The 72,089-nt window shown below is 43.8% G+C and overlaps 1 protein-coding gene across 1 annotated transcript; it reads right to left on the bottom strand.

Annotated features, from left to right (window-relative positions):
• Positions 1-33,596: 33,596 nt before the first annotated feature.
• On the bottom strand, positions 33,597-54,854 carry LOC131591497 (sorting nexin-18-like). The gene is made up of 2 exons (XM_058862276.1): positions 53,336-54,854; positions 33,597-33,850 (listed from the first exon to the last, which is right to left on the bottom strand). The coding sequence occupies exons 1-2, from the start codon at positions 54,852-54,854 to the stop codon at positions 33,597-33,599; spliced, it is 1,773 nt and encodes a 590-aa protein (XP_058718259.1).
• Positions 54,855-72,089: the final 17,235 nt, after the last annotated feature.

The following is a 72,089-nucleotide window of genomic DNA, read 5'->3' as shown; positions in this document are numbered from 1 at the left end:
AGGGAGGTTGTGAGATGAAATCATGACTGTGAGGCACATTGTTCTGAGCATTTACTGCCAGTGATTCCTCCTCCCAGGGCTGTATTTCACACCAAGCAATGATGTATTTTAAAGGGTGTCTTGGGGATGTTTCTTTTTTATCCCATATCCATTTTTGGTTTTGTTTATGTTTTGTGTCTGGGGTGGTCTTCCCCCCTGCTGTAGCAGGACATCTACCCGCCCTCCCCTGATGGTGCAAAAAGAGATAACCCACATTGAAAGGTCCAGCAAGGGGTCATCTCTGGCACCAAAAGGGCTCAGGCCTCAGCTAAGAATCAACATCTTAGTCTAGAGAGGAGATGTGGGAAGAGATAAAATAAATATTCTTGACTCAGAGACACTGTTTTACAAACTAAAAGAAACACGAGTTATCACAGAGGCAGAAGCCTTCTGCACACATTCCCTGAGAGTGTGGGAGACCTGTCCCTGGAGTTTGGATGCAGATTCCGTGGTTACTTCCCTGGTGATTAAGGGAAAGGATCTCAATGTGTGTGTTATAGATACATATTATATTATTGGCTTTTCATAAATATTAAAATGAATGTTATATGTATGTCCTGGTTTAGGGCAAATTTGGGAGAAAACTTCCAGTGGGGCTTCTTCTTTTTTTCCGGGAAGGAAACTCACGTGGTTCTTTTCCCCCACCCCCCAACCGGTTCGGGAAGAGATTTTTTTGAGAGAAGTGGAAAAAACCTGTTTATTTCACAGGCACAGCACTACCCAGCACAAAAATGAATGATATCAAATTACAAAACCTCTCGTCGTTCAGAAGAGATGACAAAATTTTAGAGGGTTTTTTTTTTGTGGGTGTTTGCTCTGTTATCAGTCTCTTCGGCGCTGGAAAATGCCGCTGCTCAGGTTGGGCTCCCGGTAGTCTACGGGTGCAAGCTCCCGGTGCTCTTCCGAGTCTTCAGTCTAAAGCAGGTTCGATTTGTTTCAGAAAAGGGAAAGAAAACAGTCCAGGAAGACTTCTCTGCTCCGGCTAGTTGGAAAGCCAAGGCGATCTGTGTCTTGTTGTTTGTCTGTGCTGTAGTCAAAACTCTTGATGTGGGGGGGGAGCAAGTACAGTCTCTGATAACAGACTCGGTGTTTCTTTTTCACTCACTTTTAGTTTTAGATGGAATTTTAAGAATATAAAACTTGTTTCTGGGTTAGGTGGACGAATGGGGATACAATTTAACATCATAATTAACTCAGGACATTTTACCTTTTATTCCTATATCGTCGACTTACTGCTAAAACTAACATTCTAACTTTGCACACTTTTACATACATAAAAACTTTTCCTCCGTTCTACTCAAAAAAATACAAACAATATATCTATTATGCTCTTGTCACGCCCCGCACCAAGCTACTGAATCCAGACTTCCACGCTAGAGAGCTGCAGGATTCTTCACTTTCTCATTTTACTCACTCAAAACACTATCTTTCACTTGCTCATACCTTTAACACTTGCACATTTTCTTTTATTTCACATCTGCATGGTTTAATGTACAGACAATGGCAGTAATCTTTTACTCAATGATCAGGTCTTCCTGAGGTACACAGCGTGTTGTTCCATCTTTCTGCATTATTTACCATGTACAACTTGGTCTTTGAGCAAAGACAACCTCACAAATGGGTTTGTCTGTGCTCGAGGTAGAATTGACCTAAACTGTTTTCTCTAGTAGACCTTTGACATGTACTACTGGGACTTTGTTTCTGTCTACTACATGTAAAGACTCAGACTGGGCAGGACCTGCTCGGTTGGTGGAACTTTTGGTGTTGACTAACCAGGTGGCTTTTGCTAGATGTTGTTTTCAGTTTTTAAAAGATCCTCTACCTAGTGCCTTTAAGGTGATTTTTAATAGTCTATTGTACTTCTCTACTTTCTCAGCAGCCGGTGCATGGTAGGGGATATGGTACACTCACTTAATGCTATGTTTTTTAGCTCAGTTGTTTATGAGGCTGTTCTTGAAATGAGTCTTATTGTCTGACTTAATTTTCTCAGGGGTGTCATGCTTCTAAAGGACCTGCTTTTTAAGTCCTAGGATGGTGTTCCGGGCAGTGGCATGAGGCATAGGGTAGGTTTCCAACTATCCAGTGGTGGCTTTTATTATCGTGAGCACATAGCGCTTTTCTTGGCGGGTTTGGGGCAGTGTGATGTAGTCAATCTGCTAGGCTTTCTCATACTTGTATCTGGACCACCGCCCACCGTACCAGAGGGGCTTCAACTGCTTGGCCTGTTTGATTACAGCACATGTCTCACAGTCATGGATAACTTGAGAAATACTGTCTATGGTTAGATCTACTTTTCGATCTCATGCTCACTTATAGGTGGCATCTCTACTTTGATGACTTGAGGCATCATGAGCCCATCGGGCTAGGAACAACTTTCTTTTATGTTCTTAATCTAAATTTATTTTTGACACTTGTATTTTCGCAGCCTGATTTATCTGCTTATTATTTTGGTGTTCTTTATTAGTTCTACTCTTGGGGACATGGGCATCTACGTGGCGGACTTTTACTGGTAGTCTCTCTACTCTGGTAGCAATATCTTTTTACTCTTTAGCAGCTCAAATTGGTTTTCTTTTATGCTGCCAATTAGCCTCTTTCTACTTCTCTAGCCATCTTCACAGAGCATTGGCCACTATCTATGAATCAGTGTAGAGGTACAGCTTTGGCTACTTTTCTCTTTCAGCAATGTCTAGGGCCAGTTGGACAGTTTTGAGTTCAGCAAGTTGGCTTGATCCACCTTCTCCTTCAGTGGCCTCTGCGACCTGTTGTGTGGGGCTCTATACGGCTGCTTTCTACTTCTGGTTCATCTTTACGATGCGACAGGAACCATCAGTGAACAGAGCGTAGCGTGTTTTTTCTGCTGGAAGCTGGTTATATGGTGGAGCTTCTTTAGCTCTTGTCACTTTTTTTTGTTTTTCATCTGTGAGACCAAAATTTTCATTCAGGCTAGTTTGTAATTATTTCTAAAATCTCAGGGCGGTTCAGTTTACTAATATGGGCGCGCTGTGTGATAAGAGCAATCCACTTGCTCTATGTGGCACTGGTTGCATGATGGGTGGAAGGAACTTTTCTTTTGAACATCTATCTTAGTACCGGTAGTCGGGGTGCCAGGAGGAGTTGTGCTTCAGTGCTAATCACTTCTGAGGCAGCTTGGACTCTTTCATAGGCTGCCAAAATTTCTTTTTTTGTTGGGGTGTAATGGGCTTCGGACTCCCTATAGCTTCTACTCTAAAATTTTAATGGTCGACCTTGAGTCTCACCAGACACTTTCTGTCAGAGGCTCCAGGACAGATCATGGTTCTTGGCTGCAGAGTAGAGCACGTTTTTCACATCTGGTCTTGTTCTGACTGGGCTAAGGGCTACTGCATGGGCGATTTCCTGCTTGATCTGAGCAAAGGCTTGTTGCTGCTCAGGGCTCTAATGGAAATTATTCTTCTTCCGAGTGACTAGGTAAAGAGGGCTCACAATCTGACTGTATTCAGGAATATGCATTTTCCAGAACCTTATGGCACTTAAGAAAGCTTGTGTTTCTTTCTTATTAGTTGGTGGAGACACTGCTATGATTTTGTTGATGACATCAGCAGGAATCTGACGCTGTCTATCTTGCCACTTTACCCCTAGGAACTGAATCTCACGAGCTGGTCCCTTAACTTTGCTCTTTTTGATGGCAAAACCAGCTTTCAGGAGGATTTGGATGATCTTCTCTCTTTTTTCAAATACTTTCACTGCTGTGTTCCCCCAGACAATGATGTCATCAATGTACTGCAGATGTTCTGGAGCTTCACTCTTTTCCAGGGCAGCCTGGATTAGTCTATGGCAGATGGTGGGGCTGTGCTTCCACCCTTGGGGCAGTCGGTTCCAGGTGTACTGCACTCCCCTCCACGTGAAAGCAAACTGAGGCCTGCATTTTGCTGCCAGGGGAATGGAGAAAAATGCATTGGCAATGTCAATAGTGGCGTACTACTTCGCTGCCTTGGACTCCAGCTCGTACTGGAGCTCCAGCATGTCCGGCACGGCAGCGCTCAGCGGTGGAGTCACTTCATTTAATGCACGATAGTCTACAGTCAGTCTCCATTCTCTTTCAGATTTACGCACAGGCCAGATAGGGCTGTTGAAGGGTGAGTGGGTTTTGCTGACCACCTCTTGGCTCTCCAGCTCTCTGATCATCTTGTAGATGGGGATCACAGCATCTCGAGTTGTTCTATATTGTCGGCGGTGTACCGTCGAGGTGGCAATTGGTACTTGCTGTTCTTTCACTTTTAGAAGTCTTACTGTAGATGGCTTTTCGGACAGTCCAGGCAAGGTGTTCAGTTGCTGGACACCCTCTGTCTCTACAGCTGCTATTCTAAATGCTCACTTGAATCTTTTTGGGTCTTTGAAATACTCACTTCGGAGGTAGTTTATGCTCAAAATGCATGGGGCTTCTGGGCTTGTCACAATGGGGTGTTTTTTCTATTCTTTTCTAGTCAGGCTCACATCTGCTTCCACTAAGGTAAAATCTTGTGATCTTCCTGTCACGCTAGCAATAGAAACAGATTCTGCCCTTACATGTCTTGATGGGATTATTGTGTACTGTGCACCTGTGTTAACTAAGGCTTCATATCGTTGTGGTTCTGATGTGCCAGGCCAACGAATCTACACAGTCTAAAAAACACGATTTTCTCTAGCCTCTACCTGGCTAGAGGCAGGGCCTCTCTAAGCCTGGTTATCTTTCTTTCTTTTGGTATATGTTTTGGATGTTCCTTCAAGGGGATCGGACATGTCATCATCATCATACTTGGCAGTTTGGTTACGGGCAACTGGAGCTGCTTCCTTTTTGGTGGAACTTCTTTTGTAACTCTTCTCCTCCTTTAATTCACGCACCCGTTGTGCCAGAGCTGCAGTAGATTTCTCATCCCATCTCTTCATGTTTTCTCCGCAATCACGCAGGTAGAACTACAGCTCAGCTCGTGGGGTATACCTTTTCTCCCGATCTGGGGAATGCCTGCGTTGAGTGCCAGGACTTCTGATCTGTACTGTTGAGATTTGGAGAAGGTCTTCTTTAATCTTATTTCTAAGTTTTTTGTGATTTTCTTCTATTTTATCTTCTAATTTCAGCAGACGTGTTTCTACAGCTGCGATTCTTGCATGGGTGGGCTTATGCACGGCATTTGCGTATGCTCGAAGCTTCTTCGCCATATCCAGCACGGTCTCTTCCCTTTTATCTCGTTTCATCATTGCTAAAGCAGATGCATATTCTTGAGGCCCAAGTCGTACTAATTTTCGCCACATCACGGATGTACATGGCACTAAGTCAGGATTCTTAGTTGGTATGTTATCTGAAAAAACTATTTCTGCCACCGCCATTTCTCTTAGGCGTTGGATTCTTTGTTTGATGGTTTTCCATTGTGTTTGTTGCATGTAGAGGTCATTTACACACAGATATCTTTGGGCTACACTTTCAAGGACCTGTGCCCAGAGACTGCGAGGGTTAGCCCTCCTCATTATCTCTTGGTCAATAACTGGATTATGTGACAGGGATCCCAGATGCCTCGCTTCAGTGCTATCCAGAACTGTAGCTTCACTTGCAGCATCTCACAGACGGACTAACTAACTAATTATAGATTCATCTGGTCGTCGAGTGTAGTCTTTTTTCAGGCCACGAAGATCTTTCAGGGAAAAGGACTTAATATTAGCTTCTGATCTTGTTCCAGTTGCTTTGACTCTTGGTTTTGTGTCAGCAGGTGTTGAAGGTTCTTCTCTTGCATCCTTATCATCATCATTCACTGGTCGATTGGTTTTGTTTGTGCATTTTTCACTTCTTGTGCTAGTAGCAACAGCCATTGGTTGAGGCTTGCTGTCTGGTTTAGTTACCAGCTTTGTAACTGGGAGGTTGGCTGCAGCTTGAGTAATTGGGGTAGCTGTTTATTTATCTCCCTGTCTTCTTCCTCCTGTTTGCTGCTCTACAGTATTCAGCAATGCACGGTACGCATATGCCAGGGCCCAGCTTACTGTAATGATCTTTTTTTTTTTGGAATTAACTTGACACTTTTCTTTCAGGTATTTCCTCATTTCAGTTGGATTCAGAATTTGTTCATGTGGGAAGTCCCAAATTACAGGGTCAGAGAATTCTTTCAGGATTTGGCCCATATCTTCTCATTCTCCACCCTACTCAGGATTTTCCATGCTCGGTTCAGGGGTCTCATCAGTCCTTCTAGAAATCTCAGCCCTCATTCTAGAGAGGCTGAAGACTGTATAGAGGAAACTTACTAGATTAAATGCCAGGAAGATGGTCTCTTTAACATTCAGGGGGAACTGAACACTTGCCAATAGTGATGTAACTGATTCAGAGGAGAAGAAGGAAAGGAAAGGTTGAAAAGCCTCGTTCCCTGCTCCTCCTTTAACAAACTGGGTGCATAACCATACCCATGAATCTTTTATATTTGGGACAGACTCTAGCACTTGAATAACCTTCTTAGAAATTATAATTACTAGGCTCAGCTTAATAGCTATTCTAGTCCGTGCCCCTCTACTGTAAAAGCTATGTGTTAGGGACAACACCGGGGCTAGTTGTGGATAAGAAAATAAACCAAGGGACCATAAAGGTATTAAAACCTCAAAAAAGCTTAGCGATCAGAAACACATGAAGGCCTGCACCTCAAAAGACATTATTAATTCAAGCAGCATGGCTGGATGGCTAGGGACTGCTTTATCTTATCCTAATACAAAGTAATTGCCACTTCAATACAATCAGTACAGGGTTTTTCTACTCTCTCGTGCCCCACGTTGGGCGCCAATGAATGTATTTGTCCTGGTTTAGGGCAAATTTGGGAGAAAACTTCCAGTGGGGCTTCCTCCTTTTTTCCGGGAAGGAAACTCACGTGGTTCTTTTCCCCCACCCCCCAACCGGTTCGGGAAGAGATTTTTTTGAGAGAAGTGGAAAAAACCTGTTTATTTCATAGGCACAGCACCACCCAGCACAAAAATGAATGATATCAAATTACAAAACCTCTCGTCGTTCAGAAGAGATGACAAAATTTTAGAGGGTTTTTTTCTTGTGGGTGTTTGCTCTGTTATCAGTCTCTTCGGCGCTGGAAAATGCCACTGCTCAGGCTGGGCTCCCGGTAGTCTACGGGTGCAAGATCCCAGTGCTCTTCCGAGTCTTCAGTCTAAAGCAGGTTCGATTTGTTTCAGAAAAGGGAAAGAAAACAGTCCAGGAAGACTTCTCTGCTCCGGCTAGTTGGAAAGCCAAGGCGATCTGTGTCTTGTTGTTTGTCTGTGCTGTAGTCAAAACTCTTGATGTGGGGGGGGAGCAAGTACAGTCTCTGATAACAGACTCGGTGTTTCTTTTTCACTCACTTTTAGTTTTAGATGGAATTTTAAGAATATAAAACTTGTTTCTGGGTTAGGTGGACGAATGGGGATACAATTTAACATCATAATCAACTCAGGACAATGTATAATGTTGGAAAACTTTGCTGTATTCTTATATTTTCTTTTATTTCTGTTACTGAAAAAACTTAGAAATAGTGCTGTAATACATATATATGTGGTAGTGCATAATTCTGGGAGTTACCTAGTTTCTGTGTGGACCTTCTAAGCAGCTGTGACGTGTTTTTCCCCTCCCCTCCCTGTCCCTGAAACGTTATCCCATTGGTTGGTGTTATATGTCCCCCCGCCCCTCTCCCAAGGTTTGAAAAAGCCCGGGAAGGAGAAACCCGGTCTCTTTTTCCCCTGGAAACCAGCCCGAATAAACATCCTCCGTTACTCTGGGGGGAGAAGCAGCATCCTTTTTGGTCTTTTTCTTGGTCTTGAAGGACCTCCTGAACCCCTCTATCGACAGAGCTAGCTGGATTACGTTGAGGGGCTAAGGAAGAGTCTCTTCAGGTGGCGACCAACGTTGGGGCTTTAGATCCCCTCAGGACGGCTGGAAAACACCCCACGGGTGTTTTAACAAGCCTAGGTACCATCACCTACTCTGCAGTTTTTACTGACGGGGGTCGAGTTGGTAGCTCGGTGGGTACACGAGTCAACTCGGACCGAGAACCTTTTTTTTTCTTTCTTTTTTTTGAACACCACGCGTCCTTCAGGAAACAGGTACTGGGGGGGGCGCGGGGGGTGCGGGAGATCCGGTGGTTGTTGTGGGGTTTTGCGAGGCACGGTGGTGTGGTGGTAGTGCCGGTGCCAGAGCCTCTCCCCGGTATCGGGACCAGGGGAGTCTACGTGGCACTACACGTGGTGTGGGGGGGTGCACCGGCAGCGCGTCCCGAGCTCCACGGTGGTTTTTAAACCCTGACCGCAGTTTGGATATTTTCTGCTTTTTCGGAGGTAAAAAAAGGTTAGACCAGCCTGTGTAGTAAAGCCTTAAGATTGGCCATGGGTACTCTTTTGTCTACACAGGAAAGGAATAAATATTCCCTTATTAAGAATATTTTAAAGGCTGGAAATATCAATTTCTCAAAAAATAAGCTGAGGAAATTAGTAAAATGGGTTTTTTTGCATTTTCCAGATTTTAATGGTGATTCTCTACCTGACTGGGAAAAAGTTGGGCATACACTCACAGTGCAAGTTGAACTGGGGGAGAAAACAGCTGGCAAATACCTCCCACTGTTCCTTTTAATTCGGAAAGCCATTCTACAGAGGCAAAAGCCTCCGGCTCCCTCTTCCCCCTCCCTTCCCTCGGCTCCCCCGTCAGAGGGTTTGTCTGAAGCATTGCGGGCAGGCAAATCCTCCCCGTGCCCTTCCCTCCCCACAGAAAACCCCAAAAAACATAGCTTAAAATCCTCCTTGCAAGGAGGGGAGGGGTCAGCTGAACTTACTCAAGAACACATGGCTGAGAGCCAAGATGGTGCTGGCCACGTGTTACCTGGCCACATGGTGAATCCCCCTGTGTATCCCCTTTCTCCTACCCATGATCCCTCCCACCCACCGGTTCCCACCCATAACCCTTATCACAACTCCTTTGTTCCCCCTGACATTCCACCCTGCTCCACCCCCCAGCCCTGCCTGGCCCCACCCTATGACCCTGCCCCCCGAGGCTCTAACCCTATCCCCTATCCCTCGGCCCCCTGTCCCGTGGGGAGGAGGGGCGGGGAGGGAGAGTTACACCCCTTGCTCCTGCAGAGGGACAGGGGGAGGGGTGTCCCGGCCCTGCCTCCGGATGGGGGGGGGCTGCCTACCAGACCTGGAGTGGTGGGACGCGGGCCCTCTCCCGGCTCCTGCGGGGGTGGGGCTGGGTCTCTCCACAAGCCCCATGAGGGAATGGGACCCGGCGTGGGGGAAGGTAGACCCCCGGGACCCGGCATGAGGGGAGGCCACCCCCTGCCCAGCTCCTGCGGGGGAACAGGCACCCCGGAACCCGGCGTGGGGGGTGGCGGAAACCCGGAACCCGAGTGGGGGGTGAGGGGCGGAGCCCCTCCCAGTTCCCACGGTCCGGGGGGCGTTCTGGGGGGCGGAGATGGGGCGGGAGTTGGGGCGGGGGCTGGAAATGGGGCAGGAGCCGGGGGCGGGGCTGGGGGCTGGGCCGAGTGGGGGGTGAGGGGCGGAGCCCCTCCCAGTTCCCATGGTCAGGGGGGCGGGCCCGGGAGTGAGCAGGGAGGTGAGGTTGCCTCACCACATTCCAAAGGCAGGTGTGGTTGTGCTAATGCAATCTGCCCTGATGGCCCTGGGGGACGCCCTGGGGGATGGAAGGGTGGATCCTCTCAGCCTGCTACCCCTGTAGAGCCACGTGGTGCCCCTGGGGGATGGGGGAATGCGAGCCTTCCCAATACCCGGGCAGGGCAAACCTCATCCCCCTGCCGGTTCAATACAACTCCCGGGAATGGGGAACAAAATGATTGGGACTCAGCTTTTTTCCCCACTGCTGCTCCGGTGACTTTTACTGGAACAAGACCACAAAATCATACTTACAAGCCGTTTTCATACTAAGACAAAAAGGAAATTTGCAAAGTACAAAGAGAATTTGGTCGTAATAGTGAAATATTTAAAAGCATTGTTAAAACAACATTAACCTCAAATGATTTAGTTCCTAGAGATATTAAAGATCTTTTTAGGTGTTTGCTTACACCATCTGAATTTGATTTATGGGAAAACACATGGAAACGGTTTCTAAAAAACATACTGGTGGAATTATTAAAAACTAATAACCAAAATGCAGATTTATTAAATAATCCTATTACTTTAGAGCATTTATGTGGTGAAGGCGTATGGGAAAAACCTGAGGACCAAACTAGGGCATTGCCAAAAGTTGTGATAGATAAAATCACTACAGCTGCAGAAAAGGCTTTCACCCAGCTCCCTACAGCTGACAGTAAGGGCAGTTATATTAATGTAAAACAAATGCCTTCAGAAGGATTCCTGCAATTCTTAGACCGATTAAGAGAACAAGTCTCCCGGCAGGCAGAAAACCCTGTGGTACAGGCAGAGTTAGTCAAGGAACTTGCTCAGAGAAATGCTAATGAATCTTGCCGTAGAATTATTCTAGGCTTGCCTATGGATCCCCCTCCAACCCTTGCACAGATGTCAGCAGCCTGTGCAAGGAAAGCAGAGATGTTTTTGCAGGAAAAGAGACCTCCCTGGACCACCCCAAGACCTGTTGCTGCGGTTTCATCTGAGACAAGGAGTGAACAGATGACATCTGACCAGCAGCAGCGAATTTGTTTTCACTGCAGAAAACCAGGACATTTTGCTAAAAACTGTCCTTTAAAACAACAGAAACACACGAATACCAGCTTGCCAAAAAACTTACATCACAGCGCTTATCCATTCAGCGCGCAGACATAAATGAAGTGGAAACGAATCTCTGTCCTTTAATAAAAAGTGGGGAGGGGGATGAAAAACTGCAAAAATATAATTTTGAAAAACGTTTGCCTAATAAGGTCTGGCAACCGCAAAAGCGATTCAGACTTGTAACTTCTAAAGCTTTTTGTTTCAGATCTGACCGCTGGGCTGTCGTTGGAGTAGATTTGCAGGATAATTCACAAGACCTGGCTGGGCTGGATAGTAGGTATTTTGTTATTGGAGACACAGCACACACACCAATAGAGATTGAGGTGGCTCCCATGACAATTATGGGAGACCTAACACATCTCATTCTCTTAGCTAGGTGCCCTCAACCACCTTTCTATATAGACAAAGGGCAGGTAATAGCCCAGGTGATCCCTGTTCCAACAGAAGTCCCAGTAGATGACAAAGCACCGGGAGTCTACTGGGCAGAAGTAGTGGGTGAAGACAAGTCCATTATGGGGTGTAATTTAACACATAAAACAGAACATCTCCATGTAGAAGGGTTAATCAATACTGGGGCAGATGTGACCATCATACCGGAAAAGGTGTGACCCTCACATTGGGAATTACAACCGGTGGCAGGAAAAATACAGGGTGTTGGAGGGATGAAACTGGCAAAAGTTGCTAAAGATATCGTCCAGATCGAAGGTCCGGACAGTAGAATAGCTAGTGTCCGACCTTTTGTTATTGACTACAAGTGCCCCTTGTGGGGGAGAGATACCATGTCGCAGTGGGGGGTGAAATTAACAATTCCTGAGACACCTCAGGATTTTTGATAGAGGCCACTGCAGAGCGTCCAGTCCAAAAGTTATCTTGGCTAGATAATGATCCAATTTGGGTGAACCAGTGGCCTCTCAGCAAACAAAAACTTGGGGCGCTAGAAAAATTAGTGGAAGAAGAATTGGCTAAAGGACACATAGTAGAAACAACCAGCCCTTGGAACTCCCCGGTGTTTGTAATAAAAAAGCCAGGGAGAGATAAATGGCGTCTCCTTCAAGATTTAAGAGAAATAAACAAAAAAATACAGGACATGAGACCTCTCCAACCAGGAAAGCCATCTCCCACCATGCTACCACAAGATTGGCAACTAGCAGTAATAGATATTAAAGATTGCTTTTTTCAAATTCCCCTGCATCCAGCTGATGCACCAAGGTTTGCCTTTTCCATTCCTACAATTAACAGGGAAACTCCAATGAAATGGTACCACTGGACAGTATTACCTCAGGGGATGAAAGCCAGCCCCTTCATCTGCCAGTGGTATGTGGGGTCATTGCTGTCCTCAGTGCGTGCTGAAAAGAGAGAGGCTATCATTTTGCATTACATGGACGATATTTTAATATGCTGTCCCAATAACAACATACTGAAAGATACCCTTGACCTAGTGGTTAAAGTTTTAACCTCTGCTGGATTCCAGTTGCAGGAAGACAAAGTTCAAAGGATGCCACCTTGGAAATACCTGGGCCTGGACATTACTGCACGGACTGTTGTTCCACAAAAATTGGTAATTATTGGTAATCCTAAAACTCTAGCAGATCTTCATTCTCTATGTGGGTCACTAAACTGGGTCAGACCCTGGCTAGGTCTCACGAATGAGGACCTGAGTCCCCTACTCAATTTATTAAAAGGGGAGAGGGAGTTACTGTCTCCCAGGGAGCTGACTCCAGAAGCAAAAACTGTAATTGAAAAGGCACAAAAGGCCTTGACAGAAAGACAGGCACACCGCTTCAAACCTGAGCTGCCTTTCAAATTTATTGTCCTGGGGAAGTTGCCACACTACATGGGTTAATATTCCAATGGGCCGAGGGGCAGAGAGATGCACTCTTAATCATAGAGTGGGTCTTCCTCTCCCATCAACGACCCAAAACTATCACCAAGCCACAAGAGCTGATGGCTCAGCTGATTCAAAAGGCCAGGGTAAGGCTGCGGGAACTGGCAGGTTGTGACTTTATGTGTATTCACCTCCCAGTCAGGCTCTCTGGAGAAGGCAAAAACTCCCCTGAGAGACTGACCAAAGAGATGTTTGAGCACCTGCTGCAGAGCAATGCTAACCTCCAGTTAGCTCTGGACAGCTATAGTGGGCAAATTTCAGTTCATGCACCATCACACAAATTGTTTCATGAGGAATTCCACCTCATTCCTCGTGAGAAAAGGAGCCGAAGGCCATTCAAAGCGCTCACAGTGTTCACTGATGCATCTGGGACATCCCACAAGTCGGTGATGACTTGGAGAAATCCACAGACTCAGCTTTGGGAAGCTGATGTTGAGTTTGTAGAGGGGTCACCCCAGATTGCTGAACTAGCTGCAGTCGTGAGAGCCTTTGAGAAATTTTCAGAACCAATTAATTTACTTACTGACCCAGCCTACGTAGCAGGAGTGGTGTCCAGAGTGGAACAGGCACTTCTCAAGGACATTGAGAACGAACATCTCTTTAGATTGCTTTCAAAACTGATTTACTTGGTCTCGAATAGAGAACAACCTTTCTATGTGATGCATATAAGGGCGCACACCCCGTTGCCAGGTGAAATCGCTGAGGGAAACTGGGAGGCTGATTCCCTTGCTGCCCCAGCTGAAAATGTATGTCTCCCAGTTGTGTTTCAGCAGGCAAAAATAAGTCACCAGCAATACCATCAAAATGTGCCAGGACTGATTCGTCAGTTCCGGCTGACATGGGATCAGGCCAAAGCCATCGTGGCTACCTGTCCCAATTGTCAGCTCCAGGCAGTGCCATCATTGGGCATCGGGGTTAATCCCCGAGGCAAAACAGATAATGGCCCAGCGTATAAATCCAAGGAGTTCCTGGAATTTGTCCAGCTGGGGGGAGTGGAACATAAAACTGGCATCCCCCACTCCCCCACAGGTCAGGCTGTAATCGAGCGTACCCACCAGACGCTCAAACAAGTCCTAGCCAGGCAAGGTAGTGAGGCAGTGTGGCTGTCTCCCCAACAGAAACTCTGTAAAGCTCTGTTTACCATTAACTTCCTAAACTGCTCATTTGAAAACATGAATCCTCCTGTAACTCGGCATTTTAACAGTGGTGATCAGTTTAAATTGTCACAACATCCACCGGTGTTAATCAGAGACCCTGAAACTTGGCAAACCAAGGGTCCCTATGAACTTGTCACCTGGGGGCGTGGTTACGTGTGTGTGTCCACCCCCACAGGCCCCCGATGGATTCCTCAGAAATGGGTAAAACCTTTTGTTCCAAAGAATCCAGCACCAGCAAGAAAAAGAGAAGCAAGTGGCTGTTGCTTCCAAGAGAAGACGCCGCTGAAGAGAGCAAGAAGAAACCTCTCTAGCCTCTGACCTGCATACTGTAACTGAATATGTTTTAAAAATGTCTGTTTCCTTTTTTTTAGAAATAACCTACCTCTTACTCAAATCCATGATGAGCCTTAACCCTGCTGTCATCCTGCTCGCACTGAGCAGTCTGACAGCAGCCTGGATCGTCCCACAGCCACGCCAGAACATCTGGGTGACCCTGGCACAAACACTCCAACAGGAAAACATATGCCTATCGACTGCAGCAGCAAAAAATCCTATGTCTACCTGCCTGGTAGGAATTCCTTTGCAAGATGATGAATTCACACACAGCTTTAGTACGCTGACTCCTGAAGCAGATAATAAACTACACAGCACTCATGTAGAAGCAGAATTAAGAAACTCAGTAGAAGAGTGGCTACCCCATTTTCCTAAGGCAACCCAGGAACCCCAGGAGTTAGAGCTACTGGGTTCCTCCCCAGCATCCTACTGTGTGCACTTTAGGGTCAGTCCTCCAACTCATAAAGAAACATTCCACCATATAGTACAACATCGGGAAGAGTTCACAGCAAAAAGGTGGTGCCGTGTACTAAGCTACATCAAAGTGCACTCCTTAGCTCATACACAACCCAAAAGCCTCCCCAAAGGACTGTTCCTCATTTGTGGGGACCGTGCATGGGCAGGAATTCCATCCCGTCTCCTCGGAGGGCCGTGTACCATAGGGCGTCTGTCACTGTTAGCGCCCAATCAAACATTAATTGGCGAGTGGACCCATAAAAACAATTTGACCAAAAAAATTCAAAAGAGAAGTGCTACAAAATTAGATGAAAATTGTGACTCAGAGATTTTCCATTGGTCCAAATCAAAAAGAATTGCTGCATCCATTTTCCTTCCTTGGGTGGCTGCAGCCAAAGCCCTAGGTGAATTGGGACACCTAGAATGCTGGGTGGTAAAACAAGCAAATTTAAAATCTAATGCCATAAGTGCCCTCCTAGAAGATGAGGAAATTACCAGGCAGGCGACACTTCAAAACCGTGCTGCAATAGACTTTCTCCTATTGCTCCATGGGCACGAGTGCCAGGAGTTCGAGGGTCTCTGCTGCATGGATCTGACATCGAAAGCTCCTAACATCCATGCCACGCTCCGAGAGATGAAAAGCATGATCGGACAAGTCAAGCAGGAAGCAGATGACTGGTTTAATGGACTGTTTAAAAACTGGGGACTCTCGGGGTGGTGGGCTTCAGTCGTGAAAACCATTCTGTCACTGCTAGTCATTGTTTTGCTAACGGTGTTAGTGTTTGGAGTGCTAAGCAAAATACTGTACAGAAGCATAGTTAAACTAGTCTCAGCTACCTCAGATGTCAACCATATAGAGTTGGCAGACCGGAGTAACCCTCACCAGCCTGCAAATGGGGATTGGTGGGCCACTTCAGGTCAGTAAGTCGTATAAGCTCGTTACCTTTCATTTAATTACATATATCAAAGTAGGGGCAGATGTGGTAGTGCATAATTCTGGGAGTTACCTAGTTTCTGTGTGGACCTTCTAAGCAGTGGCGACGTGTTTTTCCCCTCCCCTCCCTGTCCCTGAAACGTTATCCCATTGGTTGGTGTTATATGTCCCCCCGCCCCTCTCCCAAGGTTTGAAAAAGCCCGGGAAGGAGAAACCCGGTCTCTTTTTCCCCTGGAATCCAGCCCGAATAAACATCCTCCGTTACTCTGGGGGGAGAAGCAGCATCCTTTTTGGTCTTTTTCTTGGTCTCGAAGGACCTCCTGAACCCCTCCATCGACAGAGCTAGCTGGATTACGTCGAGGGGGTAAGGAAGAGTCTCTTCATATATATATATATTAGCCCTAGCATGGTATTAAAATAAAGACTGCTTTTGTTCATATAACCCAGAGAATGAAAAGATAGTCAGAAATCCCCCCCTTGAATTCTTAGATTATCTTATCCAGATGAAGACAGCAGTGACCAGAGCTCCAAGGGAGGAATTTATTTAACCTCTGTTATTGGGGAGTGTGAGACTCAATGGAGCCAAGAAGATTGATCTATTGGGGAGGGAGGAGTTGAAACTAAACAAAGGAACATCTAAAACTTAAGAGGAATGTTTGAAATATGCATAAGCATTTATGAATATGCAAGAGATTTCTCTTTTTAAGGGACAATCCTTTGTTAGTAAAGCGTGCTCTTGGCTGAATGCTGAGGCACCCGGCTGTATTTGTTTATTTTGCTTTATTTCTATCTCCTAATTGTTTTTTTTATTAAACTTTTTAAATTTTATATTAAAAAAATGTGAACCTCGTTTTCCACATATGCTCCATCAAAAACTGGATGGTAAGATATATTGAATCATAAGTTATATTATTTCTTCGCTAGCTGTAACATTAATAGGTATCTTTAACCTCATGCTGCATATATCTACTAGTAGTCTTTTTTTTGGTCTTTATTCCTGTGTAGTATTAGTTTGTTTTAAGTGTTACGTTTGTTAGTTTTATGCCTATTAAATAAATAATTAATTCTATAATAGACCAAATCAGCCATTATTAAAGAACTTGTGAATAAGAATAGGTTTTGAGGTGCTAGCCATCTCAATAAAGCTACTGCCTGCTGCCAGAGGCCTGGGCAAAAGTCAGAGGCTTATCTAAACCCCCACATCCACTTGTAACACCCCCCCCAGCTCTAGGAGCATCACAATGGGTGAGAGCCATCCCAGGATTCTTGAGAGAGTTGGGGACAAGGGGCAGTTGCTTCCTTCTGGCAGGGCAATTTGTCTCTGGGGCCATGTGGTGTGGTGCCTCTGGTTAGAGATCCTGTTGCCTTGTGGTTTTTGCCTGTTTCTTTTTTTCTTCTCCTTGGGTACTGTGACTGCGCTTGCTGGCTTGCATCTTTGTTTTTCTGCTGCTTGGGAGCTCAGAGCCAGTGTGTGCTGTGCTGGGAGCCTGCTGTTCCCTGCTGGGGCCACCACATATGCGCAGCCCGACCCTGGGACCAGCCATTGCCAGTGAGCTATCCAGGGGAGTGACTCCCTGTCCAGCCTCGCTGTTCTCCGCTGCTGCTTCAAGGCTTCTTGCTACATTTTAACCTGACACCCAGACATCCCATGGCTTCTGGCACGGCCCTGGAATCTTTGCTACACTTTGTCAACCTGGTTGTGCCCACATCTGCTGTTCTAGTTTGTTCCTTTGAGGTTCCTGCTACAGCCCATTTTGCCATCCGGAGGGGCACTGAGACCAGCTGCCCCTGTGGGTTTGTAAAGGAAGCCCCTTTTCTATCTCTTCCACTGGCTCACCCACCATTATGGCATGGAGAAGGGTGGCTGAGCTCACACCTGCATTTGCAGGGGAATCATCATACCTGCCCTGCCCAGCCGGGAGCCAACACCACCCCTTCTGACTATGACTAACTACACCAAAGGGAAAAGTGCTTGACAGTCAAGAGAAGACTGTTATGGGGTTTCTGGTTTTGTTTGTTGTTGCTGCCATTGTTGTTTGCTTGCCTTGTTACACACACACATATATATATACTAGTAAAGAACTGTTATTTCCTTTCCCATATCTTTGCCTGAAAACCCCATAATTTCGAAGTTATAATAATTCAGAGGGAAGGGGGTCACATTTTCTATTCCAGGGGAGGTTCCTGCCTTCCTTGGCAGACACCCATCTTTCAAGCCAAGAAAAAGGGAAAATGGGCACAACTGCCTTTTGTAGGATACTTTGGATGGGCACTCATGATCTAAGACTGGTCCAGAGGGAAACCTGCAGCATCTTCCAGCTCCCTTCTCTGGCTGTCACCACACAGCTCCCCAGTCTATGCTCTACTCAAACTTCAAAGAAAGAGAAAATTGCTTCCTATTTGTCCCATGTCCCTGCCCTATCAAGTTCCAGTCAGGCTTTTCTTGTCACACTGGTGCACTGAGCAGTGCTCCAAGGTGCAGGGTTTTCCCTTTATCTGTTTACTACTGTGAGCAGTTGTGTCTTTTGCCCCCACTCCCAGGCATGTTCAACTCTTTTGGCCAAACACATTCTTTAACTATAGTTCAGTGTGAGCAATCTTGAGCTCCATCACTGCATGTACTGCAGGGGTATGGATAGCTAAACCTGGAAAATTACCTATTTGAGACATTGTGAGACTGAAATGTCTGTTTACCTGGAGGAAAAGATAGGCAGAAAGGGACAACAGCTCCAGCTGCACAGCACTGCAGGATGATGCATCAGCCCCATTTTATCCAGGGTTTAATGTGCACCATCTAAACTTCAATTTTCCATCTGACTTTCATGCCACTCAGAATTCAGGTTAAAGGCACCCTTGACACATTGTTTACCTTAATCAAAGCAGAGATCCATCTGCCTTTCAGCACACAGATTTTGAATGGATATTGCTTATGAAACAGCTCAAACTGTCTGAGAGCAACTGCCTATGTTTTTATCACAAGTGAGTCCCAGGAAGACAGTAGGAAGGAGAATAGAATAAAAAGAACATGCATACGCTAAATTTTTGAAATTAAAGAATCTATTGGAGAAGGTAATTGAGCTTGCTTTGCCTTCCTCCTAACTCATATCTCACAGCAGGAAATGAGTAAATAATTCTAGTAGGTGCACTGGTGATTTTAGCCAGAGCTAAACCTGTTAGAGTCTGAGACACGGAGTGTGTGCCCTTGTTTCTGATACTTCAACTGTTAAAGTTAGATAGAAAAAGCTAAAAGTGTGAGTGTGTAGATTAGAGAGTTTTCTTAAGTCACTGGGTGAAAAAGTTAGTTTAGCGAGCAGAAGACGGAGGATTTAGGGTGTTGTCTCTTGTCCTTCTTTCTTCTTCATGTTCTTCTTCTAGAGGTTTTTGGTTAATAATAAGTGATTGGTTAGAAAATGCCGCAGTGCAGCATACAGATGATGGGTCATTGGGTCATTAAGAAAAATAATATATGTGTCTATTGTTAATTGGGTAAGAATAAGTATAAAGATAAAAGAACTGCGTAATTCGGGGCCATTTTGTGCTAACAAACGCAAAGTGAGCCACAAGGCCATTCTGTACCATCAGAAGAAAGAAATGTACCAGATTGCAAAGAATTAAGCTTGTGCAGCCAGCCTGGAGAGACCTTCCAAGTTTTGTAATGACCTTCTAATAAACACGAGAAACAAGATTCTAATGAGCTTGGGAGTTTTCTTCAAATCTGAAGAACTGATATAAGCAGAGCTCCCCACGAGGGAGAATCCCAAAAGAATTCAGTCCAAAGGAGACTGAGAAATCCAGGAAGAGAAAGAAAAATACAGAAGTGCAGCAGAGTCAGAGAAAGAGGAAAAGGATTTTTTTAGAGAAAAGTTACAAAACCCACTTCAGGTAGGCAGACTTTCTTTACTGTCCTTCATTAGCATGTTTAGTCTTGGTAGCATGAATCTAGTGGATGGACTGTGTTTCTATACTGTAGCTACACACAGATACAACATGGAACTCTTACAACACTGACATCAGAAGCTTTTCCTCTGATAGAGCGTGCTGTGCTCCTGAACAAGGTTGCAACTAAACAAAATGTTTGCTTGCATTCTCAGCACTTTATAAATTCTCAACAACCCTTGCTATTTTTCTTACACATCTATGAAGTGAAATCTACCCATTATAGATTAAACTGGCACAGACTCAACATGGCAGCAATTGAATCAGCAGCATGGTCCTCAATTTCTTCGTTTTAACAATTAGTGTATTCTTTTTGTTGGCAACATTTCACTAAGCAAAGCAAAATGAAAGCAAGTGAATGTAGCAGAACTCTGCCAGGGTGCCACTAGAGGAGTCCGACATTTTGCAAGCAAAGTTTTGCAACATTGCTTGTATGTTCATAACTACACCAGAAACTGCCTGAGAAACTGAAACTGGTGCTTGTGGTTCTTCCCCCTCATCACCTGAAGAGGCATTTGAACTGTTGTGATGGGTATGGTACTCTCCTGAAAGAGGAAAAGACGGTTGAGTACTCTTTAAGGTAAGAGAAGGAACAGAGCATCTCCTAAGACTCTTACTTGAGAGTTAGTGATTAAAAAGGGAAAAGGGGGGATGTTCTTATATTAGTTCACAATTATTTTTAATGAAAGAGATTATGTTTGCTTTATTTTTTAAAAAGAAAAATCTTTTAAAAATAGTATGAGGTGAATCAGTACCAGCTGTGAGAAACACAGCCCCCTTAACTCACTACAAATAAAATGTACTCTCTCACCCAGCTCTTTGACTTTTTGTGTATTGTGCTGGTTTTGCACAACCTAGTCTTTGGTAGCAGGGGGGCCACAGAGGTGGCTTCTGTGAGAAGCTGCTAGAAGCTTCCACCATGTCTGGCACAGCCAATCCCTGATGGCTCTGAAGATGGACATGCTGCTGGCTAAGGCTGGGCCAATTAGAGATGATGGTAATGCCTCTAATAACATATTTAAGAAGAAAATCAAAACAAAATGGGGACAGTTTTAATTCCAGCTAGAGAAGAGGAGGAGATGAGAACATGCGAGGGAAAACAACATGGCTACACCAAGGTCAGTGAAGAAGGAGGGGGAAGAGGTGGTCCAGGTGCCAGAGCCATGCTGATGCAGGCCGTGCTGATGACCATGGTGAAGCAGGCTACCTCCCTGCAGCCCATGGAGGTCCTTGGGGAATGCAGAGATCAACTCACAGCCTGTGGGGGAGGTTTCCATGCCAGAGCGGGTGGATGCCTGCAGGATGCTGTGATCCTGTAGGAGACCTGGTGGATAGAGGGGCCCTGCTCCCAGGCTGGAGCAGCCTGTCCTTGGAGGACTGCACCTTGTGGAAGAGTGACCTATGCCACAGCAGTTTTGGGAGGATTGTTTGCCCGTGGGAGGGACTCACATTGCTGCAGTTTTGAGAGGACTGCTGCTCATGAGATTGGACCCACACTGGAGAAGTTCATGGAGAACTGTTTCCTGTGGGAAGGGACCCCACGGTCTCACAGGGGAATGACTTCTCTCCCTGAACAGCAGAAAACCTTGGGTGATGAACTGACCAAAACCCCCATTCCCTGCCTTCCTTCACTCTTGGTGTGAAGGAGGCAGGGGGTTGGGAGAAGAAAAGGTGTGTTTAAGGGTTTGTTTTACTTCTTATTACCCTCTTCTGATTTTGTTAGTAATAAATTTCACTTTGTACCTCTAAGTTGAGCCTGTTTTGCCCTTGGAGTGTTTTCTCAACTCGTGAACCCTTTGTTACATTTTTCTTTCCTCTGCCCAGCTGTAAGTGGGGGGTGGGGACTGAGTGATTTTTGTGGGTGCCTGGAATTTGGCCAGTGTCAAACCACGACACTTCTCATGTTTTTACTGTATGTAAAAGTCATGTATTGAAATTAACTCAGGGCATATGTGAACTCTGCTCTTAACTGCATGAATATGAAGTATACTGAAACTACAGTACTTGCATATATTACATAATTTATGTTTTTATGCATGTACTATTCTGCACTGTATTATACTGAGAAACTTCTAAAATTACAAAAGCAGTACTTTAATATTTAGAAAATTTAAGAAGTAAGGTAATGTCATTCTAATTAGGAACGGCGAAAAGAACAACATAGACTCTCAAGGGAGTCAGAACAGGAGAAATCCCTAGTTTATTGCTCCAGGTCTCTTTATAGACTGATACGTGGAAAGTACAGAAAGGAAACTCTTATTGGTTAGTAAAGTGCTACATTACCATCATTGGTCAGTGGGGCTCACCACCCCCTGACTTTCTCTTGCAAGGAAAACAAGAGGACAGACAAACAGCACCTGGCAGTTGTTTTCTGTCTCTGAGGATTGTTTTGAAATCCTCCTATGAATTTCCCAGGCTAACTCTCAGGCAGGACTGAGAGGCCATGGGGCCTGCAGCTTGCTCCAAAGCTAGCATCCATAAGGTAACCCATGTGGTTTAATTCAGCTTTCTTTTGAGTATGCATCAAAAATGGGCTCCAGTGACATGATCACATGATTTTTCTGTTAAGGTCTTTCTTGCTTTCAGTTCACTGAATGACCAGTACTCTAGTGTGCGGGAGCTCAGGACCTCTGAACAACGAACCAATATGATTTTGCAGAAGCCATTTATTGTTTACATTATGCACTTATTTATAGATTCTAAAACTACTGTTCACGCAAACCTGATTGGTGTCTCTATCTTGTCCATGCGTTCAGCATGCACTTCTCAAGATATATGTTTGGTCACAGTCCAGGTGTTTGACCACCCCCTGTTATCTGATTCCTGTGGTCTTGTTTTTCTGTTTCTCAGTGTCTTCTTTCTTATTTTAGAAGTTTATGTCTCAGCAACCTCGACAAATTCCAGAGGGTCTGATAAGAAATTCTACAGACAGTTTGGCTGGAGCACACTATGGCTTAAGTTGTTCAGACTCATTGCTACGCTAGTGAGCTTTCTCTAGAGGCTTATTTTACCTCACTGCTCTACACATGACCCTATCCTTCATTTCCCAAATAATATTCAAATCTCATGAAAACTGAGTATGCATTTCCTTAGGAGAGTTTAACCTTAATAAACCAACATCTGAAAACTCTCTTCTTTCCTTAGAATTAAAGAAAAAGTCTCAGTCACTGCTGACCAAGGTTAGAACCAAAATTGCTTGGAGCAAGTGGGGGCTACAGAAAATTTATGTCAAACTTTATCGCATTAGGGCCTGGAGAAACCTTAGTTTAACTTGAAAATATTTGGGCAAATTTTCACAGGCAGTGAAGGAGGCATATCTAAGGATGCAAACGGTAATAAGTCTTCCAAATTTCAAGTCCTTGTTCCAAAGTATAAAAGAACTAAATTTTTCCAGCCAGAATTGTTCAAACAATCTGTGGAATTTTTTTTTTTATTATTTTTATGATCTCCTAAGAAATAGCTGAACAACTTTAATTTCTCTTTCCTAGAAGAATTCAGGCTGGAACAAACAACTGGCATGGAAGATATGAGCAGAAATAGAGGTCTGGCAGAATAAGAAGATACTGCAAAGATCTTGAAATTCCCCGAAAAGATACCTGTGCCTCACCAAATAATGTTGGTATTTTCAGTGTAGGCAGTTAATTAACATTTTCTAAAAACATATCAATTTTATATGAAATGTATTCTTCCAATTTGAATTTTTTTTCAGATTTTGGTGATGCTTTTCTTGAATGTTTCATCACTACATAATTTTTCCAGTGATCTCTCTATTCTGGGTGTTAGAACACTTCTAAATCAAGTGTACCATGCCATTGGATCCTGAAGAGAGTAGAGAGAACCTAGAAAATATGCACAAGTCATAAACAGAGGCAATTGTCTTCCTTGCAAGTATCAGGCAACAAAATGTCTAGGAAACACACTAACCATTTTAGCAGGTTGTTATTTTTTAAATCTAAAACCTACAATTTATATAGAAACTTTATTCACACTCCACTTTCTGGTCATTCTAAGTAGATATATGGCCCTAATAGGCTTGTTGCATGGTTTTCATTGGATTAAGCACTTTCAGGGAAACCAAAACCTCAGTGGATTTTTTTACAGCTTTCAATTGAACCTCTGTAACCCCCAGCAAGTATACCAGATACTTAATTACTGTCAATTCAAAAATTGTGATGCATTAAAAAAAAATTACAGGAATGTAATAAACCAAAAAAAAATTTAACATTGTTCTGTAGAACTAATTTGCCTTCATTTATTTAAAAGTATTTTGATAGATTTCCTTTGATGCTTCCAGTCCCACACAATATATATTCACTTTATTGTAGAGTACATTTGAATCTCAGACACCATCCAGTAGTTCGTTCATCATGAGTAGTCAGTGTAATATTTGTTCCAAATTGTCCTGGGGTGAGTGCGATGTTAAATTGTATCCCCATTCGTCCACCTAGCCCAGAAATAGGTTTTGTATCCTTAAAACTTCATCTAAGAGTAAAAGTGAGTAGAAAAGAAGCACCGAGTCTGTTATCAGAGACTGTACTTGCTCCCTCCGCATCCCGGGACAGGGTTTTGACTACAGCACAGACAGACAACAAGACACAGATAGCCTTGGCTTTTCCAGCTAGCCAGAGCAGAGAGGTCTTCCTGGACTGTTTTCTTTCCCTTTTCCTTGAAACGGATCGAACCTGCTCTGGACTGGGGACTCGGGGGAGCACCGGGAGCTTGCACGCGTGGACTACCGGGAGCCCAGCCTGGGCAGCGGCATTTTCCAGTGCCAGAGGGACTGATAACAGAGCGAACACCCACAGGAAAGAGACCCTCTGAATTTGTCATCTCTTCAGAGCGGCGAGAGGTTTTGTAATTTGATATTGTTCATTCTTGTGCTGGGTAGTGCTGTGCCTGTAAAATAAACAGGTTTTTTCCACTTCTCTCAGAGAAATCTCTTCCTGAACCGGTTGGGGGGTGGGAGAAAGGGGCCACGTGGGTTTGCTTCCCGGGGGAGGGAGCATTGGAGGTTTTCTCCCAAATTTGCCCAAAACCAGGACACAAATAAAATCAAAACTGTAGTTCTTTGTTCTGGTTCTGGCCAGATGTGAGGCTGGAGAGATTGCTGACTCAAAACATTTTGGGTGCATGTGTGGAGGAAGGGGCAGGTCAGGCCTTACTCTGGTGAGGCAATGCTCTGCTCCACTGTTGTGGTTTTAAACTAGTAACAAAAATTACTTATTTTTTGTTGTGAGATATGGATTAAAATAAGAGCAAAACAGGCTTAAAACTTAAAAGGAATAAAGACAGTTTATTAACAAACTGTTAGAATAAGAATACTAAAATAAACTTTCAGAAAACCCTTTTACTTCTTACTACTCGATTATTTCTTTGTACACATAACAACATAGAGACAAAAAACTTTAGAATCTTGGTGGTCAAAAACAGTCTCAATTTCTAGAGTCTTTTCATCAGTCCCTGTAGAGAAACAGAAGTCTCTTTCTGCCAATCTATGGAGTTTCTAGAGTCCACTCCTCCCATCCCACACTATTCTGAGGTGTGCATGGGTCAAATGAATCCAGGGATGTTATTTTTAAGGATAAGTTATTCAAAGGTAGAAATCTTCTTCATTTGCTTCTGTGAGCCTTCCTGGAAAACAGCCATCTCCTTGTCTCTTTTAAGGCTTCAAAATCCTCACTTCACTCGTAATTTCCAGCAACTCACAGTATCACAACCACTCTTTCTTTTCTCTAAAGTCCACACTTTGAATATTCTATTCCTCCCATATTCTAGTCATGAATTAAAGGAGTCTTCTAAACTATTATTGTCCATTTCCATAGCTGTAACAGAAAGACCTTTCAGCAGCAAGCATCTTCTTTTTCTCTCTTTCTTATTTAAACTTAACTCTTTTCTTCACTGTTTTTGATGGTTTTATGATGTCTTACACGTTAATTGTCTCTCTTTCTCTGTCTTTTCTAAGAAAAAGAAGTAATCTGTTTGTTTATCTAGGTAGTAAAAGAATTAAAAGTTTTAAGAAAGCTGCAAAAGTTCATAGTGTCAGGTTTCAGTCTAGCAGCAGACCTTGAAAACTGAACTAAGCTGCCAGGCTCTGCTTCTCTCTCCTCCCCCCCCTCCCTGCGGCCTTGTCCGGCCCGGAGGGGGGGGAAGCCCAAGACAGAGCCTTGTTACCTCTCGAAAGCCGGAAACCAAAGAGAACGAGAGAGCTCTGAGTGTACTTCTTAAGAGGGTGTTTACAAGGTGAATTCACTTTTTAATGGTCAGATCTGCTGTCAATTCTTGGAAATGACTGATAATTGGTCAGGAGGAAAAACTCCCATCAGCCACCAGTAGCTTCAACTTCCCCTCTTTTTACTCTGTCTTAAAGGTGAAGCTACCCCATGACATCCACATACCCCATCCCCAGGACCTGTATCCCAGCCCTGCAGTAGACACCAATCACTGGCACACTGGAGGTGTGAAAAATGAAGTTCACTCTCCTGTTAAATTTTAAAAGGTTTAATAAAGACAATAAGAGACATATAAAAAAAGCAAAGAGTAATGGCCAGGTGCCTTGGCACGCTGCCAAGAGCACACCTGGTATCTTTGGAATGCTCTTTTATTCCATCCTGCTGTGAGGGTTTATGCATATTCAAACTTTTGTAAGAAGCATTTTGCATAGCCTCTCCCTGGTTTTGCCTTTTTAGAGCATGCTCCATAGATTTTTATTTCTTCTGATCATCATTTTATTTGGGCTGGGTTTCCTTTCTCTGCAAGCAGTCAGTGCTGATAACAGTCTGGGCTTCCTTGTCCTGCTGCTCATGACAGCCTGGGCTTCATGTCCTTCCGCTGTCAATGGTCTGGTCCCTGCTGCTGATAACAGTCTGGGCTCAATCGTCCTTCTGCTGATAACAGCTTGGGCCCCACTGTCTTTGCCCTCTGGCTTTATCTTGCTTTGTGCAGACGGGCATAGCTCTAACGTTCGGAAATTTTTTACCCCTAAAACTTGCTAACAAGAGAAAAAGTACAGACATAGCCAAAAAGCATATAACATATAACATATTCATCCTAATACTTGTGAAAACCAATATCACAATATGGATTTATAACAGGAGGCAATGCTCCACATCCCACCCCTGGAACCCCAATCTAACCCCAGAGTGGGCAGATGACCAGAAGTCCCACCTGGGGGAAGGACCCAGGAAAGCCAAAGGACGCTTAACCCAGAACATGAGGCACGCATATCTTGACCCTACCTTTTCTTAAAATTTCTATCAACTAAACACTGCTGGAACCCAGGAGTGGTAGCTATATTCTTTCTTTTCTATATCCTTTCTCTCTTTCTCTTTCTTCTCCTTCTTCTAATTCTCTCTCCTCAGAGTTTTGAGTAACTTAAAATCAGATGGGCTTGGAGCTTGCTAAGTTGAATGGCCTGAGTTAATGCTTTGTGAAAAATTTTATGTTGATTGAAAGCTGCTCTAAACTTTTGCCAAAGTTTTCTGATTTTCTGAAGTTTCCAGTAAAGTTTTTTGTTGTTTTGATCCCTTGAGACTATCTTGTTGGTATTTCTCCTGTGCATCTAACTCAGAGTACATAAAAAACCTGTACACCCCTTTAAGAGGTTCATTGAGCCAGTTTTTTGGGCCTTACACCAGGACAGAGTTAATTTTTGCAGTAGTCAGGAAGGTCGGTGTTGTAGTGCATCTAAAAATCTTGGTACCTCCCAAGGGTAAAACTCACCTCTGGTTTGTGTAATGTTAGTTCCTACCTGAGAACCTTCTTTCCCTTCCCCCTTCCCATTGGCTGTGACCTCCCTGTATCCCCCGATCACCCTCACTCCCTAGTATAAGAGATAAGACCCAGGGCATTTCAGTCTCTTTCTTGCCCTGGATGGATGGCATGCAATAAAACCGGGACTACTCCAGCAAGTTTGGGCCTCCTGTGTCTAGATACTTTGAGTCCGTGTTGTATCCACTCCAGGACCTCTCCCCCGCCTGTGTCCCGAGACGAGCGGGGCTCTCACCATGGGGGGTGGGACAGAGGGGTCCCCCTGAGAAAGGATTACAACAGGTCATGACCAGGACCCAGAGGTTATTCTATACCACCTCACCATATACAGGGGGCGAGGGGAAGAGGTCCCTGTAGCTGGACACCTCCTCGCCACAAGAGCTTATCTGTTGTTTGTTAGCTGGTGCAAGGCATCTCGCCCTTCACAAAAGCTTGGTATTTGGTGAAATAACTCATTAAAGACTGCCTGCACTGTGGAAGTGACACTTCTAGCTGACAGTAAACATCTTGCTGTGGAAGTGAGATGTGGAAAGATAAGCTGGAATTTCTGACTGACAGACACTCCACTTTACAAACTACAAAACTACACCATATTTTCACAAAGCAGAAATCTGCACATTCCTTGGAAATGTGTGGAGCTTTCTTCCCAAAGTTGGGATGCTAACTTTTATGGTTACTCTCCTGGGGGTTAAGTGAAAGGACTCTGTGTACACTATCGTCAATTCAGTGGTAAATTCTATTGACTCCTAATCTATACTATTTCTTTGCTAGCTTTAATATGGATACCTTAATGTCGTGCACTGTTTTATGTAATCTACTAGTAGTTTTTTGGTTTATACTGTGTAGTAAGTAACTCTGTTTAAGGCCTTTCTCTGTTACCTTCTGTCTATTCAATAAATAACTAGTAATAGACCTAATCGGCCATTCTTAAGAACTTGCAAACCACAACGATTTAGGTATGGGTCACCTAAGTAGAGCTGCTGCCAAAAATCTGAGCCTAAGGCAGGGCTTGTCTAAAGTTCTCATTTGATCCATAACAGTCCCTTCTAGTTGGGTAGTGTGGTGGGAGCAGTGGGGATATTGCAGGTTTCCAATTTCAGCAATAAGCACTTCTGTGTGAATTGTTTGCCTATCTTGTACATTCTGCTATTAGTATTGTTGTTGTTACTGTTTGTTATCATATCTCATTGCTGTTTCCAGTAAGTTTTTCTTATCTCAACCAGTGATCTTTACCTTTTTGTGCTTCCAATTCTCCTCTCAAGCTCCCTGAAGGGTCAGGGGAATGGGGGAGTGTTGTGGTTTTAAAGCAGTAACTAAAAAATTACTTACTTTTTGCTGTGAGATATGGATTAGAACAAGAGCAAAATAGGCTTAAAACTTAAAAGGAAATAAAGAAAATTTATTAACAAAACTACAAGAATAAGAACACCAGAATAAACCGCCAGAAAACTCTTTTATCTCTTACTTCTCAACTATTCTCTTGTACACGTGACAACATAGAGACAAAAAAACTTTGACACTTTGGTGTTTAAAACAGTCCCAATTCCTGCTAGAGTCTTTTCATCAGCCTTTGTAGAGAAACAGAAGTCTTCTTCTGCTAATCTATGGAGTTTCTCACGAGAAAACTATTTCTGTTATAGTTTTTTATTTCCCTGATGCCAGCTGCCCGGAAATCCTGCCATCAGTTCACTCCTCCCATTTCACATCACTCTGAGGTGTGTATGGGCCATGAGTCTAGGGATGTCATTTTTTAAGGATGAGTTATTTAAAGGCAAAAGTCCTCTTCAACTGTCTCTGTGAGTTTTGCTGGAAAACAGTTTTCTCATTGCTTTCAAGGCCTCAAATCTTCGTTTCACTCTGTTCCAGCACCTCACTGTATCACAATTACTCTCTCTTTTGCTCAAAATCTACACTTTGAACACTCCATTCCTCTTAATATACTCTGTCATGAATTAAAGGAGTTTTTTCAGAACACTATTGTCCATCTCCATAGCTTTAACAGAAAAATATTTCAGCTTATAAAGCATCTCTTTATTTTCTCTTCCCCATCTAAAACTTAACTCTTTTCTTCACTGTCTTCTTCATGTTGATTGTCTCTCTCTCTCTGTCTCTCTGTCTCTCTGGGAAAAAGGAGTAATCTGTACGTTTTATCCAGGTAGTAAAAGAATTAAAGTCTTGGAAAAGCTGCAGACGTTCATAGTGTCAGGTTTCAGTTCATCAGCAGAAACTGAAAACTAAGCCCGACCAGCCGGCTCCATTTCACACCCCACCCCCCCCCCCCCCGCCCTTTGCGGCCTTGTCTGGCTTGGAGGGGGGGTGGGGGAGGAGGCCAAGACAGAGCCTTGTTACTTTTTCAGAAGCTGGAAACCAAAAAGAGAGCAAGAGAACTCTGGCTTTACATCTTAAGGTGGTGTTCACAAGTTGATCTCACTTTTCAATGGTCAAAACTGCTGTCAATTCTTAGAAATGACTGATAATTGGTCAGGAGAAAAGACTCTCATCAGCCACCAGCAGCTTCAACTTTCTTAGCTCCCAAAGCTATCTTAAAGGTAAAGTCACCCCATGACAGGAAGTGAGCAGGCAGAGTGTGGTTTGGAGTGTTTCAATGAAAACACTAAATTTGGGAATACCATTCCTAAACCATAACATTCTTGCATAGTGCAGTCACACTATGTCAGTTCAACTGTATAATGAGTGAAGAAAAAAAGAAGATGCTAATATGGATGCAGATTTGAATCTTTCTGAAGTCTGCAACAATTCAGATCCAGGATTCCATTCAAAGTTTTTCTGTACATCAAGTTTAACCAATTAGCACCCCCACTCTCCCCCCCCCCCACCCCAAAAACTCACAAATGAGAAAGTGAAGGCCATGACAGTTTATTTGGGGAAAACTGTACATATATGATAATGTTGCATGTATACATATCATAGCTTAATTTTTCCTTGGACATGTATATGTCATTAATACTAATCTAGAATACTTCAATTGGAACAAGATCAATTTTTGAACAGATCTTAATATGTCTATGTAGAATTAATTTGACTGTGGTTTGATCTAATTACTGGAAAGACATTTAATAAGACAATATCTGGCTTAAGCAAATACAAGCCATGGAACTCAGCTCAAACCTAGCTCATCACTCTCATGTAGTTGAACACCATAATGGAAGTTGGAATACTGTTGGGAAGAGTTATTATGGGAAGTGGTGAATTTTGAATGTAGAACAAAACACCATGAGGATGATAAAGAGCAAGTCAGCCCTATGACTATGGTCCTTATATTGTCAACCTTGTTTGCAGCACTCTTTTAATAATCTGGAAATGGAGTCTTTCCTCACTGATTGTCCTTTCTTTTATACATACTGTCTTTTTTCCTCTCCATTCTTCTGTATTTTACTTCTTTGAGTACATAATAGCAGCACCGCCAAATAAAACATGATCAAAATAGCAATCTCCAAGCATCTGGGGATGAATCTCAAAACCAAAACTACATTACTACAATTATTCCTTTAAAACAGAGGTGTGAGGTTAAGCTACAGAAACTCACGATTGAGCAAAAGAACAGTACATTTCCGCTTCATAGATGAGCAATGGTTTGCACTTGAATGCAACTATTGCTTAACTTCCTTTTCCAGGCTTTCACTTGTTTAATTTAACTGATTAATTTAATTAAAGCAAAAAAAGGTAAACATTTTGTTTCCTTGGAATGTTTTGTTATTTTTGTTTAGGAGAGAAAAGGTAGGATAAATAAATACCCTCTTTCATACTGACCTATATCAAGGAAACCGATAGGTTATAAACACAGACTTCAGACTTTATTCAAGGGAAATAATCGAGAAAACTCTTTAAAATATGTTTACATATATATAAATGCACTCTGCTTGTGAAAAATATTTATACAAAAATTAAGACAACTGTTAATTCTCAAATGTTATAAATATAAAAATGTAACCTGTTTTCTAAGTCAGTTCAGCCAAAACTTATTTCAGATCATTTATATTACTGAACATCCCTGAAAATTTGTAATTAGTAAGCTAATGAATCACAGTGGAGTTTAAAACTGGAAATGGAGATGCAAGTCTGAAGATAAACTAAATCAGCAATCAACAAGGACCAGATCAGTTAAAAAATAAAAAATGTTCTAGCCATACCGCTTGTATTCATATCATCTTAATACATTTAAATTTATTTTATTTTTACATTAGTTCTTTAAATTTGCACTCACAGTAATGTTTTATACAAAAAAAACCCCAAAACCAACCTCACTGTAATATTCATTTTGGAAAGGGGATTTAGTGGTGTATTTTTGTATATGTGCTTAACTTCCTAGTGATGTACCGCTGGGCTTCCAAACAGATAAATTATGTTTAACATGTCTCAGTAACTGCAGCTTTAATAGACTTCAGTAACTGCAGCTACAGGGAAAGAACAGAAAAAAATAAACTGGAAGTAATATATCAGGTGAAACCAAATATAACAGAATGCTGAAACCAGCTAACCAAGACACTTGGTGAAACAACCAAGGCCAGAAGAAGGAAAAAACAAGGCCAACCATCAATCTAAAGTGCTAATTTGGATAGAAGGTAATTCTGGCAGGGGGAGATCCCAACCACTGACTCACAACCACCAACCCAAGAAACCCACCAAATCAAAAGAAGATGAGCATATGGACTAATTAAAATAAGAAGTGACAGAATAATTTAACCAATAGAAAGTAGAATACTAATTAATGAGAAAACTTTGTAACTTGTTGCCAATGAACACTGGTGCCTTTGTATGCTAAAATGTATAAAAGTGAAAAGTTTTGATAGTCATGCTGCTGGCTTTGTGGATTTACCACCCAGTGTCCCTTTCTGTACAGAACTGTGAATAAATCAAATACCTCAACTATGTGTGGATTAGCTTCTTGCACACCAGGTGATAGAACCTGTTTTAGGACAACAGTACTCTATTTAACACGTAGTTGCCATTTTCAGGGGAAGTGTGAATACATTTAAGTTCTCCTTTTTGAGATAACATCTGTCATATGACAGTACTTGCTGCGCAAACTGGATGGGAGCTGATTTTTTTCCAGTCAATAATCAGTTTCATAATCAGTTCCTGTTATGGGCATCAATCCTTCATTCATTCAGTTATAAAAATGTGACTTATTAGAAAAGGAAAAATAGAGTCTAAAGGCACAGAATCATGTAGCTGCTTTATTAGGAATCTGTAAAAAAGAATCACTTTAATATAAGAAATCCAAATCTAGGAAAGTAAAAAGGCATTGGAAGCCAGCTTTTAGCTAGCCAACTGTTGGGAGTTAGGTGTCCTCCTTTTAGTTCTGGCTCACCTGTGGAAATTTTACCCATTAGTTGCAGGGAAAACCTGACTGCGGGCACTTGGTGAGTGCTTGAGAAAACACAAAGAGTTCGTCTGGGCCCAGGGGGGAAAAGGGGCAGGAAAAAGGGAGGGTGGGGACAGTTTGGCGGGCTTCTTCAGCTTCGGAGAAGGACACTTAGGGCACGCAGAGCTGTTGCGGTGGAGAAAAGGAAATTTCGCCATCACCCAGACGGAGCTGCTGCTGCTTCTCCTTCTTCCCTCTTCGTTGGTGGGACTCGCACCCCCTGTCCTACAGGGACATGTGGCAGTGCCAGCCACTGCCACAGAGCTGCTGATACACCTCAGCTGCCAGCCCAGGATCTCAGCTCATCCCTGCTGTTCCAGCTGAGTGTTCCTCAGAGCCCTGCAGGAGCACCAGGACTTCCCGCCGGAGGGGGTTTGTGAAGCAAAGCCTCTCCTCCATCCCTTCCCGTCTCAGCCGAGAAGGCTGTCCCGGGGCCCCTGGTTCTGTTTTCTTGCTAATGCTGTAGTTATTGTTGTTTGTTTGCCTGGTTATACTAGTAAAGAACTGTTATTCCTATCCCCAGATCTCTGCCTGAGAGCCCTTGATTTCAGAATTATAATAATTCGGAGGGAGGGGGTCTACATTTTTATTCCAGGAGAGGCTCCTGCCCTCCCTAGCAGACACCTGTCTTCCAAAACCAAGACACCAACTTACTTAAAGATGCAAACAGTTTTGAGGTCTACAAAGTATGCACTAAGATAGCACGTTTCATAAAGCAATAAGGCAAATAACATACTCATTATTTTTAAAAAGTTACAATGGTTATATAAGCATACACAGTATAACTTGGTTACAATGTTTGGTATTGTTTCTACTACATAGCCCTATAACTCTTTCCTTTCTACATAATCAGAGATTAAATGAAGATTCCAGGTGAACACAAAGCCACCCTTGTACCACAATCTACCACTGGCAACAGTTTTTCAGCAGGAGCAATGTTTGCTCTGCTTCTTGAGTCACATTCATACTGAGGTAATTCCACAAATCAAAGTTCAGAGATTAAACACTGTTATACTTGTGAAGAGCTTCCTCTAGCTTTTGTGTCACTTTTTGAAAAAAGAGTATTTGCTGTTTCAAGAAATGCTGCATCTGTAATTTAAAGTCCCTCACACGAATTTTGTGGAAATGATTAATTTCTGCTAGAGTTGCAAAAGAAATAATGTTACAGCCTTTTTCAATGCCCTCAGCTTTTGGGAGTTCCATCTTCCCCTCTTCCACATGTTGCTTACTCTCCTTTACTTTGGTAAGGGCTCCTGTGTAAAGAACAAAACAAAATAGTTGAACTGTGAGGACAATGTAGACTCAACTCCTGTACTTTAACAAGTGATTTAATAACAACAACAAGGATTCATAGAAGGCTCATTCTAAATGTATATACGTGTGCATATATATATAGAAACAAAAAGGAATAAAATTAAAGCTTTTTCAGATCAAAAATCACAGAACAGGGAATCTTGTTAAAAAAAATACTTTAAGATGCTAGCTTGCAAAAATTGCCTGTTTCACAGTCTAAAGAATCTGATGGTATACTTCAGAGAATATCTGATAAATATGTTATAAATACATATTGTGATATTGGCTTTTCGCAAGTATTAAGATGAATATTATATGTATAATGTTATAATAGCTTTTATGTGAATGCAGTCTTTATCTCCTGCTATTAGCTAGAATTTAGGCATAGGTCAGAAGAATTTTGGACATTAGGTTCAGGTCCTGCCGGAGCAGGCAGGATTACCTCCAGTGAACAGATGATGGGGCCCAGGCTGCTATCAGCACTCACCGCCTGTGGAAGAAAGAGCCAAGGCCCAAATTAAAAGATGATAAGAGAGAAATTGAAACCACAAAGCCAAGAAATGTGCATACTCTAAAAAGGCAGATCCAAGGAGTGGCCATGCAAAACAGTGCCTGGAAAAGTTTAAATATGCATGAAATCCATGTGGCAGAAATGGTATATAAAGGGTGTTTCCAAAGCACCAGGTGTGCTCTTGGCAGAGAGCCTAGCACCTGGCCATTTTAACCCTTTGCTTTATTATCTTTGTGTCCTATTGTCTTTTTGTTTATATTAAACCTTTTAAAATTTATCAGGAAAGTGAAACTCGTTTTTCACAAATACATGCCGTGGGTTGATGCTGGCCAGATGCCAGGCACCCACGAAAGCCATTCACTCACTATCCTCTGCAGCTGGACAGAGGAGAGAAATTTTAAAGAAGGGTTCATGAGTTGAGATAAGGACTGGGAGAGAGATCATTCATTAAATACCATAATGGGCAAAACAGGATCCACTTAGATATATAAGGTGAATTTATTACTAACAAAACCAAATCAGGATAATGAGAAGTAAATAAGCCCTTAAAAACACCTTCCCCTGCACCCCTCCCTCCTTTCCAGCTCTACTGCCTACCCCAGTGGGGCACAGAGGCAGGGAATGGGAGTTACGTTCAGTTCAACACCCAAGATTTTCTTGCAGGGAGAGGAGTTGTTCCCCTGTTGCACTGTGAGTTCCCTCCCACTGGAGACAGTTCTCGCCTGAATTTGGTGTTGTTGTTCTTCTTCTTCTCCTTCTTCTTCTTCTCCTCCTCCTTCTTCTCCTCTTCCTCCTCCTCCCCCCCCCCCCCCCATCTTGGCCAAGAAGGCTGTCACAGGGTCCCTGTTTCTGTTTTGTTATTAATGCCGTAGTTGTTGTTTGTTTGCCTTGTTATACATACTAGTAAAGAACTGTTATTCCTATCCCCATATAATTTCCTGACAGCCCCTTGATTTCAAAATTACAGTCATTCAGAGGGAAGGGGTTTACATTTTTTATTCCGAGGGAGGCTCCTGCCCTCCCTAGCAGACACTGGTCTTCCAAACCAGGACACTCTCATGGACAGTAGCTCCCTGGGACCTGCTGCAACATGAGTCACTCCCATGTGCAAACAGTCCTCCCAAAACTGCTGTGGCATAGGTCACTCTTCCACAGGATGCAATCCTTCAAGGACAGGCTGTTCTAGCCTACGTGCAGGGCCTCTCTCTCCACGGGGCTCCCATAGGATCACAGCCTCCTCCAGGCATCCACCTGGGAATCCATCTGGCATAGGAACCTCCCCCAAGGGCTGTGGGTGGATCTCTGCATTCCCTGTGAATCCCCATGGGCTGCAGGGGTACAGCCTGCTTCGCCCTAGTCACCACAGCCTGCAAGAGGCATCTTGGCTCTGGTGCCTGGAGCACCTCCTCCCCCTCCTTCTTCCTGACCTTGGTGTCTGCATAGTTGTTTGTCTCACATATTCTCTCTCTGCTCTTCTCTGGCTGAAAAGCAAAACTGCGTCACAACCTTTGTTTTCATTTCTTCTTAAATATGTTATCGCAGAGGCCTTACCACCATTTCTAATTGTCCCAGCCTTTGCCAGAGGCATGTCCATCTTCAGAGCCATCGGGGATTTGCTCTGCCAGACATGGTGGAAGCTTCTAGCAGCCTCTCAAAGAAGGCACCTCTGTGCCCCCCCCCCCCCACCAAAAGTCAGGCCATGCAAAACCAATACAGTATACCAGTGAAACAGAAAAATTAAGAATTAGGAAATAAACAAAGAAATACTTGACTAAAAAGGGGGGGTTTGACAAAAACCATACCCTGACACCCTGATCCACAAGAACAGGAAAAGGGTCAGGCTGCAAGTTAAGATAAGGAGCTAGAATACACAAACAAGATGCAAAAACAAAGGCACCACAGGATAAAGGGGATTCCTCGGACCCTAAGCCGGAAGGAATGGATTTAAAGTCCCAAAAGGTGGTCAAAGGACTGAAAGGGGCATGGAGCTAATTGTAATATGAAGTGAGGACAGGCGGGGTTAAGAAATGAATATGTATTAAGCATATTGTGTAACCCTAGTTTGTAAAGGATAAAAGGAGAAAACCAAATCTCAAAGGTGTGCATGCTTTTCGGAGCAGATATCCCCATGCACCTCAGCACTGAATAAAATTCACACCTACTCATAATTATTCTGTGAGTTATAGAGTTCTTTTTCTATCTGCATATCACCAGCAGTGGAAAAACATGAAAGCATTAGAGAACTAGTCAGATCAATTGAAGCCTACATAAATACCAGAAAAATAGCCTCATTCAGAAACTGGACTTTGTGAAATATCACATTTCACAAGTTTTGTGAAATATAAAAAGGAGATCAGACTACACAAAATCTTGGTAATACACCATTTTGCTTTTATATTGCAGATATCCCCAAATTAATTATTGATTACTATATAATCTAAAAGTTTATTTCAAAGTTGTAGAGATCCAGGTAAAGCTAACACAAGCTTGTAAGAACTAGAAGAAACACAGAACAAAAGAACTGATAGTCTTCCTTGTCCAAATAGCTAATTAAAGCATACACATCTTACAAAACCAAAATATCACCCAAACTAGATTCACCTAAAGCAGTAAAGCAGACTCATCTAGTGACAACACCAAGATGAGTCTTAGACATTTATTTGTCTCAATTTCCCATAAGAGCAACTTATTTGCCTTAAATATTATATACATATTTCATTCATATAACTGAAATGAATCAGATCAATAAAGCTTTTACCTTATCACAAAATGTTAGTAATACGGCATTTTCCACAACCTTTATGATCCCAATTAAGTTATTTGTTCCTTTAACTATTTGCAATGTCTTAACTAATTTTCTCCTTTTGCATTACATTTCTTAACATACATGGAGGGTTGACCCTGGCTGGATGCCAGATGCCCACCAAAGCTGCCCTATCACTCCCCTCCTCAGCTGGACAGGGGAGAAAAACTATAACAAAAGGCTCCTGGGTGGAGACAAAGGCAGGGAGAGATCATCCACCAATAACTGTCATGGGCAAAACAGACTTTGAGAAATTATTGAATTTATTACAAATAAAAATCAGAGCTGGATAATGAACAATAAACACAAAACTTAAAACACCCCTGCCCCTTCCTGTGAGGGACTGGAATGTTAATGGCTCAAACAATCAGGGTGCAAGCTGAGGATGTGCAAAATAACCACCCAGGGGCAGAGGGTGAGCACACCTGCCACCTCAGGATACAGCTGGGTGTTGAACAAGATAAGGGAAGAGGCTGATAAGAGGCAAATCCATCGAGGTGGGATAATGGTTTTTATCATGCCAAAGTCTTTACACAAGTGGATCAGCTGTGAAAACTCCCCTCTGGGAAGCACCAGGACATTCACATGTAGCCTGGAAGTAATCACCCCTTCTGATGGGCCATAATTGACTCAAGTGTGCTGACCTGAGAGGCAGCTGTGACATCTTCAGAGGTGCCATACACCATCAAAGACTTAAAAAGTGTCCCATGATCTACAGCATTGCATCAGTGTGAAATTCCCCACCCCAGGGGAGGTACCTGGGCATTCCCACCTGGACCTGAGCATATATAACCCATGGAACTTCTTCAAGATCTGCTCCAGCAGGGGGGGGTCCCTCATGAGGTCATGAGTCCTGACAAACCTGCTCCAGTGTGGGCTTCTCTCTACAGGGTCACAGGTCCAGTCAGGAGACTGCTCTAGCACAGGCTTCCTGCAGGGTCACAGCCTCCTTCAGGCATCTACCTGCTCCAGCATGGGGTCCTACATGGGCTACAGGGGAATCTCTGCTCTGGCACCTGGAGTGCCTCCTTCTCTGCTTCTTCCCTGACCTTGATGCCTACAGGGTTACTTCTCTCACATATTCTCACTCCTCTCTCCAGCTGCAGGTTCTGGCCACAATTTTTCTTTTCCTCCTTCTTAAATATGTTATCCCAGGGCTGCTACCACTGTCACTGATTGGCTTGGCCTTGGCCAGTGGCAGGTCTGTCCTGGATCTGGCTGACACTGGCTCTGCTGGACATGAGAGAAGCTTCTATCTTCTTCACAGAAGCTCCCATTGTAGCCACCCTGACCCCCGCCCCCCCACAAAAACCTGTCCATGAAAACCCAATACACCATACTGTGACTACAGTTCATAGACAGGACTCCCTATACATTGCAAAGAAATGTTTTCCTATAGTCTCTGAAGTGACACTAACCAGCGAGCTAACAGAGAAAGTTCTCTGCCTATCTTTCAGCAGGATGATCTCCGTGCTATCGGCTTGTCTTGGTTTAGAGCAAATTTGGGAGAGAACTTCTAAATGGGGGTTTATCAGAAAGTAAATTCAAGCAGCCCCTCCTTCAACTGATTTGGGAAAAAAGATTTCTTTGGAGAAAAGTGGGAAAAAACTGTTTATTTAACAGAAATTTAATAATATTAAACAATAAAACCTCTCGCTGTTTGATGAGATGGCAAATTTAGAAAAAGTCTTTTTCATGAGGTGTAGCTCAGCTCACTCAGGTTCTTATCAGTCCCTCCGGCGCTGGAAAGTGCTGAGGCCCAGGCCCCAGTGGGCCACAGGTGTGAACTCCCGGGGTTTGTCTGGGTTTTCAGTCCAGAGTAAGTTTGAACAGATCTAAGAAAAAAGGAAAAAAAACAGTCCAGGGAACTTCTCTGCCTCAGTTAACTAAAAACAAAAGAGAGCTCTGTCCCGCTGTCTGTCCATGTTGCAGACAATACAGTCTAGGAGAAGGATGTGGGGGAGTGAGGGCTCTTTCTCAATACAAACTGTGCTTCTCGTTCCCTCTCTTTGCTCTCAGAGCCAGTCTTAAAGGTGCAGAACTTAATATGTAACATAAAGCGATTTGGGATACAAGCATCATAAAGTCACCCTAAGACACTGCTGCAGAAGCAGGTTTATCTTCTTGTCAGCCAGAATCTACACATGTAGTAAACACCATTAAACAGTAAAATTGTAGTTTCTCACCAGTGATGTTATCTTTCTTTACTTTACACATCCATTTAACAAGCCAGTTCTTACAAGTCTTTCCCTAGTTCTCTGACACATCTCTTCGGTTCATATTTGGAACATGAGATTATGCACAGCTGTTGGGGGTTAAGTGTCTTTTTAGTTCTGGCTCACCTGTGGAATTTTTACCCATTAGTTGCAGGGAAAACCTGACTGCGGGCACTTGGTGAGTGCTTGAGAAAACACAAAGAGTTCGTCTGGGCCCAGGGGGGGAAAGGGGCAGGAAAAGAGGAGGGTGGGGACAGTTTGGCGGGCTTCTTCAGCTTCGGAGAAGGACACTTAGGGCACGCAGAGATGTTGCGGTGGAGAAAAGGAAATTTCGCCATCACCCAGACGGAGGTGCTGCTTCTTCTCCTTCCTCCCTCTTCGTTGGTGGGACTCGCACCCCCTGTCCTGCAGGGACGTGTGGCAGTGCCAGCCACCGCCGCGGAGCTGCTGATACACCTCAGCCGCCAGCCCAGGATCTCAGCTCATCCCTGCTGTTCCAGCTGAGTGTTCCTCAGAGCCCTGCAGGAGCACCAGGACTTCCCGCCGGAGGGGGTTTGTGAAGCAAAGCCTCTCCTCCATCTCTTCCCGTCTCAGCCGAGAAAGCTGTCACTGGGTCCCTGGTTCTGTTTTCTTGCTAATGCTGTAGTTATTGTTGTTTGTTTGCCTGGTTATACTAGTAAAGAACTGTTATTCCTATCCCCAGATCTCTGCCTGAGAGCCCTTGATTTCAGAATTATAATAATTCGGAGGGAGGGTGTCTACATTTTTATTCCAGGAGAGGCTCCTGCCCTCCCTAGCAGACACCTGTCTTTCAAAACCGAGACAACAGCAGTGTCTGAGTTTTCTCTATGGGCACTGATTTGGGAGGGAATCAATCAGCACAGCTGCTGCTCCATGTCTTTCGTTCCCACTTATTTCCCTGCCTGCTGTGGCTCATCACCTGCCCATCTCCAGCCCCTCACCTGGCAGTCAGGTAGAATGGAAGGTCAAAGTATGCTCTTACTACAGTGTGCTAGTTTGCGCTGGTGTAGAGTTAACTTTCTTCCCAGTGGCTGGTATGGGGCTGTGTTTTGGATTTGTGCTGAACACAAGGTTGATAATATAGAGATGTTTTTGTTATTGCTGAGCAAGGCTTGCACAGAGCCTTTTCTGCTTCTCATACTGCCATGCTGGCAAGGAGGCTGGGGGTGCATGTTGAAATAAAGAACTCTGATCCAAGAGAAAAGTTCTGTTAGACAGAATATCCCCTTATTGCAGCTATGGCCAGGCTGGGCACATATTGAGAATTTATTTGCTATAGACATGTCCAACGAAAAAACTATTTCCGGGGGTTTAAATACACTGTATCATTCAAGACCTCCCCACAGCCCCCTCCCAGAGTCTACCCATCTTTTTGCATCATAGATGCCTTCTCAAATTTTGCCTTGCTACTCTTTTGTGAAGCAAGACTGCCATCTAGTGTCCCTTTCCTGATATCATTGGGGGGTGTCAGCTCTTCATCAGCTATTGTCTTCACCACTTTAGATGAATTTTCAGGTTGGCAACTTCCCGCACATGCGCATTCCACTTCTGCTAAGTCCCAGTTTTCTTATTCTTTTAATTACCATTAAGACAGTGCATTTCTCTTTAGTTAAAAGATAACCCAAACCTCCTCTTAGCTAAACAATACTTTATTGAATTTGCTCCTCTAGCTAAACAATTCTCTATTGATTAAGTTTTCTGGGGTGTATAGGTCTATGGAGTAATTTCCTGAAGGTGCAGTTAGACTACTCCTTAATTTTCCCAGGGTTTCTATCTTGTTCTACTGAAACACAGATTTAAACTGAAAACGGCAAAGATAATTAAGTCAAAAAAATCATAGATTCCTTAGTTAACTAAAACACAGCTCCTTGCAAAATTCAGAGGACCACAAGATTACTAGCTAAATAAGATATAACTCCTTTACAATGGGAATTTGGAAAGAGACACAGCCTGAACAGGTGACCCAAACTGACCAAAGGGATATTCCAGGCTACATCATGCTAAGTATATAAAGCTGAATGAAAAAGAAGGAAAAGTGGGATATTCAGTTGCAGTGTTTGTCTATACAAGTCATCTCTCCTGCACATGGCTGAACACCTGCCTGCCCATGGGAAGCAGGGAATGAACTCCTTGCTTTGCTTTTGCTTGTGTGTGTAGCTTTTGCTTTCCCTATTAGACTGTCTTTATCTCAACCCACTAGTTTTCTAGCTTTTACCCCTCCAGTTCTCTCCCTGATCCCACTGGTGGGGGAGTGAGTGAGAGGCTGTGTGTGACTTGGCTCCTGGATGGGGTTAAACCACCAGGAAGTTAAAATACCACATGATTTGGCAGACTTAGGGAAAAGGAGCTTTTCCCATTTTTGAAATGGGGGTTGTGCCTTGCATTATAAATAAAATCTGTAATTTCTAAAATTCAGAGAAGCATGTGTGATTTTTCTCTGTACAACTTCTAACAACAACTTTTTAACTTGGCTGGGGGGTGTTTTGAATAGCAAATATGCAGAAAATATTTTCTCTGTTCTCAGTATTTCTCTACTCTTAAAATAATATTTTTGTCCTTAATTTGCATTTAGACCGCTCTCTTCATGGCACGTCCTGTCTGCAGCCCTGGTAGGAACTTTCAGTTGTGAGCATAAGAAATTCCCCTCTGATGTGATGCAGTTGTAGAAAGACAGTAGAGAAGATTTTCCTTTTCTTTTTTAAACTGTAGCAGGGAAATTATTAACAAGTTTAAGTGTACACTGAAGACTGCATGGCCAAGGATGCTGGTATTTGAGTGGCAGAGGCCATACTCTGAAGTTGGTGTGCCAAAGAGATGCTGGGAGGTCAAGAGCAGTGACTCTCCGCAAGGCTGAGGTGGTGGCAGGGCCTGGCTTCACACCTTCCTGATCCCCATGGCCCACCAGCATGAAGGCTAAAAGCTTGGCACCAGCTGCTACAGCTAATTGACCTCACCATCTCTAGTGTAGCCCAAAAAAAACAAAAAAGAAAAATCTTTTTTACATGCAGCGGTGCCAGCAGCAGGATCAGATTGGTTAAAACTAATGAAGTTTATTTTTTTATTTCATTGATCATTGATCAAAAAAAACCCCAAAAAACAAACCCAAAACCAACTCCAGAATAAAATACTAGTATCCTATAAATCTAGGCTAATAAATTATACTACTCTACATTCTTCAGGTCACAATTGAATCATATTCTAATCTACACAATTCAGAGATCACACGAAAGTAAAAGTCTTTCCTAGAGATTTCAGAAACTATTAATATTCATCTGGTGGTGCCAGAGACTGAAATGTTACGAGTTCATGGCTTAAACATTGCCATAAAAGACTTTTTCCCCATTAGGGCAAAAATGTAAAATGAAGCTGCACCAAGGAAGCTGCACCATTGTCGTGGTTTTAAACCAGTAACTAAAAAATTACTTATTTCCTGCTGTGAGATATGGATTAGAGCAAGAGCAAAACAGGCTTAGAACTTAAAAAGGAATAAAGAAAGTTTATTAACAAACTACAAAAATAAGAACACCAGAATAAACTTCCAGAAAACCCTTTTTATCCCCTACTACTCACCATTCTCTTGTTCACATGACAACAGAGACAAAAAAAACTTTAGAACTTTGGTGGTTAAAACAGTCCCAATTCCTGCTACAGTCTTTTCATCAGTCTTTGTAGAGAAACAGAAGTATCTTTCTGTTAATTTATGAAGTTTCTCACAAGAAAACTATTTCTGTTATAGTTTTCTATTTCCCTGATGTCAACTGCCCAGAAAATGCTGTCATCAGAGCTCACTCCTCCCATTTTACATCACTCTGAGGTGTGTTATGGGCCATGAGTTTAGGGATGTCATTTTAAGGATGAGTTATTCAAAGGCAAAAGTCTTCTTCATCTGTCTTTGTGAGCTCCACTGGAAAACAGTTTTCTCATTGCCCCCCAAGGCTTCAAATTTTCGCTTCACCCTGTTCCAGCACCTCACTGCATCACAATCACTCTACTTTTTACTCAAAATTTACACTTTGAACATTCTATTCCTCCCTATATACTCTGTCATGAATTAAAGGAGTTTTTTCAAGACCTTATTGTCCATTTCCATAGCCTCAACAGAAAGGTATTTCAGCTCATAAAGCATCTCCTTATTCTCTACCTTTTCTGAAGCTTAATTCTTTTCTTTACTGTCTCTGATAGTTTTATAAAGTCTCTTTACATGTTGATTACTCTCTTTTTTTCTCTGTGGATAAAAGGATTAATCTGCAAGTCTCATCTGGGTAATGAAAAGGTTAAAATCTTGCCCAGGCTTTTGTAGATGGTTCTGTGATCTCTGCCGGAGCAGGAGCTGGAGCTGTCTTTGATAGAAGATTCCTCATGGCTGCTCTGGAGAGTGTGGTCGCTGTCTCAGCTTGCCGCAGGTCCAGAACTTTTGTCCTTTCTTTACCCGGCAGTCTCTGATGAATTTTGTCACAGCAAAAACTGCAGCTTAGCCAGGGACCAGCCTGGCCCAGCCAGAGCCCGGGGCAAGCCCCCCGCAGGCCCCCATCTCCCGGCTGGGAGCCGCAGCAGGCCCAGCCCAGCCCCCGCCCGGGCCACATGGCCGGGCAGGGAACAGGAGGCCAGCCGGAGCTCTGTTACCTTTCACAGCCAGGAAACAAAGAGAACAAGAGAGCTCTGGCTTTACATCTTAAGGTAGGGTTCACAAGTTGATCTCACTTTTCAATGGTTAAAACTGCTGTCAATTCTTAGAAATGACCGATAATTGGTCAGGAGAAAAGACTCCCATCAGTCACCAGCAACTTCAACTTCTTTAGCTCCCAAAACCACCTTAAAGGTAAAGTCACCCCATGACAACCATGTACAAAGCCCACCTCACCCTCAATGGGTCTCCTGACTGAAACCATGAACCGTGAGTTAAGCCACCTAAGACAACTTGACATAAGGTAAAGTGACACTTTGGTTCGATCATCTCAGGTCTGGGAAGAAATAGATAAAGCTGGGACAGCATCCGTGGGAGGGACAAGTCCAGCAGCTGTCATGAAAATCATCCCTTCCTGGCTTCATGCTGGGGGAGGCCATAGCCCTCAAGCTTATCTCTTACTGCCAGGTTTGCACAGACTCCCCCTCCCTAAACAAGGGGGGAGGAGAAGGATGTTTTTGGGTGTGTGGCAAAACCTCTGGTCATAGGCAGTGAATACCCATCCTCCCTTACAGAAACTGGCTCAGTTGTAAAAAAGCTCCCCCCTACCCTGGGAAAGCTGCATCCACAGGACATTCATGTGAGAGGTAGCTGGAGAGGTGTCATAATCCATCAAAAGCCCCTGAAGTGCTCCCCAGACTTATTCCTGAAGCCTTGCACCAAAGCACTGCATGTGATGCAAAATGATGCAACCAATCCAGAGTCTTGAAAGAAACCGTGTCAAACTTGCCCTTTTGCAGGGGAGGTGCCTGGGCATTCCCACCTGGCCCAAATGTATATTAATCTATTGAATTCTATGCCTTCCAGCAGGGGATCCTCACCACCAAGAAGACCAGATGGAGGGAAGCAACAAGATGTTGTTGTAACCCATGGAGGGGTGATATCTTTCTGTTATCTAACTAAATCTGTTTCTGTCACTCTTCCTGTACCTTCCCATCTCTTTTTCTATTTCTTTGTCTTTATTTCTCTCTTATTTACTGTTAAATAAAATATACCTTTTTTTGGTATCAACATTTAACCTCATTTGGTTTTAATCTCATTTTGGGGAATATTCGAACCTAATGTTTCTATCTGCAATCCACAGAGAGCTCACTTTCCTCGCCTATAATTAGCGGATTGTAACAGGTGCTTTCAAAATTTACACTGATTTAATTAATATATAAACAGTTAATGATGATGTTAGAAAGCAGTGTCAAATGTCATTCAATTTTAAAAAGTTACCAGTGTTAATGAACATGATAAATGTTTATTTTTTTAAATAATGCCATATTTAAGATCTGATTAGACTCACAACACATACATCTGCAAACTGAAGTACACAGACATAGGAAGAGCATACATGGCAAATTTATGCAGAGCTACAAGGACTGTAATCATACCTGTGTGTCATGGAGTTACTTTACCTTTAAGAAAGTTAAAGTTGCTGGGGACTGCCGGGAGTTTTTTTCTCATGACCAATTATCGGTCATTGCTGAGAATTGACAGCAGTTTTAGCCATTGAAAAGTGAGATCAACTTGTGAACCCCACCTTAAAGGAAAAAACCAGAACTCTGTAGTTCTCTTTGTTGCTTGGCTGTAAAAAGTAGCAGACCTCCGGCTGGCCTCTGGTTCCCTGCCCAGGCCATGCGGCCTGGGTGGGGGGCCGGGCTGGGCCTGCTGTTCTCCCGGCCGGGAGATGGAGGCCTGGGGGGCTTGCCCCGGGCTAAGCTGGGCCAGGCCGGTTCCTGGCTTGGCTGCAGGTTTTGCCGTGATGGAATTTACCAGAAAACTGCCGAGTAAAGAAGGAGAAGAGCTCTAAGCCTGCTGCAAGCAGAGACAGTAACTATGCTTTCCAGAGCAGCTATGAGAAACTTTTCATCGCAGACAGCTCCAGCTCCTGTTCAGCAGAGATCACCGAACCATCTACAAAAGCTTGGGCAAGATTTTAACTTTTTCTTATCCAGATGAGACTTGCAGATTAATCTTTTTATCCAGAAAGAGAAAAGGAGAGTGATCAACATGAAAAGAGACTTTATAAACTACTAGTGGCAAGAAAGAAAAGAAACTTCAAGAAAGGTAGAGAATTAAGAAGATGCTTTAATTAAGCTGAAATATCTTTCTGTTAAAACTATGGGGATGGACAATGAAGTCCTGAAAAGAACTCCTTTAATTCATGACAGAGTATGGGGAGGAACAGAGTGTTCAAAGTGTAAATTTGAGAAAAAGTAGAGTAATTATGGTATAGAGAAGTGCTGAGAGATTTGAAGCCTTGAGAGGCAATGAGAAAACTGTTTTCTAGTGAAGCTCACAAAAACAGACAAAGAATACCTTTTGCCTTTGAATAACTTATCCTTAAAATGCTATCCCCAAACTAATGACCTATAACACATTTCAGAGTGATGTGGAATAGGAGGAGTGAGCTTTGATAACAGCAGCTCTGAGCAGCTGATATCAGAAAAACAAGAAACTATAACAAAAATAGTTTTCTTGTGAAAAACTCCATAAATTAACAGAAAGGAACTTCTGTTTCTTTACAGAAACTGATAGAAAGACTGTAGAAAGAATCGAGATTATTTAAACCATCAAAATTATAAAGTTTTTGTCTCTGTTATCATGTGAACAAAAGAATGGCGGGCAGTGAGAAATGAAAAGGTTTTTCTAAAAGTTTATTCTGGTGTTCTTATTCTTGTAGTTTGTCAATAAACTTTCTTTACTCCTTTTAAGTTTTATGCCTGGTTTGCTCTTATTTTAATCCATATCTCACAGCAAGAAATAAATAATTCTTTTTTTTTCCCCTTTTTGTTAATTACTGGTTCAAAACCACGACACTGTGCATGTTCAGAGTCTTCAAAATGCTCATGCAACTGGAAAATATTTAAATTATTCCATTCACAATGTGCATTTCAGCTCTAGAGTCCCCCCAAAAAATCTACAAGTTTTGGCGTGCAGCACCTCCAGTATAAATGTTTCACTGGGTCATGTTACACCACACTGCTATGCAAGCAATGAACCAGTTTTCCCTTGAAAATCACTGACAAGACCTAAACAGATTTTTTAAATGTATCTATTCTGTTACCAGTTTCATGAGACAACCACTCCAAACCACACTTTTCACTTTTTAATTTTTTTTTAATTTAAATTCTCATGGCCTTTGTGAAAGAGATAAACAAGATATTGTGTAGAAAGCATTTGCCATTTGCCAATAAAACTAATATTTTGGAGGCTAAGCCAAATGTGATTTCATTTTTAAATTAGAATTTTCAGTTATTTGAACCAGACAATTTAAGGTACCATCTGGATGAGCTTATACAGTTTGCACACATTAACGTGGCATTTTAACTGTTCAAATAAAATCTAACAATGAAGTCATGGAAAGAGGCTGGAAAGGTTGAAACATGTCCTTGTTTTGTGGTTTCACCCCAGCTGGCACCCAAGTACCATGCAGCCTCTCGCTCACTTCCCCCACCAGTAAGATCAGGAAGAGAATTGGAAAGGTAAAAGCTAGAAAACTCATGAGTTGAGATAAAGACAGTTTAATAGAGAAAGCAGGGCCCCATCACGTGTAACGGTTACTTGAGTAGACAAATGACATCACTAAAAATGTCTTCCCCTTTCCTCCTTCTTTCCTCCACTTTCTATATTGAGCATGATGTCACATGGTTTGGAATATCCCTTTGGTCAGTTAGGGTTACCTGTTCCGGTTGTGTCTCCTCCCAACCTCCCATGTACTGCCAATACCCTTGCCAGCACAGCAGTAGGAAAAGCAGAAAAGGCCGCAAGGCCCTGTGCAAGCCCTGCTCAGCAATAACAAAAGCATTTATGTATAATCAATCCTGTGTTCAGCATAAACCCAAAACACAGCCCCATACTGGCCACTGTGAAGACAATTAATTCTACCCTAGCCAAAACCAGCACACTTTGTTTCAAAGGTGACTTGCAAAATAGCAAAATTGGATAGGTCATTTGTTTTTAATTATGTGCTTACAAAGATTTGGAAAAGTTCTGGGAGCTACTCTCTGGTTTTAGTCTACCAATTCTTGTCTTCCCTGTTTGGATGGAAATCCTTTTAGTAAGACCTGGATTTCTCTCAGCTGCAAGAAAGAAACATGTGACTATCTAGATTCTTCATAAGCTTCAGGCTGAAAAGGTATTACATAGTTTTAAAATAAAATTACTTCCTCTTTCTCCAAAACAATTTTTACTTTTTCAGTAGCTACACCGTCTTGCTACTCTCTAACTCTCTACAAGGTTTTCCCAATAGACAGGATCTTACTGCCTGTGGTGAACAAGTACCCATAAAAACATGAGAGCTGACAATGTATTATTGTCTTTGGTCAAATCTATGTGTGTGAGCTCTAATCAAAACTTCTCTACCCTGTTGGAACTAAATAGGCAATCTGGATAGACTTCCTGATGTGCAGCAAATACATGTAATCTTTGCCATGGGAGGATGTGATAGATTGACATTTAAGAAACAAAGAGAAACACCTAAAGAAGTTAAGGGTGCTGGAGGCTGATGGGAGTTTTTTCTCCTGGCCAATAACTGGCCATTTCTGAGAACTGACAGTAGTTTTGACCACTGAAAAGTGAGATCAACCTGTGAACACCACCTTAAAATCTAAGCCCAGGAATTTCTTTGTCTCTTTAGTTTCCGGCTTTTAAAGAGGTAACAGGGCTCCGGTTCAGCCTCCTCCCCCACCCCAGGCCGGACAAGGCTGTGGAGGGGGGCGGAGCAGAGCTGGCCGGAGTTCTGCGGGTTGTAAAGGGAATGATAACAACAAACATTTAATCTGGCTCTAACCCTGTTCCTGTAATTAACATGGACACTCAAAAGACCAGTATCTCAAACACATGTGGTTAGACACTGGTCAAATGCCAGGCACCCACTACAGCCAACAGCTGCTCACTTGCCCTCCCCTGCCACAGCTGGAATGAGGTAAGAAAAATTTAAACAAAGGATTCATAAGTTAAGGACCGGAGAAAACACTCAAGGGCAAAACAGGCTTGACTTGGGGATATAAAGTGCATTTATTACTAAGATCACAGCACAAAATTGAGAAGTAAAATAAGTCCTTAAAACCACCTTTTTTCCCCCAGCCCCTCCCTCTTTCCCACCAACAGTGCACGGAGACAGGGGGTGGGGGGTTCTGGTCAGTTCATCACCTGAGGTTTTCTTCCACTGCTCAGGGAGAGGACTCTCCCTGCTACGCCATGGGGTCCCTTCCCACAGGAGACAGTTCTCTGAACTTCTCCAGCATGGGTCCAATCTCATGAACAGCAGTCCTCTGAAAACTACAGCAATGTGAGTCCCTCCCATGGGCAAACAATCCTCCCAAAACTGCTGTGGCATAGGTGACTCTTCCACAGGGTGCAGTCCTCCAAGGACAGGTTGCTTCAGCCTGGAAGCAGGGGCCCCTCTCTCTACCAGGTCTCCCACTGGATGACAGCCTCCTCTAGACATCCACTTGCTCCAGCATGGGAACCTCCCCCACGGGCTGTGAGTGGATCTCTGCATTCCCCGTGGACCTCTATGGGCTGAAGGGGGATAGCCTGCTTCACCATGGTCATCAGCATGGCCTGCAGAGGAATCTTGGCTCTGGCACCTGGACCACCTCCTCCACTGACCTTAGTGTCTCCATGTTGTTTCACTCACATATTCTCACCTTCTCCTCTTCTCTAGCTGGGATTAAAACTGCCCCCACTTTGTTTTGATTTTCTTCTTAAATATGTTATTAGAGGCATTAACATAATCTCTAATTGGTCCAGCCTTAGCCAGCGGCATGTCCATCTTCAGAGCCATCAGGGATTGGCTCTGCCAGACATGGTAGAAGCTTCCAGCAGCTTCTCACAGAAGCCACCTCTGTGCCCCCCCCACCCCCCGCTACCAAAAACCAGGCCATGCAAAACAAACACAACATACCATTTTCTAAAGGCAAATATGTACCAGGGATAATATTGTGTTAAAGGCAGTTTTAGACAAGAGGTGGTAGAGCATCAACACCTGCACACAGACTGACTGTACATTTCTCCAACCAGTTCCAAGACAGTGCTCTGGCACAAAATCAGCTCTACATACAACATGCTCATGCAGTAGTCTAGTGGAAGCTCAGTTAGATGAGTTTTCTCTGGTTCAGCATGGCAAACCTAAGCAATAAGTGCAGATTTAAACAACTATAAAGGAAACAGGCCTATACAAGTTGAAGGAAATATGAGTTGAGTCAAGCATATAACTTCTTCACAATCCTCAGATTACAGTCTCCAAGAATATTACATTGAAGAACTTATATAGTCCTAAAACTTAAGGATACAGTGTTTAAATAGTATATCTCATCTGCTGTGTTATTTCACCTAATTAAAAATCTTTCCCTCTGTTTTTTTTCCAGAAGCTTACAAATAATCCTATTATTATTTGACAACTCACTCTAAAATTCTCTACTCTCAAACACGAGGCATTACCAAGGTCATCCTTCTTTCCAAATTTAAAATACTTTAAAGTTGCTATCAGAACACACTGACACAGCAACTAACAGAACTCCTTTAAGAATAGATTACACACTTCCCTTTTCTATTCAAAACAATATTGATCATTTAAGTTTCCACTCATAATTTTCAAGATTTGACAGAAGAATGGAAATCTGACTTTGATACACGTAATTTTAATCAAAAGCTTACTTTTTTAAATTAACAGTTTGTGCACTTTATACCAACTTTGCCTCCTCAGTTTTTCCCAGCAATAATGCACACCTCCTGAAAGCCTGACTTTTTGATCTATTGAAAAAACTCTTCCAACTTTTTTACTGTAAAACTCAAGGTACTCTTCCAGATGCAATAATCATGAAAATGACACATAAGGGTAAAAAAGATTGATTCACCATGGGTGACAATTCAAGCTCTGCCTCTTGTGGAGTAGAACATGACCTATTGTCATGGGGTGACTTTACCTTTAAGATAGCTTTGAGAGCTAAGGAAGTTGAAGCTGCTGGTGGCTGATGAGAGTCTTTTCTCCTGACCAATTATCGGTCATTTCTAAGAATTGACAGCAGTTTTGGCCATTGAAATGTGAGATCAACTTGTGAACACCACCTTAAGATGTAAAGCCAGAGTTCTCTTGCTCTCTTTTTGGTTTCCAGCTTCTGAAAAAGTAACAAGGCTCTGTCTTGGCCTCCTCCCCCCCTCCAGGCTGGACAAGGCCACAGGGGTGGAAAAGAAACGGAGCCGGCCGGTCGGGCTTAGTTTGTAGTTTCTGCTGCTGGACTGAAACCTGACACTATGAACGTCTGCAGCTTTTCCAAGACTTTAATTCTTTTACTACCTGGATAAAACGTACAGATTACTCCTTTTTCCCAGAGAGACAGAGAGAGAGAGAGAGACAATCAACATGAAGAAGACAGTGAAGAAAAGAGTTAAGTTTTAGATGGGGAAGTAAAAATAAAGAGATGCTTTATAAGCTGAAATATTTTTTCTGTTAAAGCTATGGAAATGGACAATAGTGTTCTGAAACAAAAGCTCCTTTAATTCATGACAGAGTATATTGGGAGGAATGGAGTGTTCAAAGTGTGGATTTTGAGCAAAAAGTAGAGTGATTGTGATACAGTGAGGTGCTGGAACAGAGTGAAGCGAAGATTTGAGGCCTTGAGGACAATGAGAAAACTGTTTTTCCAGAGAAGCTCACAAAGACAGATGAAGAGAACTTTTGCCTTTGAATAACTCATCCTTAAAATGACATCCCTAGACTCATTGACCCATACACACCTCAGAGTGATGTGAAATGGGAGGAGTGAACTGATGACAGATTTCAGGGCAGCTGGCATCAGAGAAATAGAAAGCTATAACAGAAATAGTTTTCTCGTGAGAAACTCCATAGATTAGCAGAAGACTTCTGTTTCTCTACAAAGGCTGATGAAAAGACTCTAGCAGGAATTGGAACTGTTCTAAACACCAAAGTTCCAAAGTTTTTTGTCTCTATGTTGTCATGTGAACAAAGGAATGGTGGATAGTGGGGGATAAAAGAGTTTTCTGGAAGTTTATTCTGGTGTTTTTATTTTTGTAGTTTTGTTAATAAACTTTCTTTATTCCTTTTAAGTTTTAAGCCTGTTTTGCTCTTGTTCTAATCCATATCTCACAGCAAGAAATAAGTAAGTTTTCTAGTAATTTTTTAGTTACTGCTTTAAAACCACGACACCTATTAATCTCCAAAATAATTTTCAATACACAAGTTTGCACATTTTATTCAATAACTGTTACACATACCCATTTCTGTACTGAATATGTGATGTTTCCTCGGTCTCTTTTACAGTTCTAATTCCCACACATTCCTGATCATATATAACAGCAAAAAGAATGAATGATGTGCTAGTCTTTTCATAATGATGAATATATGATTAGTATTAACTTCACAGCTGGGAAATCCACTACACATATATCATGCTATAAGCTTAGATTTGTCTGAACAAGTGTCACTAGTTATGTAGCAGATGATTTTTTCATATTTGGAGTTCCTTTTACTCCAGTGGATCACAAAACATCATACAAACAGCAACCTGAACCTCAGAAGCATTTTTCAGCTAGAAAAATGATAAAAGAATAACAAGTGAGCAACATCTTTTTGTGATAAGGGCAAAGGATAAACAACTCCAACTAAGAACATCATGGAAGACCATCATCCTTACAAAGGCAGCAAGAGAGTTTCATGTATGGCTGAACTGACAAACACCAGTAGCTTTCAACATCTCATCTGAATGTCTGACACTGAAAAATGCACACACCACCATGTACACCTCAAACAAAGTAGTCAATCAGATTATCTCCATCTTCGGTTTACTTTATATTTATTATCTACTAGATCAGAGATTTAAGTTAACTAGCATACATCAAAGAGTAATAGATGTTTGCATACCACTTTATCTTCAGGCTTTGTAAACAAGGCCATTAATCTTTAATGTATCAGCAGTATAGGCAAATGTGGTTTCTTTCAGAGATACACAACCAAACACAGTAACCTCTGATCAATAAAGTTCCCAACAATGTATAGACCTTTGGCACAGAATGCAAATTACCACTGATGTGTTATTTTGTATTTTTAGCAACAGCTTACCTGAGTAAACACTGAAAGATTTAACTCAAGGCCAGCAAACCAGATGCAGAGCAAATTTAGCCCTTTGTCTCCATATCTGTGTGCATACCACTGAAACATAAAATTTCATTGTTTCAGAAAACATGTAAGGGTGTTACCTTTCTGGACGTGGATGATATCTGGAAAGTTGGCCAAATGCCCCTGATAGAGTGCTAACAAATCCATCACAGCATCGAGGTCCTGCCGGGGCTGATCTGCAAAGAGATCCCCAATGGCATCATAGGCTTCTGCAGTGAAGGCTATGGCTTGGTTGAGGCCAGCTGAGAAGGCCTGCTGGTCCAGCTCAAATGCCTGACTGAGACACTTAAAGGAGTGTCCCACCTTCTGGTATTCCTTCTTGATACCAGTGACTTGTTTACGAGCAAACTCATTGGCTGTGTGATTAAACTGCAGGGCACTTTCATCCATCTTCTTTGTGAAAGCTTTGAAGCCATCCACCTGACTTTCTACCTCATGCAAGTCCAGGCCAGCCCCAGAGCCAGCAGGGACACTGATGGTCAGGAAAAAGTTGGCACCCACCATCTCATCCTTCTCAGCCTTGCACTTGCCTTGTTTCCAGGTCTTTTCATCTGTGCTGGGACAGGTGAGGAAGTGCTGGAAGGCATCGCACTGAGCCAGCACAGGGTGGCTGCACATGTGGTCCATCCACCAGGCCAGGCCTTTGCGACGTTTGAAGATGAAGTCCTCCTCAAAGCGGCCAGTGGCCTGCTTCTCTGGCAAGTGGGGCACGGAGATGATGGGGAACTTCTCAGCCAGGCGCCCATAGAGCCAGTCAAAGTGCTTGTAGCGGCGGTGCACCTGCTGCCCAGTGTGGCTGGACACCAGCTTGTAGGCGATGTAACTCTTCATGCCCTTGAATTTAGTCTGCTTGGTGGGGTCCTCGATGGAGCACTGGAAGGGGTAGGGGTTCTCCTGCCACTCAGGGCCCCGGGGGCCCAACACCACGCACAGCTTGTCCCCGTCCCTCACAAAACCTGATACCTCACCCAGCACAAAGGCCTCCCCACCAGACTTGACGAAGGTCGAGAAGCAGTTGAGGTTGCGGCTTACCTTGGCCGAACTCTTGGTGCTGCTGCTGGGTGGGTGCAGGTGACCTGCCAGCTGGCCACTGCGGGAGCTCAGGGACATGTCAGACTGCATGGACAGGCAGTAGTGGCCAGAGGCCCGTCTGCCCTCCGCCTTGTAGATTGGATAGGAGCTGCTCAGGGAGCCTGGCTCATTGGCCACCGTGGAGCTTTCATCCCAGTCATCGTCCCAGTCATCATCGCTGCCCTGGCTGAGCTGGTAGGAGCCGCCGTAGGGTGGCGGCAGAAAAGGGTACCCGGCGGTGGCAGGGGCCCCTAGTGTTGCCGGCTTGAAGGCGGCGGGGGGCAGCAATGGCTCGAAACCGCCAGCAGGCAGGTTGGCGTAGCGGGCGGGCGGCGGCGTCTCGGCCGCACGGATCACCTGCACGTAGGAGGCCGGGAAGAGACCGTGGTCGCCTTGGCTGTTGATACCCTCCAGCCAACCCTCGATGTCCTGCTCACTGCAGAGGCTCAGCACCTCATGCTCCCGCAGCGAGATTTCCCCCGGGTTCTCCGATCTGAAGTCGTACAGCGCCTGGGCCCGCAGCGCCATGGCCCCACCACCCAACAGCCCGCCGGGGGCTCCCCGCCACCGTCTCTCACCTCACCACGACGACGGAGCTGTGCAGGAGTGAGCCACGGCCCTCTGCGTCTGGCCCGCAGTGACACTGCAGCGGCTGGTTCTCTGAGCTCCGCTGCGCTGCGGCGAGGTCGGCTCCCAGTCCCGGCTTCACCTCGACGGACGAGGCAGGGCGCAGGGGCCGAACCGGTGAATGTCCCACGTCGCCAGTTTCGCTAATCCAGAGCCGAGAGGCAGGACAGAGGAGCCGAGAGCAGAGCGGCCGTCCCCATCGATGGGCACGGTCCGGCCCGCCCCTTCCCCGCCCGGACCCTGACGCGGACCGGTCGAGGGGTGAGCGCCAAACTCCGGTCGTGCTCCCGCTCACCCTCCCCTCCACGGCCTCTGCCCTCACCCGAGAAAGGCACCCCATTTTCACAGCCAGAACAATAATACGGTTATAAAATGGTAGAGTTTTGAGTGGATATTACCAAGTTTTGCAGGTTGTAATATTGCAAGTTCAGCCTCTTTATATCTGTTGATTAAATTTTCATAAGTTTACAAGATTTTCATTACTCGAATACATGACGATTACTTCCAACCCTCCTCAAAAGATGTTTCAGCACTTCTCCAAGTTTGGCAAAGAAGCTTGTGGGTCAACTCAGATGCTTTGTTTTCTTTTCAGGGTTTCCATGTTGTGATAAGAATTTATGCTGTCCCTTCCTGAACTTTTCTTCAGTAAGTGTATTACAGAATCACAGAATGAACTAGGTTGGAAAAGACCTTTGAGATCATCGAGTCCACCTATGACCTAACCTAACACCTCCTCATCAACTAAACCATTGTAATAAATTATTGTTTGTATTAAAAATTCGAAGGTTATAACTAAGACAAATGTGTTTGCAATGACATAAAAATATGAAATGTAAAAGGCCTCTCCTTGCGGAGGGGGAGAACGGGATTCTCTCCGGAAAAACCACTGATTGCCACCCACACCCAGATAACGAACTCAAGCAGGCCCATCAACTCGGACAAACAGACAGGACACGGATCATCAAAACGACAATGAAGCTGGCTCGGGGAAAATTACCTGCCTCCGGACCCGAGCAACGCCCTGCAGATTCCTGTAGGGAACAATCTGATCGACAAAAGAAAGACAAGCCCCAAAAAGATAGGCCTTGCCAGACCTGAACATCCCGGTGTTGAAAAGCAATCATTGGAACACAAAGGGGAAGGCTCCGTCGAGATTTCCATCAGCACCAACCCCGGATCACATTGATAACTCAGAATTAAAATACATACAGAGTCTCTTTGCATATGAGGAGACTCTGTCCGGACTCAAGTCAGGTCTATTCTTCCAAGCCAGGAAATCTATTCACCGAACAATCAAGAATACTCGGTGAATGGAGCCTGCTCGGAATTTTAGCCTGAGGACTTAAAAATCCTATAAAACCCCAAGCCTGAGAGCGCTCAAACGTGGATTTGGGAAACCTACACCTCTGAAGCCATAAAATAGATAGCCTTCGAGAAATAATGGGTTAAAATATAGAATGTGAAGCATTTGAAGAAAGTATAGCATTTAGGAAACACCCGGAGCAATAAATTGGCTAGGACTAGGAACACAATGACAAGAGAAGAAGATAAGGATGAAAACCACCGGACAAAGCATACTTCGAGCCAAAGCTAAAGCATGCCTAATGCCAATATGTCAAGTTGACCCTAGGAGCCTGGCCAAAGCTTAGGAACTCAGCCAACTACACCGGGAATGGACCAAATTTGGAGAGAAGTTCAAAAGTTTAAAGAGGAAGACTCCTCGAAGACCCTCGCCCACGATGAAGGCCGACCGGAACGACCCCCGAAAAGATCCTCAAAACAGAAGTTTCCGCCCACGCTCCGCCTACGGCACGCCCCATATGAATATGCATGGACATGATGTAATCCCAAACCTAAAACTGTATAAAAGGCACGCTTTTGCTGTAAGACTTTGGAAAAATCCCTTTAGAGATTTCCCCAACGTGCACGTTGCTAATAAAATACCTCCTGTCTATCTGACTTAAACTGAGTCTCTTAGACAGTTATTTTATCGCCTTTTGGGGCAAAATTCGGCATCAGTTCTGGCGACCCAGGTGGGACCAAACAGGAGACCCAGACTTTGAGGGGTTCCCTCCGAAGAGCCGGTCCGGGGCCGGGACCCTCTGGGGCCCCTGACGGATTTTTGTCAGAAGAGACTCCCCTCCCGGACCAGCGCTCTTCGGCAGAGGAAGGATTCCCTGCATCTCCTGCTCCAATTAAGAGGTATTTTTAATTGTTTATTGGTTTTGGTGTAAAGCGCTTTATTGGGACACGGGGGTCAGACGTGACCACCGAAGGGTAAACCAGGGGACGCCCTGGTAAAAATCCCTAATTGGTACCATTTGTGTTCGATATCTCGGACATCATAGGTTTTGGTACCATTGGTGTTTGTCCCTAATTGGTACCATTTGTGTTCGATATCTCGGACATCATAGGTTTTGGTACCATTGGTGTTTGTCCCTAATTGGTACCATTTGTGTTCGATATCTCGAACATCATAGGTTTTGGTACCATTGGTGTTTGTATGTGTTTTGTGTGTTCGTTTTATGTGTTTGTTGCAAAGTTTTATAGGAGACATCTTGTCACTCTTTATGTAATAGATTGAAACGCGCATTGTGCTGTCTACGTGCCTTGAATTTGGGAAGCCGGTACCTCACAGTTTGTGGGCGACTTTTTTTGTGACCAAACCTGGTAAAACAATTTTATTTTATAAGTGTGTGTTGTATGTGAGGGTGAGTGAGACGCAGCGTAGCTGCGAAGCGAGAGGGAGTCCTGCTCCGCATTTCCTGTTCTTCGCGAGAAGCCAGGTCGGAAACGGACGAAGCGATTGAGATTGTGTGCATGAAGTGTTAAAATATATCAGCATATCGTGGTTGCGAGAGAGGGACTGTTTCGGTTAACAGGAAATGCAGATACAGGAGATAGTCATGGGAGGTCAACAGAGTAAGGACGTAAATATGAAAACCCCCTTAGGGTGCATCCTAAAGCATTGGAAGGACCTGGGAGGGATTCCGGGGGGAAACATAAGTAAAAAGACACTTCTCAAATATTGTACGCAGTGGTGGCCATTGTATAAGTTAGATGATAATGAGAAATGGCCGCCCGAGGGAACAATTAATTATAATACCATTTTACAACTAATGCTCTTCCTCCGCCGGCTCAATAAGTGGGATGAGGTGATGTACGCAGACATGTTTTTCACCTTGAGGAATAAACCTGAGTGGCAAAAAGAGTGCGGAATTAATGTAGCCCCTCAGGATCCTCTAGTACTAGCCCTGGAAAAAGATAAGAAAGATTCAAAGCCCAAAGAACGTTGCTGCGATGCATGTAGCATTGGGCAACAATGTCTTAAGTTAACAAGAAGGGACAGTGGAAAGGAGAGCGAAATAAGCCTGTGGGAATACCATCCATTTGCCCCAGGACGAGAAGGGCCCCTCCCCAGGCCAAAAGAGGAACAAGGGGATCCTACCCCATTAAAGGAACTAGAACGATGGTGGAAATCTAAGTTTGGGCACAGCCCCCAGAGGCTAGACAACAGTTGGAAGGAGGGCAGCCCATTAAAATCAGGGATTGACGAGAGGAAAAACAGCCCTCAGGGACTAGATAGTCCACAGGGGCCAGGGAGCTACATGGATGCTGACAGCCCACCCAGACTGGAAGTTGAGGGGGAGGAAGGCAGTGGGTCAGAAGCAGAGAGCCGAAGGGAGACACGTAGCATACCCGAGCTCAGTCCATATGGAGATAGCAACACCTCCAGAAATGGAGGCGTCTGTAGAATGGAAACCAGTACACCAAGGACTGGGGATAAAAGCAATTCACCGGGAGGTGACGTCCCTAAATTGAGATACAGCGAGAAGAATGATAATGAGACATGCGAAAGGGAGGCAGAGAGTAACTCACAGAAACTGAACATAGTAATTCAGATAAAGGATAAGAGAAGTGGAGGGGGAGCAGAGGATGAGAGGAACCGCAGCCCGGGACAGGATAAGAGCTGGCAGATACAAAAGAGGCGACAGACGCAGGATGAGAATCGGATGGATTGTGTGATAGAGATAGGAGAGGAAAATGAAGAGCAGGAAGGGGGAAAGAAGAAAGAGAAGAGAAAGAATAGGGAAGGCATTGAGGCACAGGAAGAAGATCCCGGGGAGGGGACCAGTCACTCGTATTACACCAGATCTGTGGCACGGGGGGAAGCAAAGCAAGGGGAGAAAGGGAATCGCACGATAGCTCCTCTCCGACAAGTTATGCCAATGGTAGGGGAAAAGACTAGAGTAAAGGTGCCATTCTCGACGAGTGATTTGAACAATTGGAGGGATGAGGCAAGGAACTTCAGGAGGAATCCAGAGGGAGTAGCAAAGAGGTTTGAACTAATGGCAAAGAACTTAGATATTGATTGGGAGGATATAGAAGTGATGTTGTCAGAGTTGACAGATACGGAAAGGGAACTCGTATTGGAAACGGGGAGGCGACATGCCCAACTATTATCGGGGAGACTAGAAGATAATTTTCCCAGCAGTAAACCAGAGTGGGACCCGGGCAACGCGGAACACTATCAACGGCTAGTGCAGTATAGAAAATTGATAGCGATGGGCTTGCGTAATGCGATCCCTAAGGCTGTCAATTGGTCGATGCTGTATGATGTCAGGCAGGGAAAGGATGAGACCCCGTCAGAATTTCTGGATAGGCTTAGGGCAGCAATGAGACAATACACACCCCTGGACCCAGCAACAGAGGAAGGGAAACAGCATTTGTTAGGGTTAATGATGGGACAGAGTAACCCAGACATCAGGAAGAAATTACAAAAGCTCGAGCACCCGGCAAATAAAAACCTAGAGACACTGCTGAATGAGGCGTGGAAAGTATACAATAATAGAGAAGTTGAGGAGAAGAAAAAGGAGGACAGGAGGATAGCTCGAGTAGTGGCTGTAGCAGTGGCAGCTCAGAAGACAGGCTACTCGGAACCTGGAACCAGGGGAAGAGGTAGAGACAACCCAGCAGGAAGGGGAAGGAGGCTCCAGCCCCATTCAAACGGGTTAGGGCCGAATCAATGTGCGTACTGCCTGCAGACGGGACACTGGAAGCGAGAATGCCCCCAGCTAAGGGAAAGGCTAATGGCCACCACTACTACCACGCCTCAGGATAGTGAATGAAGGGGACCGGTGGGCCGTACCCTAGCAGACCCACTGGTTAAGATAGAGCTAGGGGAGGGTAAAAAGGAATTAGACTTTTTTATTGATACGGGAGCAACCTTTTCGGTTTTAAATCAAGAATTTGTACCTAAAAGTGATGAATTTGTACAAGTTGTGGGAGCAACAGGCCAACCAGAAAAGGCTTACTTTTTGAAACCCATTAAATACAAAATTGGGAAGCAAATGGGAATTCATCAGTTCCTGTATTTACCAAATTCACCAAAACCCCTACTAGGGAGAGACTTATTGGAGAACTTGGGGGCCGTAATAAAGTTTAATAAAGATCAATTGGAGTTTCAAGTAAATGAAGAACAACTGATTACAGCTTTAAGCCTAACGATCAGTTGTGTAGAGCCTAAACCTGAAAGCCACAATTTCGAGCAAATCCTGAGCAAGACGTACCCATTGGTGTGGGCTACTGATATACCTGGAAAATCAAAACAAGCAGCACCGATTGTCGTTGAACTTAAAGCTGGGACAAAACCGGTGAGAAAGAAACAGTACCCTCTGAGGATAGAAGATAGGAAAGGGATTGAGCCCACAATCAGAAGGTTTATGGAACTGGGGTTATTGGTAGAATGCGAATCAGATTTTAATACACCAATCCTGCCAGTCAAGAAACCTAATGGAACCTATAGGTTAGTCCAGGATTTGAGAGCAGTAAATGAAATAACTAAGGCATTGCATCCGGTAGTTGCTAACCCATACACGCTTTTGACCAGACTGAAGGAGAATTTGGCCTGGTTCACCGTATTAGATTTAAAAGACGCGTTCTTTTGCCTCCCCTTAGCTCTCGAGAGTCAAAGGATTTTTGCCTTTGAGTGGGAATCTGTAGATAGTGGAAGAAAGACCCAACTCACCTGGACAGTGTTGCCCCAAGGGTGGTGCAATTCCCCTACGGTTTTTGGGAATCAGTTAGCCAAGGAACTAGAACAGTGGGAAAGGCCGCTGGGAGATGGCACCCTTCTGCAGTACGTAGACGACCTCTTAATAGCAACAGCAACAGAGGAAGAATGCATTGAATGGACTATTTCCTTGCTGAATTTCCTGGGTTTAAGTGGATATCGAGTCTCTCAACAGAAAGCACAGCTGGTACAGAAACAAGTGGTGTACCTGGGATACGAAGTCTCCAGAGGACAGCGATCCCTGGGAGCAGCTAGGAAAGAGGCCATCTGCCAGATGCCCAAACCAGAGACGGTGAGAGATCTGCGCGCCTTTTTGGGGATGACAGGTTGGTGTCGGCTATGGATCTACCCGTACGGGATACTCGCTAAACCACTGTATGATTTGTTGAAGGGGGCTAAGAACATCCTAGTTTGGACTCCCGAGGCAGAAGAAGCCTTCAAGAAGCTGAAGATGGAACTAATGAGAGCACCAGCCTTAGGTCTCCCAGATGTATCAAAACCATTCTGGCTGTTCTCCCACGAACGACAAGGGATGGCCTTAGGAGTCCTAGCACAGCAGCTGGGACCACACAAGAGAGCCGTGGCCTACTTCTCTAAGCGATTAGATGAAGTAAGCAAAGGATGGCCAGGCTGTCTGAGGGCAGTGGCCGCAGTGATAATTAACATAGAAGAGGCCAGGAAGCTCACGCTGGGCCAAAAGGTGACTGTACTAGTATCCCACACCGTGTCGGCTGTGCTGGAACAGAAAGGCAACCATTGGTTGTCGCCTTCCAGATTCCTAAAATACCAGGCCGTTCTGGCTGAATCAGATGACGTAACCATCCAGGTAACTAACATTGTGAACCCAGCTTCATTTCTAGAAGGAAGAGCCCCGGCAGAACCCATCGAACACAACTGCCTGGAAACAATTGAAGCTGTCTATTCCAGTCGCCCAGACCTCAAAGAAGAGCCGTTCGAAGATGCGGACAACTGGTTCTCGGATGGCAGCAGCTTCGTGAAGCAAGGAGTAAGAATGGCTGGTTATGCGGTCACTACTACAGAAAGGGTAATTGAGTCGAACCCCTTGCCCACAGGAACTTCAGCCCAGAAGGCAGAACTGATAGCTCTGACTCGAGCTCTGGAATTGGCAGAGAACATGCAAATCAATATATGGACAGACTCTAAATATGCCTTTTCTGTTGTACATGCTCATGGGGCCATCTGGAAAGAAAGAGGACTGTTGACTACACAAGGAAAAACAGTTAAACATGCAGAGGAGGTTCTGCGATTGCTAGAGGCGGTCCAACTCCCAGCTCAAGTGGCCATAATGCATTGTAAGGGACATCTGAAAGGCAATACTATTCCAGAAATAGGAAATAGAAAGGCAGATACAGAGGCCAAATTGGCTGCCACAAGGTCTAGGGAAGTGGGAATAACGGCCCTAATACCAGGAGACCTGGATATCAGTATCAAGCCAGATTACCAGGAATCAGACCATAAATGGATTCAAAGAAATAAGGGCAAAATATTAGAAAATGGTTGGGGTCAATTGGAAACAGGACAGTTAGTAGTACCAGGAAATGTGATGTGGCAGTTTGTAAAAGCAGAACATGAGAAGGCCCATTGGGGTTTGGATCCGCTTTACCAATATTTGCAAACCAGGATAGCAGGACCGAAATTATTTACTACTATAAAGCACGTAACATCCCAGTGCGAACGGTGCCTGAAAAATAACCCGAATACGGGAACCAAGATACACCAAGGAGCCATAAGTCGAGGTAAATTCCCAGGTGAAGTATGGCAAATTGATTTTTCTGAGCTCCCAAGAAAAGGGGGGTTTCGATATTTGTTGGTATTAACTGATACATTTTCTGGGTGGCCTGAAGCATTCCCTTGCAGGACAAACAAGGAAAGAGAAGTGACCAAAATACTGTTGAATGAAATCATTCCGCGGTTTGGGGTACCGAAGAGTATTTCCTCGGATAGGGGTACACACTTCTGTGCGAAAGTGGTGAGAGCAATAAGCAAAGCATTACAAATCAAATGGCAATTACATACGCCTTATCATCCACAGGCCAGTGGACAAGTAGAAAAAATGAATCATCTTATTAAGCAGCAAATTGCCAAAATATGCCAAGAGACTAATTTGCAATGGCATCAAGCCTTGCCTATTGCTCTGCTGAAGCTGAGAGTCAAACCAAGGTCAAAAGAGAAGCTAAGCCCATTCGAAATCCTGTATGGTAGACCTTATGCTATGCAAGTTGTAAACGGGGATGCCATAGACCAAATCGGTAACCAGTACATTTATGATTATGTAATTACAGTGGGGAAACAATTGGATAAGAATGCTACCGTGGTGATAGAGCACCAACCTAAACAACCTGATTGTAAATTGCATCCGTTTAATCCCGGTGATTGGGTGTATGTTAAGAATCTTTTAGGAAAACCCCTACAAGAGAAGTGGGAGGGACCTTTCCAAGTGCTGCTGACTACCTTCACCGCGGTCCGGATCAAGGAGCGACCTACGTGGATTCATTACTCGCGGGTCAAGAAAGCTCCAGAGAGTAAACAAGAGGAACGGACATCATGATCTTGACTTCACCTCAGGCCCTTTCAACCCTGATCATTGGACTCTCGATAAGTATAGTTCTTCCCCAAGACTCTGCCCCAATAGACCCATGGTCTCACGCACACCAGTGTATCCACCCGGAATGGGGAGCGAAGGGACCCTATTTCGAGGTATATGCCCTACGTAACAATCAGCCATACGCAAGTAAATTATGACATCAACCTTCCATGGTAGCATACAAGGGAGACCAAATCCAAATTGGGTGTCGAGAGCTTGACTCAGTGGAAGGAAAAACAAGGCAGCTAGTATTAACAATTCGATCCTTGAGGAAATCAGCATCCGAACATAACCTAATTACCTTTAGTCCGGTGAAAATGGGCAAGCCCACTATTTGGAGGCAGCAAAAGGGCCCAATTTCATGTCGGTGGAGTGATTTCCGGGAAGATCCAACCGGATCACAGCCCCAAAACACAGTAATTTATAGAAAAGATTCGCTTGGGGAGCTGCGTCCTCAAAACATAACCCTTGACCCTCACCCTCTTCTTTTTCCTGCGGGAAAGATCGTGGCATCTGGTGGTCCCGAGGAAGGGAAGGCACGGTGTGAGATGGCATTTAGATTGGATCAATCGATGTCGTTCATATGCGAAAGGCAGTTGAAGATACCGGAACAAGGTCTTAGCCTAGAGGGGGTCCCTGGTGGGCATGCTGTTGAATATAAGGTGGCACTATCGGAAGACGTGATCTCCTTATATCCAAATCTAGACTTGCCCCAAGAAACCACTCCACCAGCGGAATGCAAAGTAGTGCACAATTTAACCTTTGTAGGGCCTCAAGTGATAAGGAAATCTAATGAACTAAAATTATTATTGGACCCCACTTATTCCCTGAAAAAGGTGCAGATGAATATACATGCCGATGTTACGCATCTGCAGAAGGATTGCCGACCATTTGTACAGCAAAGCCTTAAGGGATGGAATGCATGGCTAGCAACTAGGTCCTATCACAGGCGGGCGCAAAGGGATATAAGTGGATGGGTTGGTACTGGATTTGGAATACTGAATGCAGTAGATCAAGAAGTATTGGTGAACAAATTGAGCACTGTCACCACCAACTTAGGAAAACTCAAAGTGCCGCTGAGTTCATCTATGCTTACATTGGCAGAAACACAATCACTAGTAGTAAAATTACTAACCATGGTAGCAAACCATACTGCAGAGGATTTTGTAAAGCTCGCTGATTACACAGGAGAACTTAGTAAAGACATTGCACTCGCTGTCCAATGCTCTCAGACACAACAGTGGGTACAATCAGTAGCGGCAGGAATAATGAGAGAAGGAACGTCAGGTATATTACCTCAAGAACTAAGGGAAACAATATTAAAGGACAATCATACTACACAATTCGAGAAGGACCACCAAGCCTGGTGGCAGTTAGTAAATTTCACTTATGAACCTCAACAGGAACATATCGAAGCTTATGTCCTCACCATCAGTGCGGCAGAAAAAAGAGCTATTTTTCCTATCCTCACCTTAGGGACAATACAACAAGATGTCATTGTCAAGCCAATAGATCACAATGTTTGGGCCAGTTATGATTATATCAAAAATAAGTGGCAATCGGTTAGCACAGAAGCATGTATTCCTAGAGGACAGCTAGGCTATGTTTGCGAAAACGCTGTAGTAGAAGCAGAAGATTTATGCTTAGATGCTGAAAATAGAGTGTGCACCTTTGAAGTGCTTTTGCATAATAGAACACAGTCACAAGTTTACTATATAGGGAATGGGTGTGCTTGCGTACGGACAGCCTGTGACAATGTCACTATAGATAATTACCAAGAGGAAACTAACAATACTAACTTTTGTGTGTGCAACTTTACCAAAATAGTGGGTTGCGATTTTCATTATACTGTCCCAATAACTACTCAACAGCTACTTAAGACAGATTTTAACCTGTATCGAGAAATACCAGAGTTGCAAATAGGGATGGATGTCAAAATTCTTAAAGCAATGCTCGCACACCCTAAAGTAAAGAAATTGGTGCAAAGAGTGAATCAAACGACTAAACGGATGGTATGGCAGGTAGAACATGATTCAGAAAGAATAAAGAATGTCCTCACCGAAGTAGAACAAGTAGGCCAGCATCATTGGTGGGATATCTTCACAGGATTTTCCCCAACAGCTACACAGGTTTTCAATTACCTGGTGCCCCCAATGATATTGGTAGTTGTAGCCCTGTTGGTATTAACTTTCACAAATATTTTTATGTGGTGGAAGCTAAGGATCATAATGAAAAAGACCCAAATGGTTTGGGCTATGGTACGAGCGCATCAGCGCTCTTAGGATCAGACCTTGACGAAAGAATTCGTAAGTCATAAGAAAAGGGGGGAATGAAGCCATAAAATAGATAGCCTTCGAGAAATAATGGGTTAAAATATAGAATGTGAAGCATTTGAAGAAAGTATAGCATTTAGGAAACACCCGGAGCAATAAATTGGCTAGGACTAGGAACACAATGACAAGAGAGGAAGATAAGGATGAAAACCACCGGACAAAGCATACTTCGAGCCAAAGCTAAAGCATGCCTAATGCCAATATGTCAAGTTGACCCTAGGAGCCTGGCCAAAGCTTAGGAACTCAGCCAACTACACCGGGAATGGACCAAATTTGGAGAGAAGTTCAAAAGTTTAAAGAGGAAGACTCCTCGAAGACCCTCGCCCACGATGAAGGCCGACCGGAACGACCCCCGAAAAGATCCTCAAAACAGAAGTTTCCGCCCACGCTCCGCCTACGGCACGCCCCATATGAATATGCATGGACATGATGTAATCCCAAACCTAAAACTGTATAAAAGGCACGCTTTTGCTGTAAGACTTTGGAAAAATCCCTTTAGAGATTTCCCCAACGTGCACGTTGCTAATAAAATACCTCCTGTCTATCTGACTTAAACTGAGTCTCTTAGACAGTTATTTTATCGCCTTTTGGGGCAAAATTTGGCATCACCTCGGGTGTAGGTCCTGTCCACCCAGCGCTGCGCTGATCATTTTTATTGTGGTTTTTCTCTCTCTGTTTTTTTTTATGTTGTTTATTAATAAATTTCTCTTTGATTTTATCCCAAATTTGCCTTTGCATTTATAACACCATGGCACTGAATCCCATGTTGTCTTTTTTTAAACACATCCAGGGATGGTGACTCTGCCACCTCCCTGGGAAGACGATTTTATTGCCCAATCACTCAGTGAATAATTTTTTTCTGACATCTAACCTAAACTTGCCCTGGTACAGCTTAAGACTGTGTCCTCTCTTTCTGTCAGTGGTTGCCTGGGAGAAGAGACCAACCCTCACCTGACTACAACCGCCTTTCAGGTTGTTGTAGAGAGTGATAAGGTCTCCCCTGAGCCTCCTTTTTTTCCAGGCTAAACAACCCCAGCTCCCTCAGCCGTTCTTCATAGGGCTTGTGTTCTAGACCTTTCACCAGCCTTGTTGACCTTCTCTGGACATGTTTGAGCATCTCAACCTCCTTCCTAAATTGAGAGGCCCAGAACTGGACACAATACTCAAGGTGCAGCCTCACCAGTGCCGAGTACAAGGGAAGAATAACCTCCTTGGTCCTGCTGGCCACACTATTTCTGATACAGGCCAGGATGCCACTGGCCTTTTCGGCCATCTGGGCACACTGCTGGCTCATGTTGTCGGTTGTCAACCAGTACACCCAGGTCCCTTTCTGCCTGGGCACTGTCCAGCCACTCTGCCCACAGCCTGTAGTGCTGCAGGCGGTTGTTGTGGCCAAAGTGTGGGACCCAACACTTGGACTTGTTAAACATCATGTTGTTGGACTTGACTCATCTATCCATCCTGTCCAGGTCCCTTTGCAGAGCCCTCCTACCCTCCAACAGATTGACACGTGCTCCCAGCTTGGTGTCATCTGCAAATTTACTGATGGTAGATTCAATCCCCTTGTCCAGATCATCAGTGAAGATATTAAACAGGACTGGCCCCAACACAGATCCCTGAGGGACACCACTAGTGACTGACTGCCAACTGGATGGAGCACTGCTCACCACCATTCTCAGGGCCCAGCCATCCAGCCAGTTCTTAACCCAGTGAAATGTGCACCTGTCCAAGCCATGGACTCCCAGCTTTTCCAGGAGTATGCCATGTGAGACACTGTCAAAGGTGTCAGGAAAATTAATCCACAAACAGCAGAGGTTTATGTCCAAAAAGGAGACAGAGGAGTCCTTTTACTTTATTCGAATAAAGGAAGAGGCCATGAGGCATTCTCCTGGGGTCTCTTGATTTTTGGAGGATGCAGCCTCCTTTTCATCCTAATTTCCCGGCCACATGTCCCTCTCTCTTTCCTCATTGACTGAGGTACATGAGAGGTACAGACTTCTCGGAATGCCTGATACCTAAGATTCCCCTCCCTAATGCATAACCCTACCTCTTAATTTTTAATTCTTATGGAATTTATGGTGTTTCCCCATTGTCTCTTTCATCTTTCAATATGCAATCTCATTTGCCAACAAACCTACAGTTTGTTTGTAAAGGCAAATATTTTTTTTCTATTCATCAATCAGTGGAATCTTTTCCATTGTTTCTTCTATCAGTGAGTTTCATCTATCAGCAGACCCACAGCTTGTTTGTAAAGAGAAACCCATCATCCCTCAATCCCTCCTCTTTAATTTTTAATAATTGCCTTAACAAACTTTAGTTATCATTGACTTAATTTCTTGTTCCTGGGTCTTTTTTTTGTTTTGCAATTATTTGCAGTGGCATCAATTTCTGCCCTTTTGTAGCCATCTGGGTCAGTAGGCATGGCTACTAACTGCATCTCTTTGATCACATGTTGAATGAGTTGTACTAAGCAAGGGATCATGCATGGTAAAAAGAAGAGTTGCTGCAACACATAAGAGGAAAAAAAGCAGTTGTTTAACCCACAATCCACCAGGTAACCATGAAAACATGTCTCATTCACATCCTTTCCATGTTTGGACCGGTACATGAGCTAACTTGCTTATTCCTTTTGTTATTTGTTTCACCACCTTTCCATTGTCATCTATTTGCAAACAGCAGTTTGAGTAATTTAATTTGCCACACACTGCCCTTTCTTCTGCTAATAAATAGTCTAATACCATCCGATGTTGAAATATTGCATTTCTCATCTGAGTAGACTGGTCAGCAAGGTCAAGAGCTGTAGCTGTCTGGTTGATTATTATTTAAAAGACATCTTGCAAACTAATTATCCAATTTAAATTATAAATGGGTTCTCTGGCACCTGGTATTAATTTATTTGGGTTCCAAGTAGCTGGTCCATAGTGTTGTATGATTCGTTCAGGTGGCCATTCATCTTTGCCCCACCTTTGGGTGCTCCCTCCAGCCAGGGATGTATCAATTGACTGCTTTTCTCTAATTAGATCATCATATACTTTGACTCCCTAACTGATTTCCCTGAACTTGTGGTAGCAGAAAGAACAATGGTCTAATATACCCCACATAACATATTCCTGACCAGTTTGGAGGTAACCTGCAGTAAGCATGTTGGCCACAAATCCAGTAATGTCCCTTTAAAGCCCAGGTCCCATTGGCAAAGGGACCTTTACAATTTCCGTCATCAATTGGTGGGTCAAAATACAGCTTGCTTTCAGGGCCTAGTGGTCCCCCAACAATAGTTGCCTTGCCATAAGAATCATAGTATTTGCATTTCCAAGCTCCCACGTGAGGTTTCCACTTGCAGTTACATCCCAGATCTATTTTGTTAGATCTGGACCACAACCTATTAAAAAGGGTTCGAGTTCCATTCCGGTGTTGCCATTTCCACTGGTAGTGTCACAGGGTAGCTTTACCTTTAAGACAGCTTTGAGAGTTAAGGAAGTTGAAGCTGCTGGTGGCTGATGGGAGTTTTTCCTCCTGACCAATTATCAGTCATTTCTAAAATTGACAGCAGGCTTGACCATTAAAAAGTTAAGTCAACTTGTAAACACCCCCTTAAGAAGTACAGTCAGAGTTCTCTTGAGCTCTTTTGTTTCCAGCTTTTGAGAAGGTAACAAGGCTCTGTGGTAGCCTCCTCCATTCCCTTCCCCCCCCCTCCCTCGGCCGGAGAAGGCCGCAGAGGACGAGATGGAAGGGGGGGGAGGAAAGGAAAGCAGAGCTGGCAGCCTGGTTTGGTTTTCAGTTTCTGCTGCTGGAATGAAACCTGACACCATGAACTCTTGCAGCTTTCTAAAGCTTTTAATTCTTTTACTACCTGGATAAAATGTACAGATTACTCCTTTTTCTCAGAAAGACAGAGAACGAGAGAGACAATCAACATGAAAAAGACATAAAACTACCAAAAACAGTGAGGAAAAGAGTTAAGTTTAAATGGGAAAGAGAGAATAAGAAGGTGCTTTACAGCTGAAATATCTTTCTGTTAAAGCTATGGAGATGGACAATAGTAGTTTAAAAAGACTCCTTTAATTCATGATAGAGTATTGGGAGGAATAGAGTGTTCAAAGTGTGGACTTTTGAGAAAAAGAGAGAGTAATTGTGATACTGTGAGTTGCTGGAAATGGGTAGAGTAAAGATTTTGAAGCCTTGGGGGGCAAAGAGAAAAATGTTTTCCAGGAAGGCTCACAGAGACAGATGAAGAGGACTTTTGCCTTTGAATAACTCATCCTTAAAATGGCATCTCTAGACTCATGGCCCATACACACCTCAGAGTGATGTAAAATGGGAGGAGTGAACTCTGATGACAGATTTCTGGGCAGCTGGCATTAGAGAAATAGAAAACTATAACAAAAATAGTTTTCTTGTGAGAAACTCCATAGATTGGCAGAAGGAGACTTCTGTTTCTCTACAAAGACTGATGAAAAGACTCCAGCAAGAATTGGGACTGTTTTTGACCACCAAAGTTCTAAAGTTTTTTTGTCTCTATGTTATCATGTGTACAAAGAAATGGTCAAGTAGTGAGAGATAAAAGGGTTTTCTGGAAGTTTATTCTGGTGTTCTTTTTCTTGTAGTTTGTTAATAAACTGTCTTTATTCCTTTTAAGTTTTAAGCCTGTTTTGCTCTTGTTCTAATCCATATCTCACAGCAAGTAATAAGTAATTTTTTTAGTTACTGGTTTAAAACCACGACAGGTAGTCACGGACAACATGTGTCTTGTGGAATTATCTTGGGGGCAGCTTAAAAATAAGGGGTCAAAAAACTTATCCTTCCTCACTGCTTTACAGCCTTCAAAATCCTTTTGGCAATTATGGAAGGAACACCTTACCCAGCTACCATTAGTGAGCTTAACATGCATTTGATTCCATCTGCCTCGATATCTGGAACAATCATAAGGAGAGCAGTTGGGGGTCCAACAATCTAATTTTCACTGTCACGTTGTCTTTCACACCACTGTGGCAAGTGAAGGCACAGAAACAGCTTAGCATAAAGAAAGCAATGACAGCCAGGATTGACCCCCAATGACTGGAGATCTGAGAGAAGGGATGCCCAAACAGGCTATTTCAGCAGGCAGTCTGTGGGTAGTCTCTCCAGAGCCTCAGACCTCGACCCACATGTTATGGGTCCACTCGTATTCAGCTGTCTTGATGGCTGTTTCTGTGGTCAGCAACACCTGGAACGGTCAACATATCTTAGCCACCAGTGGTGCTTCTTTCCACTCCTTAACTAGGACCCAGTCTCCTGTTTGGATTTTGTGAACAGCAAAGTCCAAAGGCAGAGTCTGCACCAGCTGAGCTTCCTGTCGAAGAGATTTCACAAGAGACAGTATCCGGGCCACAAATTGTTTTAAATATACATCACTTATCTCTACCCCCCCTCCCAGGCTGAGAATTACAAGGATAAGGAATTCCAAACATCAACTGAAAAGGAGATAGTTGAATATCCCCCCAGGGTCTGGTCTTTATTTTTGCCAAAGCCAGTGGCAAGAGCTGTACCGATGGCATCTTAGTTTCTATCACAAGATTCAGAAGGTGTTTTTTTTTATTTCTCCATTCATCCTTTCAACCCAGCCCAAACTCTGGTGGTGCCAGGGGGTGTGGAGGTTCCATTCTACCCCTAAAGCAGTCATAACTCCTTTAAGAATTTTTCCTGTAAAATGAGTTCCCCTATCTGAGTCGATTGCTTCCATAATCCCATATCTTGGAATACTTTAATAACTGGTCCTGTAGTTGCTGAAATGGCTGGAAATGCTTCTGGCCACCCAGTTAACTGACATACTATTACCAGAAGATATTTAAATTATGCCACTTGAGGCATTTCACTAAAATCTACCTGGCATCTCTGGAAGGGACATACAGCCCAAGGCCTCCCTCCCCTGGCAAGTTTCTTTGTAACTCTGTTATTTGTTTTAGCACAAATCAAACAACCCTCCATAGCTTGCTTTGCCAGAGTAAAAAGACCCACAGCAGCATACATTTTAAGGAAGGCTCTTGCCAGTCCTTGGGAGCCCCAATGACCCCCTTCATGAAGTTGTTTTAACAACTGTAAGGCCAGAGCTTTTGGTATCCACTGCTTACCATCCTTTGTAAACCAGT

Source organism: Poecile atricapillus, chromosome W (assembly GCF_030490865.1).
Source record: "Poecile atricapillus isolate bPoeAtr1 chromosome W, bPoeAtr1.hap1, whole genome shotgun sequence".
NCBI lineage: Eukaryota > Metazoa > Chordata > Aves > Passeriformes > Paridae > Poecile > Poecile atricapillus.
Note: the sequence above shows the minus strand (reverse complement) of the source record. Positions and strands in the feature narration are given on the sequence as shown.

What these genes read in the sequence shown, in the direction of transcription:
- LOC131591497 (XM_058862276.1), bottom strand. Translation starts at nt 54,854, where the DNA reads ATGGCGCTGCGGGCCCAGGCGCTGTACGACTTCAGATCGGAGAACCCG. An exon ending in TATCATCCACGTCCAGAAAG is followed by an intron (nt 33,851 to 53,335) that starts GTAACACCCTTA and finishes TTCTTTACACAG; the next exon opens with GAGCCCTTACCAAAGTAAAG.